The 68,356-nt window shown below is 43.2% G+C and overlaps 2 protein-coding genes across 2 annotated transcripts; one reads left to right on the top strand and one right to left on the bottom strand.

Annotated features, from left to right (window-relative positions):
• Positions 1–28,659: 28,659 nt before the first annotated feature.
• Positions 28,660–30,539, bottom strand: LOC308171278 (zinc finger BED domain-containing protein 5-like; the record flags this gene model as incomplete). The annotated part of the gene is made up of 4 exons (XM_080546113.1): positions 28,660–29,136; positions 29,387–29,686; positions 29,875–30,023; positions 30,071–30,539. 4 exons carry the CDS (start codon positions 30,537–30,539, stop codon positions 28,660–28,662), a joined length of 1,395 nt encoding a protein of 464 aa, XP_080402239.1.
• Positions 30,540–34,206: 3,667 nt separating this feature from the next.
• On the top strand, positions 34,207–49,131 carry eif2s2 (eukaryotic translation initiation factor 2, subunit 2 beta). Its single transcript, XM_080546192.1, has 9 exons — positions 34,207–34,343; positions 36,278–36,458; positions 36,545–36,645; positions 44,150–44,276; positions 44,536–44,636; positions 44,806–44,954; positions 45,132–45,188; positions 45,434–45,519; positions 48,820–49,131. Exons 1-9 carry the CDS (start codon positions 34,329–34,331, stop codon positions 48,993–48,995), a joined length of 993 nt encoding a protein of 330 aa, XP_080402318.1. The 5' UTR covers positions 34,207–34,328; the 3' UTR covers positions 48,996–49,131.
• Positions 49,132–68,356: the final 19,225 nt, after the last annotated feature.

The following is a 68,356-nucleotide window of genomic DNA, read 5'->3' as shown; positions in this document are numbered from 1 at the left end:
AGATCTGTTAGGAAATTAAATACTTACACAGCAGCATGTACACAGATATTCTATTATTCTACACAGAATTAGAACTTTTCATCAAAGTATTCAAAGCGTTATGTGATATAGTGCCCTCCACAATTATTGGCAACTCCTTGTAAAGACGAGTAAAAAGGGTTATAAAGAATTCACCTTTTGGTGAATTAGATTAATGTCACACAGATTTCTTTTTATAAAAAAGTTAATTTATTCTAGAAAAAAAATAAATGTGTTAGATGTGTGCCACAATTATTGGCGCACCTGCATTTCATACTTTGTACAACCTCCCTTTGCCAATAAAACAGTACTGACTCTTCTCCTGTAACATCTAATAAAGTTGTAGAATACAGAACAAGGAATCTGAGACTATTCCTCTTTACAGAATCGCTCCAGATCATCCAGGGTGCTAGGTCCTCTCTTGTGCTCTCTCCTCTTCAGCTCAGCCCAAAGGTTTTCAATGGGGTTTAGGTCAGGGGACTGAGATGGTCATGGCAGAAGCTTGATTTTGTGTTCAGTGAACCATTTTTGTGTTGATTTGGACATATGTTTGGATCATTGTCCTGCTGGAATGTGATCCTTGGGGATTTGCTCTGCCTCTTCTACCATTCTCTTCACTGTGCGTGGGGGCAAAATGAACTTGGGTCCTCTTCCAGGCAAATTTGTAATTTTGTGAACTTTTGAAGTATGAATGAAGTATTGCCCTAACGATAGAATTTTCATGAGAGTAGCTATTTTTTTATAGCCATTCCCTGACTTTCCCATGTTGATGTATGAATAAGGGAATATGGCCTATGTGTCACCCTCGTATACCCCTGTGAAACAGGAAGTCATGGATTACTGCTTGAAAGTTCCTAAACACTAAATGGAATTTATATTTTCATCTTCATTTTTCATTTCATTTTTTGAAAAACTGAAATGCTTCAGTTACATTTTGTTCATAAGAATTTCATGGGGTGCCAATAATTGTGGCACAAATGTTTTTTGTTTGTTTGTTTTTTCTCAGAATACATTTTATATTTTTTCTTCAGTTTGACATTATGCTAATTCACCAAAAGGTAAAATTATTTTATAAGCCTTTTTACTCTCTTATCTTTACCAATAAAGGTGGAGGGAACTGTACTGTACCACACATACTGTATATACATATTATTGCTGTCAGTTTAAAACAGATTAAAACATTTTATTTGATTGATTATTTTTTTCCTATTTTACACTTTGCTCTCTCTAGTCAGAGATTTTCTCTGAGGCAACAAAATGTGACATTTGTGCAGGTACTCTATAGTAGATTACTAATTAATTTTTTTCTTTTTAGCAAAATATAAATACTATAAATATATAAATACTATAAATACATATAATATAAATAGGGTAAAATGTATTTCAGCTTCAATAAAACTGAAATCTGAGTTGTCCATCATCTACTGTATGAAGCACAGAAGTCATTTAAATAAATTGACTGCACTTACCGGTATATAGCGCCTTATTCCAGAGCAATGGCCTCTCATTCACCCATTCACAAACCAATGGTGGCAAACTACCTTGCAAGGCGCCGGCCCGCTCATTGGGAGCAATTTGGGGTTCAGTGTCTTGCCCAAGGACACCTCGACACGTGAATCAAACCACCAACCTTTCGATCATTAGACACTGGCTCTACCTCCTGAGCCACAGCCGGCCCAATAATAGCCGCACAATCACATATCTCAACTACTACTAAGGAGTATCAACCAATCAACCAATCAATCATTCAACATTACTTGTCCCACCGCAATGTGTTGCACAGCAAAAGTCACACAGAGAAAAATGAAAGACATGAAATAAATATTTACAATATGAGAGGATACATCATAAGAAAGAATACATCTGACTGTATATTGATTTATTAATCAGCTGCATGAATTCTTTACAATGTTTTTTTCACTGTGTATTTTCAAAATCAATAAATTAAAATCATAACATCTATACTATCTAGTAATCAGTATTGGATTTTAATGTTTGCCTCTATCCCATATCAATGAGAGAATTGTGAACATATATAAGTTTCAACAAATATAGAATACAATATCCTTATTGTCACTGATTAGTTTATTATGACTGAGTATGGAATTCATTAATTGATTTGGTTTAATTATTTTCTTTTTGGATTTTGTAAAAAAATCTAATCCGGGGCCGGCCTCCGCCCTCATTGCGTTTTGCTATAAACTCCTAACATGCTGAAACAGCTTTTCTACCAGACAACTGTTGGATTATAGAGAGCAAGTAGTTAGCAGTAAAAGTTTTAATATATAGTTTGAGGAGATTATTACGAGGGAGTATTACCTTATCTTGTTTCTGTATTACATATTCATGCAAAATGACTTTTTTGTTATCTTTGTTGTTATCCGCCATTTTTGTTTTTGTTTGTCTTATATCTGGCATTTTTACTCTAGTAGCTTCTCTATGTTTTTGTGTGAAATGAAAGTGCATGCCCATGTTGAGTATGACCAGTTTAAAACACTGTAAAACCATTACACTTGAATGTCTTAACTGTTACATTTATTTTTTATAAAACAGAAAAGCCAATCAAATTGCCAGACTTACCCGTGGTTGTTCTTGGATACTCAGGATATTTGTGGTTATCTCCTTTTTTCTCCTGGTTAGAAGCAGTTCCTCTTTTGACGCCTGTTAATGGACAGAGAAATATTGCATGTGTGTTCAGACAATTGTTAAGTTGAGAAGCTGCAGAATAAGCCAGGGGCGGATCCACTTTAAAAAAAAAAAATCCACCAAACAGAGAGCTTGTGTAAAAACCTGTAAAGATGGCCTGGGCTTCATTACCCATGTAAAACCTGCTGAAGATTCCTATAAATAGCTGGGACACAGTGATATACTAGACAGAGATATGCAGCCAGTGATATACAACAGACTGATACCATACATGAGGTAGGCAGTGATATACAACAGTAAATGGCTTCTTTCAGAACTTTAGAAATGATCACAATGTCAAAAAGTGCAACGCACTGACATCTAGGTATATAACTGGGTTTTGGCTAGAGTTGCAAGTCAGTCAGTGATTTGAACCAGCTTTTTATTACTGACCCTCAATCATGTGTGACAGGGTTACAGAGGGACTAACATCAGGAAGTCTTTAACCATTGTTTTTATATTCACTTTATGTTCTTATTCCTGTTGTAAAGCACTTTGAGCTGCATTTCTTGTATGAAAGGTGCTGTATAAATAAAGCTTTACTTACTTACTTACTTACCTAGGAGAAATGTGACATCTGTAGGGGCGTATGCATTGTCTAATTACAAAGCTAGCTATGCTGTTTCAGTTCACTGGCCACATCATTTCCCAGCATGCTACTGATTGTTAAGATCAATGCCCTGGTGGAACAGGTCATCTCTTCATCTACACTAAGACTATATAAGAACAAGGATAACAAACAACACTGATAAAATCCCAGAAAATATCTTGAAATTCACCTGAACTCAGAGCCATAACAAATGAGTAGATGCTGTTCTAAAACCAAAAGAAAGATATTCAATGATGCATTGAAAATTCTCAGATTTCCTAAAACATGTTGTTTAAATTTAGGCAAAACACATAGTTTATATAGAAATTAAAGTAAAAACAACAACATTTGTATTAAACTTAAACTTAAACTAAACTTAAACTTAAATTAAACATTATACAAAGCATCCTTTTTTCAGTTGTGTAAAGCAACACACTAGTGCAATACTTCAAAGACATACACTCTCACGTCTGTATAACACAGAGGAATGAAAACACATAAGACAGTACATTTCCTAAACATCATACACATTGAAATGTATTGGATTTGCAAAAAGTGTTGAACTTAGATGTCAATCACAAATTAACAACAGGGTTTGAAGGCTTGATTCATTTCAATTGGAATTGTTGACAGTGAAATAAAGTTTTAACCAAAAGTAGATGTTAATTACATAATTAAGTTGAATATGTGCTCAGTGGGCAAGCTTTTATAAAAGGTACTGAAGTGTTAATATTCGGGTTTCCAGCTGGAAGGTGCTCTTCAATTATCTACAATACTTAATTCAAAAAACTAAAAATATCAGCCCTGCCACACAGAGCTGAGGGATAGGTTTGGAGAAATGTCACCACTGTGAAATTCATTGACGGAAATCTGGATGCAAGGACTGACATCAAAATGGACGTTTTAAACAGTGTTTATTGACTTTCCTGTTGTCTGTAAATATTGGAGTAAAACAGGCTTATATATTGTGTTTATGATGGAGCAAGATTTATTAAAAGGTTTATTATGAATGAATGAATGAATGGTCTTTATTGTCATTGCTACAGTACAGGTACCAAACAACGACATTTAGGAGGGGTGGCTCCCCTGGTGCTAGGAAAGAAAAAAACAAAACAAAAAACAAGAAGGGAAGGAGCTGGTTTACATAAATAAAGGCTATGTACACTATCCACTATACTATACTGTACAGATAGACGACTAGGGTTGTCATATTGCACATAGTGTTATTGCACATTCATTTAAAGTGTCGCAGTTTGCAGGCTTGAAATGTACATATTTGTGCCTCACCACTACACCTGATTTTTTCAGTCCAGCAGCTGCCATCAATCCGTCCAGACTGTCCAGGGCCCAGAACCTAGGTCTTTGCTGTGTTCAGGGCCTGGATGGCCCTGGGGTAGAATCTGTTCTTCAGTCTGTTTGTCCTTGCGGCCATGGTCCTGTACCGCCTTTTCGAGGGCAGCCGGGTAAAGTGTTCATACCCAGGGTGGGTTGGGTCCCTGGAGATCTTGGAGGCCTTCCTGAGACAGCGTGTGTTGTACAGCTCTTCCAGAGAGGGGAGGGGGGCGCCGGTGATCTTCTGGGCTGTTCTCACGACTCTCTGTAGCGCATTTCTCTCCGCGGTTGTGCAGCTGGAGAACCAGTTGCAGATGCCGTAGGTGAGGATGCTCTCCACTGCGCCGCGGTAGAAGGTCACCAGTATCTCCTGCTTGCTGTGTTCCTTCCTGAGGACTCTCAGGATGTAGAGCCGCTGTTGTGCCTTCTTGATGGTGGCTGTTGTGTTGTCCTTCCAGGACAGGTCATCCTGCATGTACACCCCCAGGAATCGGAGGGTTGAGACTCTCTCCACGCTCTCTCCGTCGATGAGCAGGGGCTGGATCTCGGACTTTTTCCTCCTGAAGTCTACGATGATTTCCTGGGTCTTTGACTTGTTCAGCAGCAGGTTGTTAACCTTGCACAGCTTGCTCAGTTGCTCTACCTCATCCCTGTACGCCGCCTCGTCCCCCCCCGAGATGCAGCCCACCACGGTGGTGTCGTCTGCAAACTTTACGATGGAGTTGCTGGGGTGGACGGGGGTGAAGTCGTAGGTGTAGAGGTTGTAGAGGATGGGGCTTAGCACGCAGCCCTGGGGGGACCCAGTGCTGAGTCTGAGGGCTGTGGAGGTGTGGGGGCCCACCCGCACCCTCTGGGGGCGGTCGGTCAGGAAGTCCTTGATCCATGCACATATAGAGTGTGATAGACCCAGGTCTAGTAGTTTGGTCACTAGCCTGTCTGGAAGAATTAAGGTCATGAAGCATCTATAAGTAACATTCTTCAAGATTCAACATAAATTAAGATATCCAATTGCTTCACGCTTTAATGGCTCCCTTATAGACATGTCATCTTTTATGGTTTAATTGTAGTCCAGGGGATGTACATAAAGGAAGAGTGAGTCTGGGGGAGTAGCTTTGCTGAGAAAGACAGACTAATCCCATACATGATGACGAGGTAGACAGTGATAAACATACATGATGAGGTAGACAGTGATAAACATACATGATGAGGTAGACAGTGATAAACATACATGATGAGGTAGACAGTGATAAACATACATGATGAGGTAGACAGTGATAAACATACATGATGAGGTACAGTGATAAACAGGTAAATGGCAACTCCGAAAAGATAATGAGGCTTCTCTTAGAACTATGGAAATTCTCACAATGTAGTACAGTATAGCCTATACAGTATAATACATTAATATACCCAAATACAGCTTTACAAATTACGGGTTGTGGTTTTAATGGTGGCAAGACATATGTAAAATAAAAAAGTTATGTAAAATATGTACAGTTGTATACTTTTCTTTTGCACTTATGCCAATACCTGCTCTACCCAGACAAGCTCTGCTCCACATCCTGAGCAAAGCTTCCACTTTGGTCAATGTGAAATTACCCATAATTCAGTCCAGACCTGGCAGGAAGTTTCAAAGACCAATTACATTTTCTTTGATTTTCTCTGTGGGCTTGTGTGGGGTATAATTAAATAAATATTATCATTTGTTTGGGTGTGTGTGTGACAACATTTCTCAGAAAGTAAAATGTCTAAAATTTCACTGGAAAGATAAGTGGCTGTATTGGATGTAATGATTCACTTCTAGATAAAAAGGGAACTAATTGAACATGAAAGACATTCTAGGGCCGGTTTCGGAGACAAGGCTTAAGCCTAGTCCCAGACTAAAATGCTGTTTGAGCTGGCTTAACTGAAATTCACTTGCACAGACGTAGCTTAAAATAGTCGTGGATTAAGCCTGTTCTGGAGTAAACAAAGCCGATTGCAAAATTGAGGATTAGAGCTACTCCAGGACTAAATTGGACTGAATTGAAGCTTAAACTAATCTGCCAAGGAGGCAGGTTTAACTCCCGCTTAGTAGGCTAGGCTACTGTTTGTGAAACTGAGCTTGGATTGTTTGGGAGCATGGACTATTTGGAATATCTAAATGAGGACCAACATGCACGACAAAGGCCAGCCAGACGAATACTGCTGGATAGGAGTGATCCATTGAATCAGTTTGATGAAATGACTTTTCGAGACCGCTTTCGTATGTACAAGGAAAATGCTTGAGCCTAGACTTTCCTCTCTGTCTCAAAGAGGAGGGCCTGTGTCCAATCAACTGCAAGTTCTGATCACTTTGAGGTTCTTGGCATGTGGAATCTTTCATCGTGAAACTGGTGATTTGTGTGGTGTCAGTGAACCAACTGTATGTAGAATAGTTCACAAAGTCTGCAGTGCCATTTGTGAACTGAGGAGTCTTTACATCAAGTTCCCTGATGCTGCTGGGCAAGCCAACTGTATTCTTTGCAGCATGACATGGTGCATTGTCATGCATGAAGATGATTTTTCTACGGAAGGCACGGTTCTTCTTTTTGTACCACGGAAGAAAGTGGTCAGTCAGAAACTCTACATACTTTGCCGAGGTCATTTTCACACCTTCAGGGACCTTAAAAGGGCCTACCAGCTCTCTCCCCATGATTCCGGCCCAAAACATGACTCCGCCACCTCCTTGCTGACGTCGCAGCCTTGTTGGGACATGGTGGCCATCCACCAACCATCCACTACTCCATCCATCTGGACCATCCAGGGTTGCACGGCACTCATCAGTAAACAAGACTGTTTGGAAATTAGTCTTCATGTATTTCTGAGCCCACTGTCATGCCGCAAAGAATACCTCTGTGTCATTGGCTGCTATAGGCATAAAAGGAGAGAAACTCATGGTGTGGCCCCCATCTTCCCCTGACCTCAACCCTATTGAGAACCTTTGGAGCATCCTCAAGCAAAATATATATGAGGGTGGGAGGCAGTTCACATCAAAACAGCAGCTCTGGGAGGCTATTCTGGCATCCTGCAAAGAAATTCAAGCAGAAACTGTCCAAAAACTCACAAGTTCAATGGATGCAAGAATTGTGAAGGTGATATCAAAGAAGGGGTCCTATGTTAACATGTAACTTGACCTGTTAAGATGTTTTTGTTTGAAATAGCTTTTGATTTCAGTAAATATGACCTCCTAATATGACCTCCTAACCCTAAATTCATCAAATTACCATTTTTAGTTCTTTACAACCTATAAAATGTTTTGAAACTCTGTTGTGCATAATAATTTGGAACAGTGCATTTTGAGTTTTTTATAATAAAAAAAAATACTGTTATCATTGGGAGGTTTGTTCAATAAAATTTGAATTATACTCTAACGGATGACTTGAAAATTATACTGATTGTCATTTGCATCGACTATTTAGGAAAATCTGAGAAAAATATAATTTGCATAATAATTTGGAACGAGGTGTATATATAGGCCTATATTTAAAATATATATACATAGTTAGCCGTATCCAATAGCAACATGACTTTGACGTCACACGCTCAATTGGCAGCGAGACACAAGGAAAATGAGCAAGCGAAAATACCTCAGCGGTGCGCAAAAACGGGAACTTTCCTATAAAAAGGAATAAAATTCAGCGAAACTTCGAAAATGTTCATCTTTTCTTTTACCCAATGCAGCTTCTGAGACTAACGCGGGTAGGGATGCGATTAGCACTGGGTCAGGGACAAACGTTGTTGATGCACCTGTTGCTAGCAGCACCACTGTGGAGGCCAGTGTTACTGCAGCTGGCATGGCGCCGGCTGACCCGGCCGACGACAACGAGGACCCGCCACCTGACCAGTCTACTAGCTGCACTCCCACTGATCAACCAGGCGAGGAGTCTGAGGATGCTTGTGACGGAGATGCCATCACAACCTGCCGACTAAGTCGGACAGGCCATATATACACATACACACTCCCCGTTCCCTACCATTCTGTAGGTTATCATGTTCATCTACACCTTCCATTTACAAGCCCTCCACAGTTATATACACACACATAAACAATCACACATATACACCATGGTGTAAGGCACTCTGTTTATTGTACGTTACATGTTTGTCTCCGTTTGTAAACTGTTTGTCCATTGTCCCCGCTGTAGGTCTTCCGGGGTGTAGCGGAGAACAGCCAACCAGAGCTGTCGAGAGGGGGCGGGTCTTATAGTGCGTGCGCATGGGGCTGGGATGGGTGTGTTCAAGAACCAGCATAGACCAAGTGTTAATTGACGGTTTGTGGGTATTGTTGTCGTTAATGTGTTTTGACATGTATGTGGATGTGTGTACTGTACTGTAAAATACTTTGTGTTGTTAATATAGTAGAATATTGTATTTACAGACAAGTGAAGTTAGTTTGGCACTAACTAATTATGGTATGTGAACTTGGTATGTTCCAAGGGGGCGGGGCTTAGAGTTTAAGAGGGGCCCCAGAGTAAACCCTAGGGAGTCGGAGTTTGGGAGAGCCAGGATGCTGTGGTATATGTATGCTTTGTCTTTGTCAGCACGGGCCAAATAAATACACCTTGCATGAAAAATGCTGCGACTTTGCCATAATTTGAGAAAGGAACCAGTGGTGGTACCACTCTTGTGACAATGCTATTATTAATCTAGAGAAGGCAACAACAACCACAGGTGAACACTATCCATCAGACAGAGCCAATTTCCCAGTTGATTTAACGGATCCTATGCTAAAGAGGACCGTACTTGAGTTGGTATCGTGTAAACCGGTAGATTCTCTATTCGGACATTATAGCCGCTATATGTGGGACTGTCGGTCCGATATTGTACAAAGTTTACGGGAGTACATGTCTCAAGTATTATCTCGGCGGTTAGTCAAGTGAAAGAAAAACAACATACAGATGATAATTCACACAATATAATACCACGAAAGCGTACAGCACTAAACAATAACGTTTATTTGGGCAGCAATGCAATGCATCATACTCAAACTCAGGCAGAAGGGCAGGGTCCGGCCAGGTTCACAGTCACAGACTGTCAGTGCATCATGCACATTATACAGGTACATAATTCAGCTGGTTTTGATTGATTGATTGAAAACTTTATTAGAAGATTTGCAGAAGTAGGTACATGAAAGTACATATTACATACAAGGTCAACTAACAGGATAAAAACCCAAGAAAGCCACTGGCTTATTTCAATTGGGGTCCTTGATTCTCAATTCATCGTTACATGTAAGACAGACAAAAAAAACTAGTACTATCTACAAGATAATACAGACAAATAACTAGTACTATCTACAAGATAAACATACATCCATCATGGGAAGAACAATACAACAAAACATTAGGTATGTACAGCGGGTAGGACAGGTGGGGACATACACCACAGGTGGGGGCGGGGGACAAAACACAAAGTATGTACAGTGGGTAGTTCGGGTCTTTTAATCTGATTTTTGATTTAGAGGGTCCAGTTACGGATTGCAGCCTCCTGTAAATGTTTTTTGAGAGTGGTTTTGAAGGTGGGCAGTGTTTTGCACTCCTTTAAGATTATAGGAAGGGCGTTCCACATTTTTACTGCATAGTTTGCAAACGAGTTTAACCCCTTGTTTGTGGTGCAACGCGGTTGAACGTGGTTCGTGGAGCTTCCTCTGGAATTGTATGTGTGGACGTTGTTCACTTTTTGGAAGTATGTTGACAGGTACTTGGGTGTCTTTGTGGTGTAGCGTATCTTGAAGACCAGGCCCAGTGCAAGCTGCTGCACTCTGTCAACTACTCGTAGCCAACCAAGGCTCAAAAAATGAGCAGCGGTTAGATGTGTCCTAGGGTTGAGGCCTAGCAGAAGCCTAACCAGTTTATTTTGGGCTGTCTGGAGTCTTGTTTTTTGGGCCTTTGTGGTTCTATAGTACCATGATGTTACGGCATAGTCGAAGTGACATTGAATGAGAGCTCCTGATAGGGTCCTCAGTGTGTTTTTACTGACAAGTGAGGATATCCTGTACAAGAATCTAGTTCTATGGTTCACTTTTTTGATTACTTTTGCTGCCATTTTATCTCCGGAAAGATTTGCCTCTAAGATGGAGCCCAGGTATGTAATATCCTCTTTTCTTGTGATATTAATGTTACCCACTTTTATTTTGAAATTTACAGCCTTTCTGAGTTTAGATGGGGATCCGTATAGGATGGTTTCAGTTTTACCTAGGTGTATTGATAGTTTATTGTCAGCTAGCCAGATGCAGATTCTACTCAGTTCAGTGCTTAGCGCTTTTTCCACCTGCAATATGTCCCTGTCAGAGACCAGCAGGTTATAGCTGGTTTCTTTTTCTATTCTACTTCTGCTGTCTGCGTCTCCCTGGGTATTCCTAGACCAGATGGCAAACAGTAAAGAAATGCCACATACCAGGACTTAAGAAACGAGATGTCCAACAAAGGATGTGACAAACCCTGGCCTATTTTGTGCAACAAGTAGACTGATGCAGAGGAGACAGGGTTGCCAGATGGGCTGGTTTTTGGTGGATTTAGAAGTTTTTAGATTGGTTAGGTTGGAAATTCTCAATCCCATCTGGCAACCCTTAGCGGAGAGTCTACAGATGTATGTTTACAGATATCGCACTGCTGTGCACACCACACTTTGTTAAAAGAAATAAAGCTTGTACTTTTCTACTGATAATACATTCTACTGATGTAGTCTACCATTTGGTTTTAGTTATAGGCTATTGCTCTCACTTGTTTGTACCTTTTGCTAAGTCAAGCATTTAGAATGTAGAGTGCATATTGCGAAATTTCGCAACGTCAATAACGCATCGGACTCTTAAAAACACACTTTTTTAAAAACCTCCGTTGCGAAAGGCCCCCCGCCGCCACCTTGCGGGAGGGCCTCGGGATTTTGCGGTACACCACTGCTGGGGGTGGGTTGGAAGGGTGGATTTTAGAGTTTGTAAATTCCTATAGATTTTAGAGTAAATGTGTACGATGACATTTATAATAAAGATGATTATTTTTATGGGCTTGTCTTGGTCTTATGTGTGAGGGTGTGTGTTGGAGAATATCACATATTCTGTGCCGGGAAGGTTTAAGGGTGTTCACTCTAAACTGTGACATTATGTCATTGCTACAGCGCTTTGCAAAATAGTAATGATTACCATTATTTTCTTATTATTTTTTCTTATTATTATTATCGTTGTCTGGTACTTGTATTCTGCAATGACAATAACGTATATATTTCCTTATTTCTTGATGTGTTGAAGCTCCGAGGTCCTCTCGAATTCTCCTGTCCATTGAAGGTAACTTGATCCTGATGGGGGATGGGTGTTTATTATGGTGCGGGCTGGGAGAGGGGGCTGGGAGAGGATCATTGTTTTGTTTGTGGAGCATGCGGGTGCAAATGACTGAGTGGCAGACATTGCATATGGTTTTCTAGTTATGATTTGTTTTTACAAATGTAAAGGTTTGGTTTTATTGTGTGCTTGATTGTATTTTCAGTTTCATATTTCAACGTTTTTATTGTAATTCTGTATGCTCTCAGTTTGACAATAAATCTGAGTTATGTTTTCTATGTATGTTTTGAGTGGGTAAATGTATAGAGGTGAATGGGTTAATTTTCAAAACAAGTGATAAACAGTTGAATTTGGATGGAATTTATACCTATAGTGATATGTCAGTGAAATATAGTTAGTTCTACAGTCTGATACATGCCGAAATGTCTCCAAATGGCACAATTTGGGTGTCCGCCTAAACATACCTGTACTAAAACAGGTACAAAGTTGCACTGGCTCACATTACTAGCATCTAATTTGGCACAAGTACTCATCAGACCCTGGAGTACTGATTCCTAGATGATTTGGGCTTATTCAGTCAGGTTTCCAAGCTGATATTCACTCTAAAAGCTGTTGTTTTTTTAGGCGGAGAGTGAATTTGAGATTTTTCACAATGTTCTAGCTCTATTTACTCTGACACAGTAACATATATTTTGACACTTCTACAGTCACCCCACAGGTGTTAGCTTTCATTTGATACCAAGATCATTATGAAGGCCCTTGTGATTGTGGAGATATTCTATATTCACTGTGGGCATGTCATTTCGAGCAGAAAACCTGAAAAATATGACCGATAAGAACAGGTTAAATGTTTATATTCATTCACCATCGACTCCACTGGTGGGTTCAAAGCTGCCCTTGACACTAACTTTGACAAATGTGACACGTTCTAATGCTTTGGCCCTCATATCGGCAACCAATCAAAATGTTCAGACTTTTCTTTTGAAACGTTGTTGAGACTCACAACAGAAACTCGCTAGTCAAGCCAAAATACTCCAACGCAAAGGATTCGTTGAGTAATCCCCCTGAGATTGGGAGGTCGTGATCCCCGGCCGATCCCTGGCGTATATACCAAAGACTATAAAAATGGTACCAGATGCCTCCCTGCTTGGCACTCAGCATTAAGGGTTGGATTGTGGGTAAGGCCCTGCGACATACCAGCGTCATGTCCAGGGGGTGTACTTGTACATCAAGCCACCTCACACTACGGAAACAGGAGATAGGCTCCTGCCTGTCATTCAGTGAGTGATGTCATTCAGTGATTTACATTTTCTCACCATTGACTGATTTTCCTATAACAAATCCAGTCACAGTCTTTGGTGATGGTCTTCAGATAAGATAGAAAGCCTTTAGACAGCCAATCTGGTTCCAGTTTTCTATTTTACGATCCACAGCATCACTGAAGTCCTATTCTCCACATGGAACGCCATCTCTATTGTTGTCCAAACACCACCACTGTTAGCCAGAGTTTTCTTGTCTGAACGAAAATTCAATATCAAGGTTGAGATATTAATGTGTTCTCATTAGGGATTTCAAATATCTGCTTTCTGTAACCCTCCCCCCCCCCACCAAAACCCTCGTAGGGCCTACAACATGTTGCATATGTTTCCGTTTTGTTCAAATAGGTCCCATTATGTAGTTTTGGGATAAAGGGAGGAAAGATGCGGTTATTTTCGCATGGGATTTAACAATACGAAATCTAAATACATCTAAAATGTATTTCAGATGTAGTACACACGAAAGATTCTATTCATCCCAATGGCCATAATTGTCCTCATCCAGTTTCTCCCCTTTGTTCTGACACATTAACATCTCTTTTCCCTACCAAAACTACTGTCGCTTTTTCACTGACATTTATCTATCACGGGAGTTGGTTATCAAAACATCTGCATAGTATTCAAGCCCTTCTCTCCGCTGGTGCCCAAACTATTTTTGGTTTCATTTACATTCTCAACGTGTTGGTAGATAACTTTTCAGAGGGTTAATGGCAATCCCCAGGGCTGGCCCTAGAGCTTTTGAAGCCCTAAGCACAATTTTTTATGTGCCCCCCCCCCCTCCTATATCTACAGGGGTAGATGAACATACACACACACACACACACACACACACACACACACTCAATAAAGACACACACTACATAAATTAAATAACATATACAGTGGCTATAGAAAGTCAACACACCAGTCGACTCTACATTTTGTTGTGTTATAGACTCAATTATTACATTTGATTAAATAATTAAAAATTGGCATCAATCCACACACAATACCCCATAATGACAAAGTCAAAACAGGTTTTTAGAGATTTCTGCAAATTAAGAAAATTGAAACACAGAAATGACCTCATGTGCATAAGTCTTCACACCCTTTGCACACCTATGACACTCTATTAGCTAAAATGCAAGGATAATAGTTTATGTAATTTTGGAATCAATATACCTTTATTTTTATAGGGTCTCTGATTTACATCAATTACACACTGTGTAGATTAGGATGTCACTACCAACTAACCCTAACCCAGCATAATTGTTAAAGAAAAAGGTCTATTCAACACCCAGCATGTTTTGGAAAGCAATAAACACTCCATTAATGGTAAATCTAGTGCCTCACTTCCTAAATTAAATGGTTGTACAATTTCTGATAAAGAAATTCTGATTATTTGCTCAGCCTTTAATGAGCATTTGTGACACAGTCTGATCATTTGGTCCTCGCTTGACTAGCGAGTTTGTGTTGTGATTCGTATTTCCGTATTTCTGTAGTTTTCCGTGTTTCAAAAGAAAAGTCAGAACATTTTGATTGGATGCCGACATGCGGAGCAAATGATCAGACTGTGTCACATTTTGTTAGTGCTGGCCACTTAATTGAGAGAGCTTATTCTGACCCACCTTTTGCACCAACTACGTGTGAATATGGTAGATTGTACTTGGTCTTTCACCTTCGGTTCCCTCTCACCTGTTGACGTCCTGGATGTCATGCAAGCCATAAATGCCAGATGTCCGATTGGGGAGGATAATCTGGATTCCTTCTTGATAAAATTGGCAGCTTCATCTATCATTGAACAGTTAGGTCATATATTTAATCTTTGCTTTGCCTCAGGTGGTTTTCCCAGGGCCTGGAAGACTGCCCATGTGACTCCCTTACATAAAGGAGGCACCACTGATGATTTAAATAATCATTGCCAATTTCCAAGCTTCCATATTTGGTAAACATTTTAGAAAACTAAGCGAACACTCAACTTCATCATAAGTCTTACGAGTTATACCTTTCGTCATACCTTTCATCATACCTTTCATCATACCTTTCGTCATACCTTTCCAGTTATTCAATTCTTAGTCCTCTTCAATCTGGTTTTAGAGCTAAGCATAGTACAACCACTGCTGTCACCTTGGTTACAAATGACATCATCACTGCTGTCACCTTGGTTACAAATGACATCATATCTGCTTTAGACAGGATGAAGCATTGTGCTGCACTGTTTGTCGATCTATCTAAAGCTTTCAATACAGTAGACCATTACTTACTCCTACAAACACTTTTTAATATTGATATGGATAATAAGGCTTGCAAATCTTTCAGGGAGGCATTGAATTGAACAGTAATAAGGTAATAGCTGCAATGTAAAATGGCATGTTAGAATGGAATTTTACTCAAAAATCATATTTGGGAATATTTCTTGCCAGCCCACCGTTCATATGATAACATAACGTAATTATTTAGCACAATAATGCAAGATATCCTAAATGTATGCTTAGACAGGAAGTAAATTGTTATGCACAAAGTGATGATACCATCTGAATGCTGGGCAGATAAGAAATATATATATATATATTATATACGTATATATGGTGAAACATTAAAACAGTATAAAAATACAGTAAAGAAAAAAAGGGACCAACATGTCAGAAACCTGCTACATGCTATTACATACACATTAACATTTTGGGCATTTAGCAGACGCCTTATTCCAAAGCGACTTACAATCCATACATTTGACTAAGCAAGTGAATCATCAATTCACCAGTCGTAGCAGGAAGAGTAATCTAGCTCAGGCCAGGGGCCATTGGCAGTCGTCGTGATAGAAGAACAAAGAAATATATATATATATATATATTTATTTTAATAGACACTGGGGGGGGAGTAGAAATCTTACAGCTATGGGAAGCTCATTCCACCAGTGGGGAGTGAGTGTAGTGAAGTGACGTGACTGGGCAGCGTAACTGCCGCGTTGGCGTAGAGGTGGTGGGCCCAGTCAGCCAGCAGAGGTGGAGGAGCGGAGTGAGCGGGCTGAAGTTTGGGGGTGACCATTGCCTGCAGGTAGGCAGTGGCTGTCCCTTTTGCTGCCTGGTAGGCAAGCACCAGGGTCTTGAATCTGATGCGAGCTGCTATCGGGAGACAGTGCAGGGTGCGAAGGAGGGGGGTAACATCAGAACATTTTGGGAGGTTGAACACCAGACGGGCAGCAGCATTCTAGATGAGCTGCAGAGGTCTGATGGTGGAGGTGGGGAGCCCGGCCAGGAGTGTGTTGCAGTAGTCAAGGCGGGAGAGGACCAGTGACTGGGTCAAGAATTGCGCTGCTTCTCTGGTGAGGAATGGATGTATCCTTCTGATGTTGTAAAGGAAGAATCTGCAGGAGCGTGCTGTCGCTGCGATGTCCTCTGCACAGGTTAGGCGGTTGTCCAGGATCACTCCAAGGTTCTTGGCTGTCTGGGAGGGGGTTACAGTAGAGTTCTCCACTGTGATGGAGAGGCCTTGAAGAGGGCAGGCTTTCCCAGGGATGAAGAGTAGCTCAGTCTTGTTAAGGTTGAGCTTGAGATGGTGGGCTGATGGGGAAGAACAGGAAGAGTTGAGTGTCATCTGCGTAGATGTGGTAGGAGAACCGAGGAGATTACCGAGCCAAGAGACTTGGTATAGGGGGAGAACAGTAGGGGCCCAAGGACAGAGCCCTGGGGTACCCCAGTGGTTGAGGGTTTGTGGAGAAGACAACAATTCTCTTCAAGTCACCTGGTAGGAGTGACCCACCAGGTAGGAAGCAAACCAGAGCCAAGCGGTTCCAGAGATGCCCAGTTCTGAGAGAATGGAGAGAAGGATCTGGTGGTTGACTGTGTCGAAGGCAGCAGACATGTCCAGGAGAATGAGAACATAGGAGAGTGAGGAAGCTTGAGCAGAGTGGACCCCCCTGTCCATTATCCAGGTCTCTTACCGCCCCCCATAAAAAAGTAGGCTTATTTTCTCCCCTGAATATTAATGTTGACTAATATTCTGTGTTATATCATTTAACACTAGAACAGCCGTGAGGTGTTAAACAGCACCAGTGAGTACAAAAAAAAATCTACCTTTGCACTCGATCAAATTTCAGGACCCTCCTTTCATGACTTTTCCTAGATATGTGCGTTCTACCACCCAGCATCTTTACATTTTCAAAATCGAGTTAGTATAAAGCGATTTTGCAGTATTTCTGTGTGTGTCTGTGTATTTGCCTTGGGATTCGGCTGCCATCTTTTTCTCCAAGGCTGCAATTCTCTTTTATATCAGCAGAGGTAGCAAGGGGGCACACACTGTGCTCAACCTTCAGGCTTCAGTGCTGAATTAGATACAGTGGATAAGACTGATATTTGTAACATAATGTGTTTATATATAGGCTATATATAGCAATAGTGATACATAAGATATGTATATGTACAGACAGTTATGAAAATGATAAACTGTACAGTATGACTTTTACAATCCCTTCAGATTTGTTGGAGCTGAGGTTTTTTTTTCACCCAAGTTCCATGCAATAGTGATAAGATATTATGATATGTGTAGCCTATGTACAGTTATGAATGATACACTGCACAGTATGTACCTATCAAGCTGTGTGGTATTACATAGGTACCACAGCAAAGTAGTTCATCAACAAATATTATATAACAAACGGATATTTATAATATTGTATATAATGTCTTTTTTGATGATTATGCCTGTACAGCGCTGTCAATTTTCAAATAATGCTATAGGCTATATATATATATATATCTACCCTCCCTCCACCCCCACCCAGAGAGCTTTGGACTGTCTGGATATGAACACTTGATCTCTGCACTTTATATTTATATTAATTATGACTCTTGCACTTTGATGTTGGTTTGCACTGTCTTGTCCTGTCTTGCACCTATCCTGCTGTAAACCGTGCTCCATTGTTCCAAACCAAATTCCTAACATGTTTACATGTCATGGCAATAAAAGTCTTCTGATTCTGATTCTGATTCTGATATGAATGTTCAGTTGTGATATGAACGAGCCGTGGGCCAACAACAGCAAGGAAGGTGGACAACGTGGGAGGCTGTGATCAACAGAGCCATCACATGGAAGGATATGTGGAGGCTGCCCCAAGCAAGGCTGAGCTTCTCGATCAGGGCCACCTACGACACCCTTCCCAGTTCCCGGAACCTGCACCTCTGGTACGGCACAGAGGAGACCTGCCAACTCTGCAACGCCAACAACCCAAACTTGCGACACATCCTCTCTGGATGCAAGGCGGGACTGACGCAGGGTCGGTACAGATGGCGGCACGACCGGGTGCTGCGCAAACTTGCAGAAATTCTGGAAGCACGCAGACTGGAATCAAACAAGAGCAGCCCAGTCACATCACAGCAGCGGATCCAGTTTGTCCGGCAAGGGGGAGAAAGTCAGGGCAGCAGCACGAAGCAGTGGTCCCTCCTGTCTCCTGGAGGAGAGTGGAACATGAGAGCTGACCTCGATCGACAGCTGAAGTTCCCACACGAGATCACATCAACCTCCCTTCGGCCAGATGTCGTACTCTGGTCTACCCCGATGAGGACAGTCATCATGGTGGAGCTGACCGTTCCATGGGAAGAGGGGATGGAGGCTGCCTTCGAGAGAAAGAAGGAAAAGTACACAGACTTGGCAGCTGCGTGCTCGCAAGCAGGGTGGAGGGCAGTCACCTATCCTGTGGAAGTTGGGTGCAGAGGCTATACAGGAACATCTACACAGCGGCTCCTGAGGTCGCTGGGGATCACAGGATCCAAGCTGAGAAAGGCGCTCAAAGACCTGGCGGAGGAGGCTGAACAAGGGAGCTTCTGGCTCTGGCTCAGAAGAAAGGACAAGGCGTGGGGGAAAGGAGGATCCTAGGGCTGGCTGCAGGGAGTGGCAGGGAGACGTCCCTGTCACTGCTCCACCACCTTGAGATGTTCCGGGATTAAAGGAGCGAAACATCAGTGAAGGGTGGCTCCCGGCTGACGACCCTGCAGTCAGCCCACTGGCACCGTCGGAGGTGCGACAGGCAGCAATGCCCAGCAGGTATACCCACCTGTGCTTTCATCTATTTAATCTGGCTTGCCAGTGACTACTGAGAAAAGAGCAGTTGGCATCCAGGAAAGACTGGTGGGCTGCCAGGGAAGTCTGGCTGGCGGCAGGAAAGACTGCACCGGGGGTGGCGGGGCTAGTTACCCTTTAAACACGTCCTTGTAGCCTTGCTACAGGGACTCCCCAAACTAACTACAAGCAAAATAAGGAAAAAACAACCCGGCGGTCCACCGAGAGGCGGGATGGAAGATGGACCAATCAGGACAGATAACACGGTAACGACTGGAACGGCAACGACTAACGATCAAAGGATCCTGAGAGAATGCAGCTGTGGGTGGTCCAAAGTAACAACCTACTTGGGCCTGCGGATCCACCAGGGGAGGACAAAATGCGGCGGCAGCTATCAGATGCAAACTTGCACTGCGCCAGCAGGTCAGACAAGGAGGAATCAGAGCCAGGTTGAGCACCACAGTGCTACTGATCCCACCATTGCATCCGGTGAGAGAGAGCAAGAACAGCCTCCCCAGCAGGATTTGCAACCACATCTGCACGACCCACAACAGGAGCATCAGAGCAGAACGCCAGGTAGAGAATCCACCAAGGAAACCCCAGAGAAGCCAGACCGGAAACCCAAGATCAAGTGGCCAAAGGCCAGCGACAAGGATTCATGGAGAAGCTTCGACGAAAGCTTACATACCACCCTCCAGAACAGTCTAAGAGGCAGCACAACGTCCAAGCTGAACATCTTCGGCCATATCATCTATGAGGAAGGCAAGGGAAGATTTGGAGAGATGCCTCAGAGGAGGACCGTTCCTAGGCAGAGCGGGAGACGGGAGAGAGAAATCCTCCAGCTGGTAAAGGAGCGGCGACGTTTGCGGAAGGCATGGAGGAGAGCTGAGGAAGAGGAGAAGGAGGGCTTGCAGAACCTCTGGAGTCAGATCAGAACCAGACTCACCCACCTGAGGCGAGCTGAAAGGATCAGGAAACGTAGAAGCAACAAGGAAAAGGCAAGGACGAACTTCTTCCGGGACCCGTTCAAGTACGCCCGGGGTTTGCTTGAGGAGACGAAATCGGGGAAGCTGCAGACCACCGAGCAGGAGCTGGAGGAACACATCAAGGACCAGCTCAGTGACAGCCAAAAGGAGAGTCCCCTTGGTTCCCCAGGGCACGTACCGCTCCCACCCGAGCCCTCTTCTCAGTTTGACACCACTCCCCCCAGATGGTCTGAAGTTAAGCAGGCGGTGGAGCATGCGAGAGCTGCATCTGCACCCGGACCAAATGGCGTCTCCTATAGGGTATACAAGAACTGCCCAATGACCCTGAAGCTTTTGTGGAGACTAATGGGCATTGCCTGGAAAACAGAATCCATCCCTTCAGCATGGAGCAGAGCAGTCACTACCTTCATCCCGAAAGAGAAAGACTCCCATAACATCAGCCAATTCAGAGGCATAGCCTTATTGAATGTGGAGGGGAAGATCTTCTTCTCAGTGATGGCAAAGCGCATGACCAGCTACCTCCTGGCAAACAATTACATCGACACCAGCTGTCAGAAGGCAGGCGTCCCAGGATTTCCTGGCTGCGTGGAGCACTCGGCTATGATCTGGGAACAGATCCAGACAGCGAAGCGGAGCAAATCAGACCTGCACGTCGTTTGGCTGGACCTTGCAAATGCATATGGGTCTGTTCCCCACCAGCTCATCCACTTTGCCCTCAAATTCTTCCACATACCACCGTGCATCCAGAGCCTACTAGCAACCTACTTTAACAACTTCCATGTATGCTACACAACCCAGGAGTTCTCAACGTGTTGGCACCGGCTGGAGAAAGGGATAGCGATGGGTTGTTCGATCTCCCCCATCCTTTTCACAGCAGCGTTTGAGATCATCCTAATCGGCGGAAGACAGATGGTCCGAGGAATCAGATCCCAGTCAGGTCTGCGACTCCCAGCCCTACGGAGCTATATGGATGATGTCACCACACTCCTTCAGACAGCAGCGTGCACAGCGAGACTTCTGAAGAGGTTTGAGGAGCTCCTAACATGGGCCCGGATGAGGATAAAACCAACTAAGTCCCGCAGTCTCTCAATCAGGAAAGGAGTCCGGAATGACAACATCTCTTTCTCAGTGGATGGCGAGAAGATCCCGCTGCTAGTGGACCATCCTGTGCGAAGCCTCGGAAGGCTTTACACGGCTGACTTTTCTGACAAGCACATGGCTTCTTCTGTCACTTCCCAGCTCTTGGACGGCCTGAAGAAGATCGACCAAAGCCTCCTGCCAGGGAAATTCAAGGTGTGGTGTTACCAGTTCACCTTATACCAACGTCTCATGTGGCCCCTGAAGTTGTGTGACATCACTTTAACAACAGTGCTGAAGTTGGACGCAAAAGCCAACAACTACATCCGCAAGTGGCTGGGCCTTCCCCGCTGCCTCACTAATACAGCGCTGTTTGGAAGAACCACACTGAAGCTCCCACTGAAATCCATCAGCCTGGGCTATAAACAGGAGAAAGTGAGACTCGTGTTCGAGCTGAGAGACTCACCCGACCCGTTTGTCCAACACAGCAAGGCCCAGGTTCGCACAGGACGCAAGTGGGATGCCACGCAGGCAGTTGACCAGGCCATCAATCGCTTGAAACACCAGGAGATCGTCGGGGTGCTGCAGCCAGGCAGGACTGGTTTTGGATGGGGATCAGCACCCAAGATGTGGTCCAAGGCAACGAGGAAGGAAAGGAAAGATCTAGTTATCTCCGAAGTCGTAAAGATCGAAGAGGAGTGCTACAAAATCAGAGCCGTGGGCCAACAACAGCAAGGAAGGTGGACAACGTGGGAGGCTGTGATCAACAGAGCCATCACATGGAAGGATATGTGGAGGCTGCCCCAAGCAAGGCTGAGCTTCTCGATCAGGGCCACCTACGACACCCTTCCCAGTTCCCGGAACCTGCACCTCTGGTACGGCACAGAGGAGACCTGCCAACTCTGCAACGCCAACAACCCAAACTTGCGACACATCCTCTCTGGATGCAAGGCGGGACTGACGCAGGGTCGGTACAGATGGCGGCACGACCGGGTGCTGCGCAAACTTGCAGAAATTCTGGAAGCACGCAGACTGGAATCAAACAAGAGCAGCCCAGTCACATCACAGCAGCGGATCCAGTTTGTCCGGCAAGGGGGAGAAAGTCAGGGCAGCAGCACGAAGCAGTGGTCCCTCCTGTCTCCTGGAGGAGAGTGGAACATGAGAGCTGACCTCGATCGACAGCTGAAGTTCCCACACGAGATCACATCAACCTCCCTTCGGCCAGATGTCGTACTCTGGTCTACCCCGATGAGGACAGTCATCATGGTGGAGCTGACCGTTCCATGGGAAGAGGGGATGGAGGCTGCCTTCGAGAGAAAGAAGGAAAAGTACACAGACTTGGCAGCTGCGTGCTCGCAAGCAGGGTGGAGGGCAGTCACCTATCCTGTGGAAGTTGGGTGCAGAGGCTATACAGGAACATCTACACAGCGGCTCCTGAGGTCGCTGGGGATCACAGGATCCAAGCTGAGAAAGGCGCTCAAAGACCTGGCGGAGGAGGCTGAACAAGGGAGCTTCTGGCTCTGGCTCAGAAGAAAGGACAAGGCGTGGGGGAAAGGAGGATCCTAGGGCTGGCTGCAGGGAGTGGCAGGGAGACGTCCCTGTCACTGCTCCACCACCTTGAGATGTTCCGGGATTAAAGGAGCGAAACATCAGTGAAGGGTGGCTCCCGGCTGACGACCCTGCAGTCAGCCCACTGGCACCGTCGGAGGTGCGACAGGCAGCAATGCCCAGCAGGTATACCCACCTGTGCTTTCATCTATGAAGTAGCCAACAATTCTCATGTCGACCATGATAATAATAGGCTACAACAGGGTTGTACATAGATATACGCAGATTCATATTTGGATAGTTGATTTTGGCACCATTGTATAGTAGCCAATTGCAGAGAGTATACATTATTTTGTTTGTTTACTGCACATTATAAATGAAATGAAAATAGCTGTTGTGAAAAGTGAAAATATAGTGTGTTCATGTTGCAGTGAAATCTATTTACATAGATATATCAGATGTGATATTTCTACTACAAACGAACACAGAGAGACAGATAATTCAAGTAACATTTTTATTTACTTGCAATGTTCACGTCAATTCTTCCAAGTAAAAAGTATGGTAATTAATATGAACACCAATATATATTTAAAAAAAGTAGAAAGTGAATAGGAGGTCGCCGGAGCGCTCAGCGTGGGCGCTGTCAGGTAGACAGGGCAGAAGAGGCATCAGGCCTGGCCATGGGACAGTCAGCATCCCCAGCACACCGTTGCTGGCTTGGTGCATGTGCCACAGACAAATCGTCCACATGACTGGCAGATGTTAATTGCTTTGTTCCCTCGACATATGGTGCCTTGACACTTTTTTCTTTTCACCTGTGGGGACGGAGGTGTGCGAGGATTTTCGAGCTGCAGTCGCCTTCTCGCTGCTGGTGTAGAAGGAAGCCTTGTCATTACCAGTGGCTCACACAGCTCCCCTGCCAACTTAAAAAGGAATTTCTTCCTGCTTATCCTGACGCCCATGCACTGGCTGTACAGAATGCGTGCATTAATTGCAGCCATGTCCAACATGTTGTAAAACACAGCTACAGGCCAACGGCGGGTCCCTCCTTTTACTGTGTATTTCCTCGTCATCTGGTCCAGAACATCAACACCGAACTTAGTGCTGTTGTAGTAGGAAACCGTTTCGGGCAGTTTCTTTGGGCCATCATCAGTAGAAACGGTTTGATGCAGTGTGCTGAGGAGGCATACATTTTTCTTAGGTTTTGCCTGGTAAACCGTGAGTGTGGCTTCTCCAGCCCTCAGCACCTTGCTGGAAAATCTTTCAGTCTGTGCCCGTGTACATGGGGGCAACTCCCGTCTGATTTTATTAATTGTGCCAACAATTGTGGTTTGTTGGGCCAAAAGGGTGTTTGCCAGTGGCAAGGAGGTGAAGTAATTGTCTGTCGTGACATTTCTTCCTTTGCCCACGAACGGCTCCATCAGACGCAGCACAACATTGTCCGATAACCGCTGACCGGCCGGCCTGCTTGCATCTTTCCCTAGGTAGGGATGTGCGTTCAACATGTATTTGGTGTCCACATCCGCTGCAACCCAGAACTTTATGCCAAATTTGTCAGGTTTATTGGCCATGTACTGTGTGAAACCACATCTTGCTTTGGTCGGGAACAACTGTTCATCCACGGTAATGTTGTCACCAGGTGTGTACGATGCAATGCTGTTTTTCACAAATTTGTCAAAAATGTCTGAAATCATGGCAAATTTATCCACCGGAACGCGGGCAGCTCGTGTGTTCTTGTCATCAAAGCGTAGATAGCGCATGATATCTCGGAACTTCTGTCGAGTCATTGTCTCCTTGAAGACAGCGATTCCGAATTGTGATGACCAGAGGTCATCCACCCTCACGGACTTGGAACATAAAACTCCTTTGTAGTAAAGGAGACCCACGAATGCCTTTAGTTCGTCCATTGTCAAATTGAACATCTCATCATTACTCCGGTCAGCTTCTGCCTGAGTGTACTTCAGAATCTGTTGCCACATTTCCGTGTCAATCAGACACAGTAGACTGCTCAACGGACTTGTAATGTTCGATTTGGCATAACGAGTCGGGCCTGGAGCTGTCTTTATGATATTGGCCTGTCGTTCTCTGCCTCTCCGAGGGCCTGGGTTGCGCTGTGTTGCGCCTGGTTGCTCAGTCCACACTGTGCCGTCTCGACCCTGCTCTTTCGTGGCTTCACTTGCGTCCTCAATGTCAGAGTCGCATTCTGAAGCATCTGCGTCTGATTCAATGACATGATCGCCTGCTGCCTGTAAGACACAATAAACTATTAGTTGTTGTTTTCATGTAATCATGCACAGAAAAACAATAGCCTATATGATGCGATTTTATATTAGCACGGGACATGTCCACACACAATAAACTATTAGTTGTTGTTTTCATGTAATCATGCACAGAAAAACAATAGCCTATATGATGCGATTTTATATTAGCACGGGACATGTCCACACACAATAAACTATTAGTTGTTGTTTTCATGTAATCATGCACAGAAAAACAATAGCCTATATGATGCGATTTTATATTAGCACGGGACATGTCCACACACAATAAACTATTAGTTGTTGTTTTCATGTAATCATGCACAGAAAAACAATAGCCTATATGATGCGATTTTATATTAGCACGGGACATGTCCACACACAATAAACTATTAGTTGTTGTTTTCATGTAATCATGCACAGAAAAACAATAGCCTATATGATGCGATTTTATATTAGCACGGGACATGTCCACACACACACACAACTGACAATGCAATCTATATTAGTTTTTCATACTATAATTTACAGATTTTTTGTTTACAGTGTTGTAACCAAGTCTTACCATGATTTTTCTCTCATCATCTCCTGATTCTCCCCCGCCGTCCGAGTGGTCCGCTGGTACATCGTGCATGTAGGCTAAAATCTCTTCAGGGGACCACTCGCGTCTGCTCTCTGGGCGACTCATCACAGCAAAATTACGAGTAGTTCTGGTCTCCAACTGTAATGCAGGCTAATTTATAGGAATAAGTGTGTTCATATGCAAACATATTCAATGGCATGTAATTAGTAGGCCATTGTTTATCACAGATGAATCCTGACAATTGAATGCCATTGAGATTGAAATTAGTAGGCCATTGTTTATCACAGATGAATCCTGACAATTGAATGCCATTGAGATTGAGACGCGGTAGCCTAATAGTGATAATGACTTCTATTTGAGTAGCCTATTATCGTCTCATTAGGACGGCCAATGTAACACGTTGTTTTTTGGATTTTGCATTCCTTGTTTTGTGGTAAACGAATCGTACAGGTACCAAACAACGAAATTTGGGAGGGGGGGCTCCCCTGGTGCTAGGAAACTAGGTGCTAGGAACTGGTGCTATAACTGTGTTCATGTTATAATGTTTAGTGAACGAACAATTGTTAGGTGTTTGCCACAAATCGGAATTATCTTGCCGTGAAATGTGTACATCAAATAACATGATGTCGGCGATCTACTAGAACTGCGGGACGACTGCAATGTAGGCTACCATATATATCTGCCATATCATACCGTTTTATATTGAAAAATATGATGGTAAATAAATACATGTGGGACCGATGTATGATATGGCAGAGGTGTGGTGTGTATCAGTCTGTCTCGTTCCAGCGAGTCAACTCGTGTTGACTCAATAAGACATGCGCTTGATGGGGGGAGTGTTGATGGCTCTCGATCGTTTCCGATCAATGAACAAAGACATCGGGTTCCCCCGCAGTCACAGTGCTACATGAAAATATCTAGCCACACACCACATAGCATACCTCCGCCCTATATGTATTTATCATCATATTTCTCAATATAAAACGGAGGTACGATATATGGCAGATATATGTATGGTATATTATGGCAGTTTCTGGCGCCTGTCCCGTTCTGTTGTTCAAAGAATATAATATAAAACGCATCACTGCACTGCTGTCTGTCCTGTGTTGTTTTGTTTGCATTGCATTTTAGCACAGTGCGCCGATTAGATAGAAGATGTTCTACAGAGGGTGATGTAACCCCTCCCTCCCCTCCCTTCCCCCACCCCTCCCCTGCTGTTGTGTCTCGATACCTGGTCAACACAGCTTGTACGAATATTATATAACGAACGGATATTTATAATAGACCTACAGTATATAATGTATTATTGTTTTTTCTGAGCAGTCCCACTCAGAATTTTTCATTTTATTCGACAGATCTAGTGAAGTCGCGTTGTGCATTGAATGACACTATTTATAGCGCTGTAAATTTTCAAATAATGCAATAGGATATATATATGAATTTACAGAAACATATCATCATGAATGGAAACACGCAAGAGCGTGTATTTGACAAATAAAGTTTGCGTGTGTTGTGGTCCATCCAGGCAGGAGAGAGAGTTGGGGGCAGCCAAGCGGGTTTCAAAGACGGCTCTCCCGCTTACTAAGCTTACAGCAGTCGCAGGCTTGTGCATCTATGTGAAGCTCATAATTATAATAACACAATATTGCAATATTTATTACTATTATTTGTTTTATTATAATAATCAACCATCATTCATTAGTAGCCTAATGAAAACTCCTGCAGTCCGGATCAATCTCCTCTCCACTTTACCGTGCATGCACGCGCTCCTGTGAGATCATTCAAGTTTAAAGTATTTGTCATTATATAAAATACAATTATATAATGTAATCAAAATAAAAAGAATGAACATATTCAGCCATTCCATATAATAACATATATTATAGCAGTTGCAGGGGCAGACAGGCTGACGTTACCGGCGAATTTTACGACAAATAAACAGACTTTATCACTGTGAAGCTCATAATTATGATAACACAATATTGCAATATTTATTACTATTCTTTTTTAATAATGATAATCAATCATCATTCATTAGTAGCCTAATGAAAACTCCTGCAGTCCGGATCAATCTCCTCTCCACTTTACCGTGCATGCACGCGCTCCTGTGAGATCATTCAAGTTTCAAGTATTTGTCATTATACCAAATACAATTATATAATGTAATCAAAATAAAAAGAATGAACATATTCAGCCATTCCATATAATAACATATAATATAGCAGTTGCAGGGGCAGACAGGCTGACGTTACCGGCGAATTTCACAACAAATAAACAGACTTTATCACTGTGAAGCTCATAATTATGATAACACAATATTGCAATATTTATTACTTTTCTTTTTTAATAATGATAATCAACTTTCATTCATTAGTAAAGCTCCCGCAGTCACAATCAATCTCCTCTCCATATATATAATTTCCCCACTTCTCTGCTTCTCTGCGCATAGGAACTTTATATGCATTTTTAGAGGTAGCCTAGTGATCTTGTCATTTTCTCTTCTTGTGTGACATCGCCATCCAGCGATCTTTGTGCGTCAGTTCACACTCTCCCATTGTGAAGAGTGGTCGTGTGATTCGACACCTCGTCGCGCTAAAAGTAGGTAAAAAAACGTCGCTGTCCTAGTGTTAAAAAGCATGTCACTGAATGCCAAATAATAAATTGGATTTAACTGGGCAGTTGGAATATCATTATCATTAGTCATCAGAGAGCAGAAAAGCCATGTGAATGTGAATACAAATTATGTTTATGAGTGTTAAACAAACTCAGACAAGAGAATACAAACAGAATACAGACAGACGCTCCGGAACAGCAGCAATTGCACACGTCTGGTGCAGAACAAACAGTAGGCTACAAAACTGTACATTACAACTAACATTGTTCGTTTTTTAAGTGTGCTGGTGTGACATTTCGCCAAATTGCACGGGGGGGGGGGGATTAGTGTGAGCCCTGCGCTTGGTGGTTCTCCGCCAGTTTCTTCACTGCGGGTTGCAGAGAAGTTAGTTTCAGTCGCAGTGCACCTGAGGCCGTCAAGTTGAAGCGATTGCGGTACTTGGACTGCATGTGGAGGACCTGGCTGAATCCCTGCTCCACCAGGTATGTGGTTGGGAAAGCCAGAAGAAGCAGCCTCACTTTCTCCCACAGAGCCGGGTAACGCTGAGAGTACTTGACCCACATGTTGCCCCAGCCAGAGGTGCGGAAAATAGCCTGGGCCTCATCGTCACTCTGGATGTCGATGAGATGCTCCTGGATTGCTTGCTCGCATTCCGCCACGTCCGCCTGAAAGGGTTGCACCACCCAGATGGGAACATCAAGGTCCAAAAGATCCCTGAAGCGGATCTTCAAGTCAGCATTCACCATCCTCAGGTGCTCTGTGTAAATGAGGAGGCGCTCATCGGTAAGAGCCTCAGACACCTGCAATGAGCATAACCAGGAAATTGTTATCTGTGCAGAATGTTAATATCTGATTTTGAACTGGTTATTTTATTGCTAATTAGTTAACTAATTGATGTTTCTTAAAGTTTATACTCATAATACATAAGAACACAGAACATAAGTTATTTATACTAACCAGGAACACAAATATCGTTTTGCATAGAGTAGCCTACATTTATTACATGTATTATTTATTATTATCATAATTTAGTAGCCTAGGCTAGATTACCTTGGTCAACAGCAGGAAATGAGCAAACTGCCTCCTGCCTATGCTCTGCCTGTATAGATCCAGCCTGGAGGTGAGAATCTGGATGACCGCCTTGCTCTGGACCAGAGTAACTCCTTTTCCTTGGAGCTTCAGTGTGACTTCATTCATTTTTCCAAAGAAGTCTGCGAGGTACATGATGTCGCAGCGGCTGGATGACACCTGTTCCCCAAGAGCTGCATCCACCTCCTCCAGGAACTCCACGATGCTGTCAAACAGCTCACAAAAGCGAGCAAGGCAGTTTCCTTTTGAGAGCCAGCGGACCTCAGTGTGAAGAAGAAGACGCTCAAAGGTCTCGTCATTTTCCTGACACAGCTGTCTGAACAATCTGGTATTCAGGGCGTGGGCTTTTATTTAGTTTATTGCCTTGACTGTAACATTGAGAGACTCATGGAGAGGTGGACAACGTTGTGGCGGTGCAAGACACAGTGGACTGTGAGGACATGCGGGACCTGCTCCTTCAGCAGAGCGGTGAAGCCACGGTACCTGCCAACCATGGACGGGGCACCGTCAGTGGCACATGCAAGGATGTTCTTGATTGGGATTGACTTCTCCTGTAGATATGCATCCAGTGCATTAAAAATGGTCTGGCCCTTGGTGTCTGTTTCCAGATATTTGGAAAATAAAATTCCTCAGCCATCTCCTGACTGTTGGAGGCACTATAGCGGACATAGGCCATCAACAGAGCATTATTGTCAGCAGTGGTTGTCTCATCCAGCTGAAGGCTGAATGGAGTTTTCCGCAGGATGGCACACAGCTGCTCCTCTGTATCGGCGCCCATTTCATCTATCCTGCGTGCTACGGTGTCATTGCTGAGTGGGATGGATTTCAGCACCTGTGTGGGATCACGCTCCATCACAGTAGATATTACTTCTTTGATGGCAGGGAGTACCAACTTCTCTCCAATTGTGAACGGCTGCCCACATTTGGCTATCAGCAGGGAGATATTATAGGATGCTATTAGCCCGCTGTCAGTCTGGGTGGTCTTCCTAGCGAAGAGACTGCTGATGGTGCTCCTACCATGTTTCTCTTTGAGGGCCTGGAAGAATGGACGCTGCTTATCTGCCTTGTCCGGGTGTATCTTGTTAAGGTGCTCCTTTAGACGTGAGGGTTTCATTGCCTCATTGGAAAATACTTGTTCACACAGTAAACACATTGGGAGTTGGTCATTGTTAGGAGACGGTATGAAGCCATAGCTAAGATACTCAATAGAGTACTGTCTGCATTTGAGCTTTTTCGCGGCCATTTTGATGATATAATATGATTTTAGTTGTTTTATAATGCTATGCTGAGAGCGCTCAGAGATGGGTGCTCTGACTGAAAAGACAGTTTGTCCAACTGACCGTTCGTGCATTTACGAACGTACCAGTAATAACACTGCTGACAGCTGACCAATCGCAAGCAGAGTAGTGCTTATGCGTTCGTTTCCAGGACATCACAAGAGATCACTAAAAAGCGATCGTATATTTTTGTTTGTAAACGTTAAGACGAACACATCGCAATGCTAACCTCAGAATGGCACTAGGGATAACTTCCACAACAGCACTTAATAGTAATACATTTATGTAATATTATACTGTGATGAACGTTGGGAGGGGACATTCGTAGCTGATTGCTCGGTTATATTCTTGGTAACCGACAGGGCCCTTTCCCGACTGGGTCATTACAATATTATCGCTTTTTTGTGATAGGTTGCTCCTGCTGTGATGTTCTGGTATCTTGGTATGGTATTAGCACTCATTTTAACTAAATTAAATAAGCTGTATTGAAAGGAAGCGAACGCATAAGCGCAGAGGGTAGTGTGTATATGCGGGGAGTGAGTATTTGTCTGCGTCACAGAACCCGGCCAAGTTCAGAACACTGCGCTCTGGGAGCGCTCAGAGACGGGTGTTCTGACTGAAAAGACGGTTTGTCCGAGCGAACTGACTGTTCGTGCATTTACGAACGTAATAACACTGCTGACAGCTGTTTTTCATGAGAAAAATACTTTATGCATTAACGCCCCCCAAGAACACCTCAACGCCCCCCTTTTAAAAATATTTGGTCCAGCGCCCCCCGATGTTGTCTGAACGCCCCCTGGAGTACTCACTTAACACGATGGAGAGTTCCGCCACAGATATGTCCCCGTTTGAATGTTCCCTGGGTTATCAACCGCCTCTATTTCCCCAACAGGAGCTGGAGGTGGCGGTCCCTTCCACCAGGGTCCACCTCCGCCGGTGTCGGCGCATCTGGAGAACAGCCCGGGCCGCTCTGCTGCGAGCCACTGAGCGGTCCCGTCGATGCGCCAACCGGCGGAGGGTGCCGGCCCCGGCCTATCGACCTGGCCAGAAGGTCTGGCTATTGGCCCGGGACCTGCCCCTCCAGACCTCCCAGACCTCCTCACGTAAGCTTAACCCACGCTACGTCGGTGCCTATACCGTCGACCGCGTCATAAATAATTCTGCGGTGCGGTTGAACCTCCCGGCCGCTCTCAAGGTCCACCCAGTGTTCCATGTGTCCCTCCTCAAACCCTTCTCCACCAGCCCCCTGTCACCCCCTGCTCCAGCCCCCCCACCCCCCCAGGTCCTGGAGGATGGCGACCCTGTGTGGTCGGTGGACCGTCTACTTGCCGTTCGCCGTAGGGGACGGGGGTTCCAGTATCTGGTTGACTGGGTGGGCTACGGCCCCGAAGACCGGAGTTGGGTGCCCCCGTCTTATCTCGCTGATCCGGCTCTTCTGGACGAATTCTACCGGGCTCACCCGGAAGCTCCAGGGCGGTCGTCCGGTGCCTCCCGTCAGGAGGGGGGTACTGTTGTGGATCCCGCTTCGGCTCCACTCGCTTCCACCTCGGCGCCGCTCGGGGAGACCAATCAGGCGCAATCGGAGACAGCTGCGCCGGCTCCAGCAGGTGTCTACAATCTCCGGAGGAGAGACCTGGATAAAAGGCCCCGCAACCTGCCGTCTGACGCTTGATCAATCCGATCCTATGTGGTTAGTCGTCTCGCTCCCTCGTCTGTCTCCTGTGAACTCTAGCTCCGTTATTACCAGTTTATTTTCCCAGTCGTTTTATTTATTTTGTTTGTTTGTTTTCTCTCCTCCCCCAGTCTACTCCTGCCTCGCTGCCTGCCTGCCGACTACCCCCCTCCTGCCTTCCTGCCCTCCTGCCTGCCTGCCCTCCTGCCTGCCTGCCCTCCTGCCTTCCTGCCCTCCTGCCTGCCTGCCCTCCTGCCTACCTGCCCTCCTGCCTGCCTGCCCTCCTGCCTACCTGCCCTCCTGCCTGCCTGCCCTCCTGCCTACCCCCCTCCTGCCTTCCTGCCCTCCTGCCTTCCTGCCCTCCTGCCTACCTGCCCTCCTGCCTTCCTGCCCTCCTGCCTGCCCTCCTGCCTTCCTGCCCTCCTGCCTTCCTGCCCTCCTGCCTTCCTGCCCTCCTGCCTGCCTGCCCTCCTGCCTGCCTGCCCTCCTGCCTGCCTGCCCTCCTGCCTACCTGCCCTCCTGCCTCCCTGCCTGCCTGCCCTCCTGCCTACCTGCCCTCCTGCCTACCTGCCCTCCTGCCTACCTGCCCTCCTGCCTGCCTGCCCTCCTGCCTACCTGCCCTCCTGCCTACCTGCCCTCCTGCCTGCCTGCCCTCCTGCCTTCCTGCCCTCCTGCCTACCTGCCCTCCTGCCTGCCTGCCCTCCTGCCTACCTGCCCTCCTGCCTACCTGCCCTCCTGCCTGCCTGCCCTCCTGCCTACCTGCCCTCCTGCCTGCCTGCCCTCCTGCCTTCCTGCCCTCCTGCCTGCCTGCCCTCCTGCCTGCCTGCCCTCCTGCCTACCTGCCCTCCTGCCTGCCTGCCCTCCTGCCTACCTGCCCTCCTGCCTGCCTGCCCTCCTGCCTACCTGCCCTCCTGCCTGCCTGCCCTCCTGCCTGCCTGCCCTCCTGCCTGCCTGCCCTCCTGCCTACCTGCCCTCCTGCCTTCCTGCCCTCCTGCCTGCCTGCCCTCCTGCCTACCTGCCCTCCTGCCTTCCTGCCCTCCTGCCTGCCTGCCCTCCTGCCTGCCCTCCTGCCTACCTGCCCCCCTCCTACCCGCCTGCCTGCCCCTTTTAATAAATACCATTATTATTACACTAGTCTCTGTGTCTGTCTGTTCTGGGGTACTACCACATTTGACCACTTGATCCAGTCCGTAACACCTTCTGCGCTTATGCGTTCACTTCGTTCGCTTAAAAATGTCGGTTAGTGATGAAATCTATGAACATGGGATGACGATTTCCATTGACCAATCATGCAGCGTCACACGTCACACGCAGCCTGGCAAAAATGTACCCTTTCCAACTTTCGCTACCCATCCCGAACAAGAACTATTTTACCGTGCCGTGCCGTGCTGACAGTTTATTTAATTTATTTATGATATTATCTATGCTCAGGCCCTACATGTGACGTCATAATGATATTATCTATGCTCAGGCCCTGCATGTCATAGATGATATTATCTATGCTCAGGCCCTACATGTGACGTCATAATGATATTATCTATGCTCAGGCCCTACATGTCATAATGATATTATCTATGCTCAGGCCCTACATGTGACGTCATAATGATATTATCTATGCTCAGGCCCTACATGTGACGTCATAATGATATTATCTATGCTCAGGCCCTACATGTCATAATGATATTAACTATGCTCAGGCCCTACATGTGACGTCATATATGATATGATCTAGGCTGCAAAGTTGCTCCCGTTTTCCTCAGTCGGGTATTCTCTGTACACATGCGCAGTAAGCAGTATTTCCTGTACACATGCGCATTGAGCTTTCCGGAACAATAGCGCATGTGCCTGCCATGTTGCCTGGTAGCCAGTGAGGGTTAGAACAGTGATCAGGGTTCAGGGTTTGCGGTATTAAACACTATCTTCGTTAGCAGCCGTCGGAACCTAACCTGAGAACATGTCGGAAGACGAGGTAAGTCATCTAATGTGTAGGTATGTGTGATGTGTTAGCGGACGTCTGGCTAACCGGAGTCAGTAAGCTAAGATGAGTATCTGGCCTGCTAGCCTGCTAGCATCATGTGATGTTGAACCACCGGGGTTAGCTGAGTAGCTAGCTGCTTCGTGCTGCGGATACGACCTGATTAGATTAGATCACTAGAGATAGACTGTTACACGACGGGAGTGTCTGAACTAGTCTGGGTCATTTAACTAGTCTGGGTTATGTAACATGGCCAGGTGGAGTGAGACATGAACATATCGCTACGCACACAGATGTCAATGCTGCTTGTGTTGGTTCAGATGAATGAGACGTGGTCATCGCCCAGTTTCATTAACACACCTCAGACTCTCTTTAACTTCATTAACACACCTCAGACACTCTTTAACTTCATTAACACACCTCAGACTCTTTAACTTCATTAACACACCTCAGACTCTTTCACTTCATTAACACACCTCAGACTCTCTTTAACTTCATTAACACACCTCAGACTCTTTAACTTCATTAACACACCTCAGACTCTTTAACTTCATTAACACACCTCAGACTCTTTCACTTCATTAACACACCTCAGACTCTTTAACTTCATTAACACACCTCAGACTCTTTAACTTCATTAACACACCTCAGACTCTTTAACTTCATTAACACACCTCAGACTCTTTAACTTCATTAACACACCTCAGACTCTTTCACTTCATTAACACACCTCAGACTCTCTTTCACTTCATTAACACACCTCAGACTCTTTAACTTCATTAACACACCTCAGACTCTTTAACTTCATTAACACACCTCAGACTCTTTAACTTCATTAACACACCTCAGACTCTTTAACTTCATTAACACACCTCAGACTCTTTAACTTCATTAACACACCTCAGACTCTCTTTAACTTCATTAACACACCTCAGACTCTTTAACTTCATTAACACACCTCAGACTCTAACTTCATTAACACACCTCAGACTCTTTCACTTCATTAACACACCTCAGACTCTCTTTCACTTCATTAACACACCTCAGACTCTTTAACTTCATTAACACACCTCAGACTCTTAAACTTCATTAACACACCTCAGACTCTTTAACTTCATTAACACACCTCAGACTCTTTAACTTCATTAACACACCTCAGACTCTTTAACTTCATTAACACACCTCAGACTCTTTAACTTCATTAACACACCTCAGACTCTTTCACTTCATTAACACACCTCAGACTCTTTCACTTCATTAACACACCTCAGACTCTCTTTAACTTCATTAACACACCTCAGACTCTTTAACTTCATTAACACACCTCAGACTCTTTAACTTCATTAACACACCTCAGACTCTTTAACTTCATTAACACACCTCAGACTCTTTCACTTCATTAACACACCTCAGACTCTCTTTAACTTCATTAACACACCTCAGACTCTTTAACTTCATTAACACACCTCAGACTCTCTTTAACTTCATTAACACACCTCAGACTCTTTAACTTCATTAACACACCTCAGACTCTTTAACTTCATTAACACACCTCAGACTCTTAAACTTCATTAACACACCTCAGACTCTTTAACTTCATTAACACACCTCAGACTCTTTAACTTCATTAACACACCTCAGACTCTTTAACTTCATTAACACACCTCAGACTCTTTAACTTCATTAACACACCTCAGACTCTCTTTAACTTCATTAACACACCTCAGACTCTTTAACTTCATTAACACACCTCAGACTCTTTAACTTCATTAACACAACTCTCTTTAACTTCATTAACACACCTCAGACTCCATTCCTATCATTATCAGAATGATTCCTGCTCGCTAGGCTGGGAAGCTACACATTCTACTGTAAGCTCTATATTGAATTTGCTGATGAATGAATAAAAACGTCCCACTGCTTTTCAGATGATCTTTGACCCCACGATGAGCAAGAAGAAGAAGAAGAAGAAGAAGCCCTTCATGCTGGAGGAGGAAGGAGGGGATGCGGCCAGCGAGGATGCCCAGCAGCCGGAGGTGAAGGAGGTGGAGGCGGACGGAGGAGAGGACAGAGAGATGGACCTGGATGAGGATGAAGGGAGGAAGAAGGGTAGGAAGGCCCACATGCTACTGTTATGGATCCTGTAGGTTATTACTGACTAAGTACTGAAACTGATTTCCTATCTTATTTTACAGAAATATCAGATGACTTGGATGACTTGAATTTCTTCAACCAAAAGAAAAAGAAAAAGAAAAAAGCAAAGACGTTTGACAGTGAGGTCGAGGAAGGGATCAAGGTGAGTTTGGTTCCTGCTGTCGTTCTGTTCTGTTGTGTATTTTGTGCTCACAGAACTACCACATAGCCTATCTCTTTGTCAGGGCTCGAGCCTCGACATTAAGGCTTGTCCGCTTGTCCGGGACAAGTATGTTATTTTCGGACAAGTGGACTTCCTCCTGCAGTTGTCCGACATACAAGTAAAAACAAAATTCTATATGTATTAATATATGCAAAAAATGAAAAAATGATTTAAACATTTCTTAGCAAGCTATGCCACGCCTCATTCTTGCTGCCTGGCTAATTAATTAATAATTAATTTAATTTAAATGTTGCCATTTAGCAGACGCTTTTATCCAAAGCGACTTACAATTACGAATTACAGGGACATTCCCCCTGGAGTAACTGAGGGCTAAGTGCCTTACCCAAGGGCACACTAGTAGTGGTGTGGCTTCAGGCGGGATTTGAACTCACAACCTTCCGATCCCAAGTCCAACTCACTATCCACTAGACCACCACTACCCCTACATTAATTAAGTGCTCTTGTAGTTCATTATCGTAAATATTATAGTGTACATTGTGGGTCGCCTATTAGGAATGAATGAATGGTCTTTATTGTCATTGCTATAGTACAGGTACCAAACAACGACATTTAGGAGGGTTGGCTCCCCCGGTGCTAGGAAAGAAAAACAAACAACAAAAAAAACACAAGAAGAGAAGGAGCTGGTTTACATAAATAAATAAAGGCTATGTACACTATCCACTATACTATACTGTACAGATAGCCTTCCTGAGACAGCGTGTGTTGTACAGCTCTTCCAGAGAGGGGAGGGGGGCGCCGGTGATCTTCTGGGCTGTTCTCACGACTTCCTGTAGCGCATTTCTCTCCGCGGTTGTGCAGCTGGAGAACCAGTTGCAGATGCCGTAGGTGAGGATGCTCTCCACTGCGCCGCGGTAGAAGGTCACCAGTATCTCCTGCTTGTTGTGTTCCTTCCTGAGGACTCTCAGGATGTAGAGCCGCTGTTGTGCCTTCTTGATGGTAGCTGTTGTGTTGTTCTTCCAGGACAGGTCATCCTGTATGTGCACCCCCAGGAATCGGAGGGTTGTGAGACTCTCTCCACGCTCTCTCCGTCGATGAGCAGGGGCTGGATCTCGGACTTTTTCCTCCTGAAGTCCACAATGATTTCCTGGGTCATTGACTTGTTCAGCAGCAGGTTGTTAACCTTGCACAGCTTGCTCAGTTACTCTACCTCATCCCTGTACGCCGCCTCGTCCCCCCCCGAGATGCAGCCCACCACGGTGGTGTCGTCTGCAAACTTTACGATGGAGTTGCTGGGGTAGACGGGGGTGAAGTCGTAGGTGTAGAGGTTGTAGAGGATGGGGCTTAGCACGCAGCCCTGGGGGGACCCAGTGCTGAGTCTGACGGCTGTGGAGGTGTGGGGGCCCACCCGCACCCTCTGGGGGCGGTCGGTCAGGAAGTCCTTGATCCATGCACATATAGAGTGTGATAGTCCCAGGTCTAGTAGTTTGGTCACTAGCCTGTCTGGAAGGATGGTGTTGAAGGCGGAGCTGAAGTCCACAAAGAGCAGTCTCGCGTAGCTGTTTCCCCTCTCCAGGTGGGATAGAGTGGCGTGGAGAGTCGTCGCGATGGCGTCCTCTGTGGACCTGTGGGCTCTGTAGGCGAACTGGTATGGATCCAGGTTGGGCGGGAAGCGTGTGAGTATGTGGGCCCGGACTAGTTTCTCGAAGCACTTCATGATGATTGGTGTGAGTGCCACCGGGCGGTAGTCGTTTAGGCAGCTCACCGTGCTTTTCTTCGGGACTGGGATGATAGTTGAGGTTTTCAGGCAGGGTGGGATGGTGGCCTGGGACAGGGACTGGTTGAAGATGTTGGTGAAAACCCCGGCCAGCTGGTCGGCGCAGTCCCTCAGCACCCGTCCCAGGACGCCATCCGGCCCCGAGGCTTTCCTGGGGTCCACCGCCTTCAGCACGCGTCTCACTTCATGCTCTGTGAGGGTGAGGCTGCTGAGGAATGTGCATAACTACATTTTTTCATATTTGAATAATCGTGAGTGCTATGAACGAATAATCGATTATTCGATGTGTGCCGATATCCACAAATGTGCGCACGCATTAGAGTGGTGCGCGCATGGATAGCTGTCCAGCCATTTCCAATTGCAATGTTTACCAGTGGTCTAGCTATAGCCTACCCGAAATCGAACGGCCAAATACACAAAATGAATAAGTCGTGGACCACTGTAGTTTGTGCTTGTTTGGTATGATTCAAGGGCTGAAATGCGGACGAGAGGGAACTACGTAACGAGGCTCGATTACTTTAAACATGTTTAAAACCTGTGTTCTCGACAATGGAGTACAGTGTTTCCTCTGTATGGTCCTGCCAATGCTGTGTCGTTTGTGACATTTACCAACGTTTATGCTATGAATAGTTCGAAGCTAGCATTGGGTGCGAGGCTGCTCGGGAACATTATTTGTTTCACAAAATAGCCTGATTTAGTTGACCATGAACATCAGAGACATACATTACGAATGTTCATTTAAAATACTCTATTGTGAGCACTGGTATAAGAACATGAACCAGAGAACAGCAGTAAATGCAAGAACCCAAGGTCGTCGCTGATGATGTTGCATTTTTGATTAGGATACGCTTACGGGATTAAAGGGACGCGCGACGGGCGAAGAGAGAGGGAAGGGATTTCCAGAAATCCAAATGTCACACAAAATTTGGACCAATCACAAAACTGTTTTGCAAGCGCGAGGTTAATTGCAACATTGTAACATATTGTAACTTACTACATCCTAAATCGGAACGAAATGTAGGTCTGAAAGCGGCCTAAACTAGCTTCAATCTGATTTTTTTCTGTTCTCCGGTCATAAAGTGGACTGAATCAATTAGTGGCGGAGAAAATGTATTCATGGCGGCCCGCCACGAATAAATGCATATAGAGGAAACACTGGCGTTATGACTTTGGCCCAGTCTGAATTGTTAGCGAGAGGCTGCTTAAATGCCATGGGGAGCTGGGTTTGCATTTCACTGTTTCTTTCTTGTGTCTGATGTTCACATCGGGTGATGCCTGTCTTTGAATACTGGAGGAACTTCAAGCTCTAGTTTAAACTAAGCTAAACTACTGACAATCTTTCTGTGGCGTGTGTGCGCATGCGTACTGGCTGAGATTACTTCAACACACAAAAAGTTCTACACATGCAGTGGGTGAAAGAACGTTGCATTCGTTCGGTACACACGCGTACCAAAGCGAAGGACCCGTGCTGATCATTTTTGGTATGAATACGTGTACCATTACACCCCCAGACCTGCAAACCTGTACGCATTTTAACGTCAATGTACGCTGGTACGCATTGTCAGCTGAAAGGTACGCAAAAAGCTGCCTGATTGGTTCCTCCTTCCTTCACTCACTCGTTCCATCAATCACCTGCGTCACGTTGACCTGCTTCAAATACTGCTCTGTTTACGGAATACAGATAAGCATGCCTACCGCCGACCGTTCCTCTTGAGAACTCAACTGTCAAGCACTTTGGAATAGTATGGAATACATCAGAGATTATTGTATTCCATGTCAGAGCAGCTTCAACACCGTATATTAACCTAAGCTATTAGGCTAGCTAGCGTAGCTGCGTTAGCTTAACTGGACCTCAAGGTTTTCAGCAGGTTCGAGCAGTTCAGCCGTATAGCGTTAGCTAGCTGGCTAGATAAGTTAACTTAGGCTGTGTCCACCAACGAGCTGTATATTTAGCTATACGGCACCAAGCTAAGGTAAATAGATAGCCAGTGTTAGCTAGTGCTAATGTTCACCATCTCTGTAGTCTGCTCTAAAATACGCAATCAAACAGTGCAGGCAACCAATGCTGTTCTGTGAATGAGACGAGCTATTGACTGATGGCTTTGGCCTACTGCCAAATCATATTATTACAGCAAACATGTCGGTAGTTTGGCATCTGTTCTCTGAACAACAAGGAGAGGCTCATTCCGACATTGACTTCTGTTTTTGTTTTCGCGATAAAAAAAAAAAGCGCGAGCTAAGCGTTGTTGAAAATGAATGACACATCGCTAGTCAACTAACACAGCTTGTTTTGTGAGCCTGCTAACAATGTAACAGTGTTTCCTCTACATGCATTTATTGGTGGCGGGCCGCCACGAATGAATTTCCTCCGCCACGAATTGATTCAGTCCACCAAAAAAAATAAAATAAAAAAAAGTTCTCAAAAAAAAAAAAAACTGAACATTTTAGCTGATTAAAATATATCTGATCCTAGATCAGCGCTATAATGGATGTTGACTAAAAGTGCACCTAAATCCACGCCCATCTCTCTCTAACCGCTGATCCAAAATCAGATTAATGACATTCAGTTGACGACGTGACACAACGGCTCCTGATTGGTCTAAATGTGAACTGTGGTATTATTGTTATTGTGTACAGGCCACCGTAGTGACATCAGGGGGGTATTCCATCAACATCGCTAAAGGGAAAATCCAGGTTTAGTCTGATAAATCTTGCGAGAGTTCTTAAAAATATCCAGGCATATTCTGATAGGTCTCGCGAGAGTTATAAAAAATAAGCCAGGATTTTCCTTTAGCGACGTTGATGGAATACCCCCCAGGTCAGGTGGGCAGGTTACGACGAGACAACAAGAGACCGGTATTGTAGAGCTTACAGAGCGAGTTAAAATAAAGACACTTACATTGATACAGAAGGACTCACGTGTATGTTTAATAGAATAACACGACATGGTGTCAGAAGTCCTGTAAGTGAGTGTTAAGAGTTAGATCGTCCGACAAGTGTCATTTGAGCTCGTGACGGTGAGAAGGGAGAAGAAAAGATGGATGCTAATGCTAACGCGGGAGCAGCTGCAGTCCAGAGAACGGCGCCAGTTTCAAGTGCTACGTTAGCAGACATTAGCAAGTCAAAAAACGATTCTTATGTGCCCGCACTTTAGCAACGACACAGTATTGTCAAGGGGAAAAGAAGGGGAGACGATTTTTTTATTGACAACGGAATTACATGCTGGAAAAACATGCAGCTAAAATTCAGGGAACATTTGGACAATAAGAGACACAAGGGAGAAGTACGGGAAAACAGGGCTCATGTGGGTCTCATCAAAGGTAAGAGTTTGTTTTCTTTAACTCAGCTGATACTCAGCTGTTTACCGAATGCTCCATCTGACTGTGATTTTACTTCTGTAATGTGGTGGGTTGACATAATTCACGCACGGAACTATAGGTTGAGACTATTGTTCCGTCCGTAGTACCCAAGTTGTTTAGACTGTTCTATTTACTGCTTGAGTGTGTTGTTGACAATCGTTCATGTCCTTCATTAAACGTTTAGCTTTGTCATTTGATACGCCGCCTACGACTACCATCTCTCTGCACTACAGTAAACAGTTAATCAGTAACGTTAGCCGCTTTTGTGCTCATGTAGGCCTACTTCGTATTATATTATAGCTGATGATCTTTGTGTGTGTGTATGTGACTGTCAGTCACAAGTTTATATTCTGTATATTCATTATTATTTTTTTTTGGCCATCCTCAAAAAAAAAAAAATAGATCGTTGTTTTGAGCGCGCGCGCGCACGGTCATCCGCCACCATTGTACAAATTCCTGGAGGAAACACTGATGTAAAGTAGTGTTATAGTTAACTAGGTAGCAGTGGGGATTACTCACCCAATCCATGCATTGCAATAGTTTGGCTTGACTAGCGAGTGTGATGTGATTTTCAAAAATGCTGAAATGTATTTCCATTTTCAAATTAAAAGTCGGAACATTTTGATTGGTGACTTCTTCCCCCTTTCACCAGCCGCTGTCCCAATTTTTGGTGAACCATAAGTTCCCACTGTCTGACTTAAAGAAGAGAAAAAAAAGGACATGCTAGATTAATTGTGTATTATGCACAAAATAGATTAAATATGAAGGAAAGGGTGTGCATCACACTGTCAGACAGAGCTCCACAGACAGAAGGTGACCACTATCATAACAACACAAAGTGTGAAACAGCTCCTCAGAAAGGAGACCCCACTCCCAGCAACCAAGCAGCTGAGAAGATCAGGCAAAGTGCTGCACCTAAACTGCCAGAATATCCAATGCAGAGGTGGGTTGTGTGAGAGTAGAGAAGAGTAGCAACATTGACTTAATGGTTCTGTGAGAGGAGCTTCTTCAGAGCAAACGATTGATTTAAGTCATAATTGTTAATAATAATTTTTTTATTTGTGTTGCTATTGCACACATTCATTCATTCACATTCAAACTAGACACTACAGTCAGATAACAATCCTCTTAAACAAGGCAGTGAGTAGCTTAAATTGTTTAACTTAAAAACCCATTTTACGTTATAAATAAAAATATAGAAAATAAGTAACTCACCATAGGAGCAGTAAAAAAACAGTTACTCACAAATAGGAGGATGACTGAAAACGTTAGTGTCCTTAAGAGCGTCCAGCTTAACTTACATTTAAACTCCAGCGAGAGACTGTAGGCGGCAGGCCTACTGGTTCTTGTTCAGAAAGATGATCATGTTAACATGTTCAGGGGTGAGAGACGAACGCAATCTGGTGACACGTGGACAAACAAATTTCCATTATTATTATTATTAAAAAAAATATATATATATATATATTAACGATTATCAAGCAAAATATTTTGTGATCGACCAAGATCCTTATCGATCAATTATCGATCGTCGATCATTGATGCCCACCCCTACTAGCCCCCACCTCCCGTCCGCAACGACTTCAGATAGTTCTCTCTTTCTTCACCATAGTTGTGTTTGCATCCCTGATGATCCCTTAGTGTAATGCACTAAGTAGCAGAAGCAGTGTACAGTGTTCATGGAAAGTAGTACATTTTGCACCTAAAGTTGAGAAATATTGGCCCTGTATTGGTCATATGTTTTACTTTTAAAAAGAAACTTTTAAAGAAATTATTCTAAAGAATATGATTGTATGGTTTTCTTGATAGCTGATTTATTTGTTGAATAATGTGACGATATGGCTGTGAGTGGGGAAATGCAAAGCATAGTGGGGTGAAAGCATGTGAACCAGGGACAGGGCTAGGGGGTGGCTACTTCTCAAGCCCCTGATGTTTTCCCACAAGCCCCGGTGTATCAATATAGTCAATATCATTCTAATTCCTAATCGCCTCCATACTCTCAGTTAACTTAAGTTATGTGTTTTGCTTCACAAGCGTGCATGTCTTAATTACAAACGCGTATGAAAAAAATGTGCGTGGTCAAGTGGTACTCATAAAAAATTCTGAAGGTTGGCAGGTCTGCACCCCTAATATGTATGTCAAATAACAATAGTTGAACTTGCTGAAGCAAGCCCACTAATTACAGAAATCTAGGTGTGAATTTAAGATGTTTACTTTGCTATGGACTCATTGCCACGGTAAAATCGAAAATCACCAAATGTGAGGTTGAATTCTTTAGATTAATTTTGTTGAGCACAAGATATGTTGTCTTACATAATGATTTCTGTATTGACATTCTATTTACCCACAGGAGCTGAAGATCGATGTGGAGTCCTCTGATGTGTTAGAAGAGGAAGACTTGGTGCTACCCATGAAGAAGAAGAAGCCCAAGGCTGTAAACTTCCTGGACGAAGCAGACATCGATAGCAAAGACGATGGTAAGTGGGCCTAATTCACAAGCCAGTAAGATGATGCAAGCCAGAATGCAGGGACTGTTAGCTGTCGGGTAAAGCAGAGGTTCTCAACCTGGGAATGTGTACCCCTAGCAGTACTGATATCCACATGGGGGGTACTTGGAAAGACTGATAAGAACATAGGCTTTATGGTCAAATTAACATGAGGGTTATTTGACCAAAAAGGTTCAGAATCACTGGTGAAACGCAACCGTTGACATAGATAATTTCGTCTGCCTTATAGACCAGGAAGACGATGATGGGAAAAATGCTGATGACATCACATTCAGCACACAGACGGGCCCTGCGTGGGCGGGGTCAGAGAGAGACTACTCGTACGACGAGGTAAACCTATCTGGATGAACAGACCATGGCCCTGTCAACATAACAACCTCTATCCCTCTTCACTCTTTGTGTACAAGTATAACAATATGGTATTGCACAATACACACACACACAAGCCCTTCCCAGATGCAGGGTTTGTGAACACTTCCTTTTGTTGCCTGATCTCTAGCTGCTGAACCGCGCCTTCAACATCATGCGGGAGAAGAACCCGGACATGGTTGCCGGGGAGAAGAGGAAGTTTGTGATGAAGCCTCCTCAGGTGGTCAGAGTCGGCACCAAGAAGTCGTCCTTCGTGAACTTTACAGACATCTGCAAATTGTGAGAACGTAACTGTCCCGTGTCTCATACTATGTCCTACACATGTCCTTGAAGGCCGTTGTTTTAGCCACTCTTTTAGATGCTCTTGGATTTAAGCGTGGTTTTCTGATGTTCCCACAAACAAGGTCAACGTCAATTATCTTACCATGGCCCATTCTTTTTTTTATTTAACCACAGGTTGCATCGACAGCCCAAACATCTCCTGGCCTTCTTGTTGGCTGAGCTGGGGACGAGGTAAGGGTTCAGGTTAGATAGCTGCATGTTTGTGAGCTCTCCTTTTTAAAGAATTGTAGTACTTGGAGAATCATTGATGATTAGTTAAATTTATTTTTACTGGGGGGGAAAAAAGCATTTCTCCTGCATTGCAAATAGTTGAAAAGTAGAAATTATGATTGTCGCACTGCATAAGAAATAGAAAAGAAATGTGGTGCTGGAAATATCGACATGGATTCAAAGAATTATTTCCCCCCTCCCAACAGTGGCTCTATAGATGGGAACAATCAGCTCATCATCAAAGGAAGATTCCAGCAGAAACAGATGGAGAATGTTTTACGCAGATATATCAGTAAGCCTTGTTGATACTGATGCCTCATTTTCCTTTTAAGTTGAAAGATCAGAGAACTCATGGGTTGCCTCCCAACTAAGAATGTAATGTAACACGATTGATCGGTCACTGAATCTTCTCTGTGATTTCATTAATCTGGGCAGATGTTACTGGTAGAATACAACTTTCTCTCATGATAATGAGTTGACAGGTTGGGCGACCATCCAATAGTTGGGTTGCCAAAGTCTCTCATCTTGGGATTTTTGGGGTGCCCGGAGCCCTGATCTGTAAACAAAAATAATGACGTGTTGACAGAATAAAGCCCCTTTCACACATAGTTCCCGGTAAATTGCATTGAATCGCTCAATCGCTCTTGATTCTCTTGACTTTCGCCGTTCACATTTGAGCCAAATGCCGGGTTGCACCTTTTCACACGTCGGCAATTCCCGGGTTGCACAATCTACTTGAAACAGGCGTGTGAGACTGCCATATACCATCTGTATATATGTATGTATATATGCCATATATCATACCTCCGTTTTATATGTATTTATCATAATATTTTTCACATTAATTTAACAGAGTCAACCCGTATTATGCCTACATCACCAAGTTTGCTCGCCAACTAAAGCACTTGATAATCGTTGATATAAACATACTATACTAGTCCAAAAGCACAGTATGGGAGAACTTGCTACGGCACAAATGTGCATTTGATAAGTGATCTAGCTAGGTAAGCTAGCTAACAATCCAGTTGTGGAATTATATATAGTAGTCTGGGGCAGTTCTTATTAGGGATGTCCCGATCCCATTTTTTCACTACCAATACCGATACCTGGGCTTCAGGTATCGGCGATACCGATACCGATCCGATATTTGTATTTATTGTTTTACTCCTGAATAATAACAAATACTTCCCCAGTATATAGTCCACAACAGTTGGCTATTAAAAACTGCCAGCCTTTATTCAAGCAACAAAAACAGTACTCTGCAGTACTCAGTGACCAACTGGTTAAAACAATTTAAACAGCAGCATTCAGCATTGTAGAAAAAAAAAGAGTTACTGTCTGATTTCTAGTTTTAGTGCCTTCAGGTTTTTATTCCATTTATCTTCTCTTACAAATGGCAAATCAATTATACCCTTTTAAACGTGCAGCCTAGTGCGCCCGCTGGTGAGACCAGAAACCAGTCGCAGAATCGAAGGGGTGTCAACAATATCTGGTTTTCGTTTGAAGTTTTAAAGTACCCAGTCCATATAATAAAAAACAGTTTAACGATCACTAAATACTTATAATCTGTGGATTGGATTAACTGTTCTCGTTTGTCGGAGGCTACCAGTAAGTGATAATGACTTGTAAACATACTTTCGTTTTAGGATGTGTTCAAAAGCAAGGACTGTGTGTTCATCTAGTTGTGTAGTTATGTGTTTTTAGCATGTCCATGTTCTCTCAGCATGTTGTGATGATATAAAAACGCAGTTAGACGTTCCTAGAGATGTACCACTCTTAGCCGCTAGCTGTTAGCAGCGTTTGTTGTTGTGGTTTGATCAGTCACTTTTCTCCTGTCGCATTCCCATTCGGTGCACCAACATTCAAATACTCGTGTCGTCTTGAATTCTTTTCCGATTTCAATGTATGACGCATCATTTGAAAGCTTACCATCTGTAGTTTCAGACTATGTAAATAACCGAATAATTACTTAAGCAAATGGTTTATTATTTCACCAGCTGGCATCATGACATGTCAGACTCATTACACACAGGTAGCCAACTCTCATGCATGTGACCAATGACTACTACTGTTGTCATCACGTGAGTGACACACCAGATCGGGCACGCAGATCGCAGCCTATTTTTTTTCTGGTGCGATCTGCGATCCAGCATTCAGGACCGATATCGCAGCGATATGCGATATCAATATCGGATCGGGACATCCTTAGCTCTTATGGGCTCTCCCAGCCTGAGGTATGGGTGCGCTGCGGGCTCTTCCTGCTGACAGCCTGAGGTATGGGTGCGCTGCGGGCTCTTCCTGCTGACAGCCTGAGGTATGGGTGCGCTGCGGGCTCTTCTGCTGACTGCATGATTCAGCCTGAGGTATGGGTGCGCTGCGGGCTCTTCCTGCTGACTGCATGATGCAGCCTGAGGTATGGGTGCGCTGCGGGCTCTTCCTGCTGACTGCATGATGCAGCCTGAGGTATGGGTGCGCTGCGGGCTCTTCCTGCTGACTGCATGATTCAGCCTGAGGTAAGGGTGCGCTGCGGGCTCTTCCTGCTGACTGCATGATTCAGCCTGAGGTATGGGTGCGCTGCGGGCTCTTCCTGCTGACTGCATGATGCAGCCTGAGGTATGGGTGCGCTGCGGGCTCTTCCTGCTGACTGCATGATTCAGGACAGCTGCTGGGAGGAGATAGTGTGTGTGCGCTGCGCCGTAATGCATCTATATCACAAAATGTACATTTGATAAGTAAGCAAGCTAGCTAAGTAATTAATCTAGTTAACTATGATTGGAAATGACGTACTATCCAGTTGTGGAATTCTATTGGCTGCCCCAGGCTTACACAATCTACTTGAATCACGCATTCAACTGTATGCAGAACTGGAACGTAGTAGACAGTCAGGTGCATGAGACTGCCAAATATCATACCTCCACTATGATTGGAAATGAAGTAGTGTCCAGTTGTGGAATTATATTTAGCAGTAGCGATATTCGGAGTCTGGGGCAGTTATTTTGCGCTCCGCCCTGCTGACTGCGCGATGCAGGACAGCTGTGAAAGGAGACTGACCAGGGAATGTTCAGGCTTCTGTTCAGACGACCCAGTAGATTCCATGGAAAAATGCATGGTCCCGACCCGGGTAATTGCCAGGTCGAATTGCCCTGGTCAGTCGCGTTCACACAAGCCGACACAGGAAATTCCATAGAATCTACTGGGAAGTCTCGTATGTGTGAAAGGGGCTTAAGATTTGACCAGAACCCCTGAATCTGACATCCTTGTTTCTGCTCCCTTTGTCCCTGTATTCAGGTACAATAGGTACATAGTAGTTACAAATACTACCGTTGCACATACCATATTTTTGCACATTGCACATGATATAGCCCCTATTTATACATAAACATACTGTACATACCATACTGTACATAGCTACCTTAACTGTACATAGCTCATAACTGTATATTCATCTAACTACCGTACATGCCTTACTGTACCTACAACTGTCATGTTTTATATCACTATTTGCACTTCTGGTTAGATGCTTAACTGCATTTCGTTGTCTGGTACTTGTACTCTGCAATTAAATTGAATCTAATCTAATCTAATTTCCCAGAGGAGTATGTGACGTGTCATACCTGCCGCTCCCCTGACACCATCCTCCAGAAGGACACCAGGCTCTACTTCCTGCAGTGTGAGACGTGCCACTCCCGCTGTTCAGTCGCCAGCATCAAGACAGGCTTCCAGGCTGTCACAGGGAAGAGGGCGCAACTCCGCGCCAAAGCCAACTAGAACCTGCTCTGTTATCTATACTAGAGACACGGGGACTGAAGGGGACAGGGCGGGGCCAGCTGGATGCTTTTATGGACGTAGACTGTCTGTGGATTTGTAACCGCTGCCTACTGATAAAGAAATTAATAAATCTCATACCATCTGGGTGATCATATGAAGTCTATATCCCCCCCCCCCCCCCAAGTCCTTCTTTCCTCCCGTTACATCATTATGGAGACGCAGTTGGTTTTCCCTCTAGAGGTTTATCTTATGTCATTTGAGACCCCCTATATTTGTTTTTGAATTTAACCATAGCACAAGTCTAGTTACTTGTGTTGTGTTGAATACAGGTACTGCACTGACACTGGTGACCACTGATCAGCTGGTAGTCTTCTCCATTTCGGACTATCCATCCAGGCAAAAAGCCTGTTGTGGGGAGCAATTAATAATCTTTAAAGAAATGTATCACAAATGAATCCCCACAATTCAACAGCAAGTTTTAAGTGGTTGTTGTTTTCTAAATAGTCAGGAAATATTGCGCAAGTAAGTGGAAGTAATATGTCCCTATGACAAAATACTACAATGTAGTACAATGTCTATACATACAAATACTACAATGTCTATAGGCTACAGCCAAGGAGACATGTCTAAGCTAAGACACACATTATTAAACTCGAGTGAATGATGTATGCGGTACACATGACGGCTAATTTGGGAACGGTAAGATCGCTCCTCCCTCAAGCTCCAAGTAGACCTTGTGATTACCCCCAAAAAGACACTCGGGGTGAAATCCTCTAACTATAGCGATACCAGCTTTCGTCTACAGAATGCATTTGGAATCCGTTTTCACATGCCCACACATTTTTTTTAGGTAAGAAAAAAAAAGGGTAGGAGATAAGAGATGAACCATTAAATATGTATAGCAGCTGGTAAAACCGGGAACAAGTAGGCAACCAATCAAAATGTTCTGACAGAAAGATGTAAATAAATCTCAACGTTGTTGAAAATCAATGACACACTCGCTAAAATGTTGCAATGGATTCGGTGAGTAATCCCCATGACTACCTAGTTAGTGTGGAGTAGTCGGGATTATTCACAAATCCATTGCATTACATTGCTGCTGTCACATATTTATAATTGTTTCCCTTCAGAATGAGCACAGTTTTTACATCATAATATGATAATCAGGCCTACTGTATTTTCGACCAACGATCTTCCATTCTCGAATGGTGCTGGCTGTAGACAGGTGGAATGGTGCTGGCTGTAGACAGGTGGAATGGTGCTGGCTGTAGACAGGTGGGGAAAAAGGTCAAGTCAACTTGTAGATAATATGCATTTGTTTGGTGAGTGCCCACCAGCTTGGATGTTGAAGGTTAATGTTAACCCTTTCTAGGAAAACTGAAAAGGCTAAAGCCAGACGGACACTACATGTTTTTCGCCTGATCTATTCATAGTTTGCAGTCACGTGACTGGCGCAGAGCACTGGCGGGCAAAACATAGTGGAAACTCCCACCTGTTTCAAGCAACGATTATTAGATCATCTCTCAAAAGAAGAAAAACAAAGATATGTGAACAAACTACACATTTTGGACAAGAGGGTTAAGGTTAGGTTGCCAGCATGTACCAAGTCACCCTAGCACCTAACCCTAACCCCAGTTTTCCCACATGGACCGTAACATATGTACAGCCAGACATACAGAGGGCTGAAATTGCGTTTCCCTCTCATCCACGGTGCATAGCAAACAAAAACAAAAAATAACAATATGATACGACAAGTAGTTAAAAATAACTATATATACAAAAAATACTAGATGAAAGATTTGAAATGTGCGGTACAGGGGTAACCTTTCAGTCAGAGAAATAAGGGACACCCCTCGCAGTAGGGGCCCCGCTCCTCGGGACCACGACCACCACGGGCCCAAGGGCGGGGTGGGGGCGCCAGTGCTAGTAAATCATAAGTTAAACATCGTTTCAATAAAGCCTTAAGGGCTGCCAAGTTTCACCAAAAGTTTGGAGTGAGATTTTTGGGCGGTGGAGCGACCCAAAACCACGTTTTGGCAGCGGCGGCCCCTCTCTCCCACACAATTATTTGTGCTAGTTTCCTGCAATTTTACATGTTGTTCGTAATAAACCAGCACAAGAAATACAAATAATTGGAACATTTGATAAAACAAGACAAATTCAGACAATATATCATATTTATGTAAGTCTTAATAAACAAATACAGTAGCCTACAGACTCTAAAAGAAAATTGGGCCCCATCAACAGGACTCAGCCCCTTGGTCAGCAGCAGAAAGACCCGTGGTCATCATCTTATATACAGTGCATTGCTCATAGATGGCTATCATGTTATACAGGACATACCAGGGTTTCTGGAAAGTTAAGAAGGGCAGTTTGGTTATTTTTTGACAGCAGAGGCTTCTTCCTAGCAACCCTCCCACGAATGCCATTTTGATTCAGCGTTCTTCTTATTGTTGAAGCATGTTGCACAGTTACCTGAGATGCAGCAAGGGAGGTCTGCAAATCTCTAAATATTATGTTTGGGTTAGTTTTTACCTGATTTATTATTATTTTTCTTGTGGCTCTTGGGGATATTTTGGAAGGGTGTCCACTTCCAGGCCGAGTTGCTGTCATGTTAAATACCCTCCCTTTGTAAACGATTTGCCTCACAGTGGACTAATGGAGTTCAAATGGAGTTCCACCACATTTTTTAAGGAAATGTACAACTCTGTGTCTGAGGACATACTAGCCATTGTAAATCACTAACTACTTACAGGTATTTTCCCAGCGGCACTTACAACTGCCCTGGTTAGACCCTCCCTGAAGAAAAGTAACCTAGATCCCTTTGACCCAAAAACTGTAGACCAATATCCAATCTCACTTTTCTAAGCAAAATACTAGAAAAAGCTGCGTACCAACAGCTTCATTAATTTTTTGTCTTAAATAATAGCTATGACCCATTCCAGTCAGGCTTTCGGTCATACCACAGCACAGAAACTGCTTTGATTAAGGTAACTAATGACCTTAGAATTAATGCGGACTCCAAAAAACTCTTGATTCTTGTACTTTTAGACCTGATATGGTGGACCATAACTTACTTATTGAGAGACTTGAAAACTGGGTTGGCCTCTCTGGTCCAGTCTTAAACTGGTTCAGGACTTACCTAACTGACCGAGATTTCTTTGTGGCCCTTGGTGACCATAACTAAAAAAATTATAGCGTAACCTGTGGAGTTCCCCAGGGGTCCATTCAAGGACCATTGTTTTTTAGCCTATACATGCTACCCCTCAGCTCTGTCATCAGGAGGCACAGCGCTAACTACCATAGCTATGCTGACGACACTCAGCTTTATATCTCAGTAACTCCAAATGACTTCGGGATGGTCGACCACCTGATAGATTGTATTGCTGATATCAATGCATGGATGACACAAGAAAAATTCCAAAGCAAACAAGAAAAAACAGAGGTATTGATCATCGGTGAGAAGGCTGGGAGAGAGAAATTATCTGCACATTTGAAAAGAAAGCACAGCAGAAATCTAGGTGTCATAATTTACTCAGATATTAATTTGGAAACCCATATTAATAATACTATAAAAACATCCTATCAGGCAGACACTGAAAAACTAATGCATGCATTTGTCACTAGCAGGCTAGATTACTGCAATGCTCTCCTGACAAACGCTCTCCTGCAAATGGTTCAGAATGCTGCTGCACGTGTCCTTACAAGGACCAAGCAAAGAGCACACATCAACTGGCTCCCTGTCAGTTATAGAATAGAATTCAAGACTCTTTTATTAGTCTATAAATCACTCCACTGCCATGCACCCAAATACATCATGGACATGCTCATAAGATACACTCCGGCTAGACTCCTAATGTCCAGTGGCACTGAACTTCTGATGGTACCAGAAGCCAGGACCAAGAGATATGGAGGGTCAGCTTTCAGCATATATGCTCCTAGACTGTGGAACACCCTACCTGAGACCCTGAGGTTGTCAAAATCTCTGGAAATATTTAAGCCAGACCTCAAAATCTACTTATTCAATCTCGCCTTTTGAAACTAGGGACACATTGGAGATTGGAGATTATAGAACTAGGATTACTGTGCTGTCAGTAGCACCTGGACCAGTACCAGGCTGTACCTGGACCATCACCAGGTTGTATTGTTGTCATTGTTGCTGTGTGTTGCATCATAACTGCGCTTGAGATCTTCTGTTGACAGGAAACAGTACCTGGGAGCTGAAGTACCAGGCTGTACCAGTGCCAGAACCAGTACCAGGATCTGTGCCCCATGCTGGATGCAGAACGATGCAGAAATAACTTTAAATAATTTATGGACAGTGTGTACACTGATAATATGCAGGGAATTGTTCCTAGACAGTGTACAGGTGTACACTGCTCTGTGCTGGTAGGCAAACTGGTAGTAGTCGCTCTATGAGTAGAGGGCTGCAAGGGAATTTTCCTGGCTGCACAGTGTACAGGTTTTTTACCTTTGCCTGTTTGCGGCTCTGTCATCATGAGAAGCGCATTGAGTCGCATCTTGTGAGAAATGAGCTATACAAATAAAACTTGATTTGATGATTTGATTCAAATCTTATATAGCCTTCCTATATACTGTATATACACAGTGATATTGAAAGTATGTGAAACCCCTTGTGCAACTATAGATAATATATAACTCTTTTTATTTTGTTTTTACCATGAAATCTTTATTTAATCAGAACCAGTATTTATTTATTTTTAAAATATATATACCATATATATTTGTGGCCAAATCACAATGAACTCGTTCATATTTGTGGCTTCATTCTAAGTATGTTTTAAGGTGATTTGGTCACTTGATCAAGGACCAGCTAATAGGCTCCATACCTCAGCTGCATCTGCTGTGAGGCTCCTGGTTAACATCATAGTCCACTCACAGATGACTCCAGGTGAGACATGCGTGAATAATGACCTGACCTCTTAAAGGTTCGCCAGACTACAGTATAATCTACAATGTGAAGGAATGGAATGGAAAAGGAAAGCTCACTGACCCGGGTACTAAGTCTTGAGCCATCTGTACCAGCTAATGCAGTACGTCTAAAGGATCCAGCTTTAGATCACTTGCCATGGAATGTGGTCTTTTTTGCTCTAGGCACACGGTCAGCCATAGTCGACGCCCTCGGAGCAATTAGGGGTTAAGTTCCTTGCTCAAGGGCACATGCACCTCCCTCCTGAGGCGGGGTTCGAGCTAGCGAACTTCCGATTGCTAGCTGGCCTCTCTAAAAAAAAAAAAAGTCACTCTTCGAGGTAGGTTCTTCTACACCTCTACCAACAAATCATGACTTTGGATATTTGGGTGGCTCAGAATTAAGCTGGAAATTGTGGTCTATAAATCAAAATAAATCTATATGAATTTCAAAGCATTAAACTTTTCAAGAATTGCACAAAACCTTTTTCTTGACTTTTCACTCAAGTTTTCTTTTTAACCTGGTCACAAAGAAACCTCGAGCAGTGTTATTACCCGCTCCTCCGGCTCAGAAGCTAGGAGACGTGCCCTGACTACCAGCTGTCTAATTTGATGTTTTTGCAGGAGAAAAATTCATGCTGCAGCAAAAAAAACAAAAACATGTTAACAACTGATCGCGAATGGTGCAGGAATTAATACAACTAATTGATTATTTAATGATATCGCCGGACAGAGCCTTGTTGAACCTAAACATACACATCCTGCCTCTGCTAGACAAACTCCCTAGCCTACTGGTGGGTATTCCATCAATGTTGCTAAAGGAAAATCCAGGCTTGTTTTTGATAAATGTCATGAGACTTTAGCGAGCCTTTAGTGACGTTGATGGAATACCCCCCTGGAGAATGAGTTTGTGTTACTCAATCTCGGCAAATGGGTTGGTTTCCAATCCACAAATTAGCATATGCTCAAGTGCCATATCTGTTATTATTTTATTGTTTAAATAATATTTATTTTAATATTATTTATTTTAATCTACAAAGGGTAAATAGAGGTAGCCTATGTGTTGTGGTGAATTTACTGTGAAAACAAACATTCTCTCCTCACACTAATCAGTAATACACAGTAATGTGACTACTTTGTTCAGGGGAACTATACCTGTATAATTAATTATCTTTCCTTGTTGTTTTCTGAAAGACCGCATTCCTTTAGGCTATTGGAGTTTTGGTTGCATTCTGCCAAGAATCGTTCACAATCTAGTCCGCAATATGAACTTGTTTCAAAGGTATCAAGGAATACTCGTGTTTGTATGCCTAGCAATCACAAAGTAAGTGTTTAACACTAGAACAGCTGTGCCACCTCTTTACAATGGTAAGCTGCTATTTACACACAACGTTGGCCGCTCGTAAATTAGCCTGCCTCCTACACAGAAAAACTGCAAAATAGCTTTATACTAACTTATCCTGATGTGATTTTGAAAATGTAAGGATACTGGGTGGTAGAACGCACATATCTAGGAAAAGTCATGAAAGGAGGGTCCTGAAATTGTATTGAGTGCAAAGATATAAAAAACGTTTTACTCATAGGGTCAAATGACCCCACCCATGGCTGTTCTAGTGTTAAAGCACATTTGTATAATTCTCAGTCACAAATGACAGCTCTAGATAATAAACCTGCCCCCTGTGGAGAACGAGATGTGAACGAGAGGCTTGTAGAATCATGACTTTCAAGTTTTCGTTCATCGTTCGCTGATAGGAGGTGCTGCATGCTCTGGGCATTACTGGATCAAATGAATGAATGAAGTCAGTCTAAAAGTTTGTTCTGGAAAAGATCAAAGTCAGTAAAAAGTGCCGAACTTCCCATCACTAATGCAATGTATTGTAGGAATTTTACAAGGTATTTTGAAACTGGAGTTAGATGACTCATTTACATTTCTGTAAAAAAGAAATTTCACAAATTGATATACAAGGTTTTTCCAGGACACATATCAATAATGTTGAGGTTGTCCCTGTTATTTCTCTTCCTCCAAACATTCTGTAAATCCTCTATTTCACCTTTTTGTCTCTATTTAAAAAAAAATATATATATCACTGATTTATCCCTTTTCTTTTTTATTTCTCCAGCAACAATTGTAAACTGCAGTTTGGTACAGAGGCTAATATTAATGACCAATAATTAAATCACTTACACATGTTTTGATACAGCCCTGCCAATGCAGCAGTCATGATGTGATGGATTGCGGTGGTTAACAGTTCCACACTGCGGCCTTTACTCAGGCATTCTCAGATCTGTTTGATAACTAACATTGAAACACAGCCATGCATGGAGATGGAACCGGCACAAACCTTCATAAATGTCCTAGATTGGCCCTTCATGCTGTGGTATCATAAGGATAATTGGGTTCCTTCAAAGAAATATGGATATTTAAATGCAACACACACACACACACACGCACACACACACACACACACACACACGCACACGCACACACACACACACACACACACACACACACACACACACACACACACACACACACACACACACACACACACACATACTGTATAAGGTACCACAGATCATTACATTTTATGCCTACTCGCAGATAACTTGGATGAGACGTAGACCCAGTACTGATCACAGTATGATGATTCTGGATATCTATGCAACAGTAAATGTCTTACCAGAATACGAGACAATTCAAGTGCATTGATTTGTTTATCTCTCCAACGAGAACTGCCGTGGGTGGAGACACTGAGATGGGGGGCGGAACATTCGAATGAGACCTGTCTGTTACAGAACAAACTGAGTCAAATCTGAATGGTTTGTTGAATTGCATGATTTCTGAAATACGCAGCCCACAAAAAACTGACCGAATTGCTTTATTTCACAATGTCTGTGTTAGTAGGTTAGGGTCATAAGAGACACAAGCACAGAAAAAGCGAGTTTTTCTTAATATGGGACCTGCCAGATCATGTTGTTGTTGTTGTTGTTGTTGTTGTTGTTGTTGTTGTTGTTGTTGGTCCTTGGAAAAGAGGCTTTGTGTCTCAATGGGCTTTCCCTGGTTAAATAAAAAATAAAATAAATATTTGGAAAAAAACACCCATTCAGGATATCTAGGGGTGATAATTGATTATTACGCATTTCAATTCAGCCACTTCTTTTCTGAAACACAAATCAAGCGAGATTTGAAGCTGCATAACTACTTTGGACTTGTCAGTGGAATTAACCCTTTCATCACAAACCAAGAAATCTATGTATGTTTGTGTTCATGGAAATTAGCTTGAAAATTAGCTTTATTATAACTATATATAGTTATAGAGCTTTATGAAAACCAAACCAATATTGTATACAATATGTTCACCTAACCAGACTATTAGTTTATATACTGTATATATATATATATATATATAGTTTGAGCCATTAGCATTGGATTTGTTTTATCATTGGCTCATTAGCTCAACATCACACTAAAGAGCAGAGTAGACATTCTTATTGGTTCTGCAGTTGAGACATTCTGAGTAATAATGTGCACCTGTAGTTAAGCAACACGCCCCAGTCACAAGTTCACATAGTTTATTTACATCTGTAAAGATCTCTTGCAGCCTCGAAAGTGCAAGCAGAGGAATATGCACAAGTAATTAAAAATAACAGTTGAATCTATTCAAGATCTGCATATAAATAAGACAACAGAACATTGGAAAAACACAAGAAAATTAGGAGAAAAACAGGGGAGGAGGAGGATAGAGACTGGACAAGGAGCAGTGATAAATAATCATTTCTGTAGCATACAGTATAAAACATCAGTCCTTTTTTTCCCACTATGGCATTCCTCAGTTTGAAATGTTCTGTTTGTTTGGATGGTGGGAACCCCATGGTTAGAGAACAATTTAGCGGTCCTTGATTCCTGTATTAATTGGCTGGTGTGTCAGTCAGAAGAGGAGGAGTGGTGTTTTGGAGATCTCAGTTTGCACGGGTGACACCGTCCCTCCATTCACTGTTGAGCTGTCTGTCTTAGCTGTGGACAGCGTTGAGGGAACTGAGGGTGCCCCGTGGTTTTAGAGCCTTCCTGTAGAGTCTGTGGTGCTAAAACAGCTTCCAGTCGACAGTCTTTTCCAGCTTCCCGCTGACTGAACAAGAAAAGGAAGAGCAGCATTAAGAAGGAAGAACACTAGAGCATGAGAGAGAAAGAGAGAGAAAAAAATCCCAGTCTGGTCTGGATTACTGGCAATCCTCATGTGGTTTTATTTTCCCCCAATTGCTTTGTACATATGACATATTTTCTCCTTCACTTCAGAGACAACACAAAGGGGTGGAATTCCACTCCACAGCCAAGCAAGAATAGAGAGAGAGCCTATCTCAAGAAATAAAAATAGTCTAACACATTCCAATTATTTGTTTAAAAAACGCATGAAACGTCACACACTAGGTATTTCATCACAACAAAGTAAATACCTTTTTCTACTGTCAAAACCACTGTGTTTACTATCATTTACATTTACATTTTTGGCATTTAGCAGACGCCTTATTCCAAAGCGACTTACAATCAATATCAATATCAAATACATATTACACAGAGCAAGAGTGATACAAAAACCCACTCTTTGTCTAATCATCCAAATCAGTTTCATAAAGCAAGTGATCAAGTACTGTATTTGTCATGCATGTTGCAATATTGGAATTGGAATGTAACAGCGGACAAACACAGCATCTGCTTATGGAAGTGAACGACACATTTCCTTCCAGAACGTGTGTGTTGATGTGAGGATGGCAAAGTACTCAGTCAAGCGCAGCAGCACACCGTAAATAAATGCAACAACTAAGCCTAATCACTAAACACAGACAATGCAATTCCTTTAAGCCTACAATAGTGCAAATCTGCCCACAATTGTGGGAGATCTACTGCACTCTAAAGTGGATTGGCAAAATGTCATGTGTAGATTTGTCCAAATTGGAGGATTTAATATATAAAGAACATATTATACAGTGCATAGTAAAACATTTGGATTTGAAAATACTACATTTAATATTGTGTGCTTTTGTTGTTTAGCCTTATTTGTTTCTGCCACTGGGTCATGAGCTTGAGTCTCTGGGCCAGACGTGTGCCACCTATTACATCCTATGTTTGGCCTCTCCAGTCTTTGGTTTGTTTGACATGGCCCCACTGAGCATCATTGGAGTGAGATGTCGCCCACCAAAACCATCCCCAGTATTTCTACAAGAATGTTCTGATCCTTTGTCTATCATATCAACTAACTCTCTTGGTTGGTGATTTTAATTTTCATATTAAGATAAATTATTATTAATATATTAATAATGAATCCAAATCTAGAGATTTTATTAATCTATTATCTTCTCTAGATTTTACTCAGAATATTACAAGGATTGAATATTTCTGTCCTCTGTTCTAGACATTACCGTATTTAGTGATAATAAAAAGTGATGTATACATATATAGTGATGTTTAAATTCATTGGCAAATGATAAGTTCATGAGACTTATGAATTCACTCTCTTCACCTCGCGAAATACTCTGGTTAGATAACTTCTCAACAACACATTGAGAACTACCCTTGATATTATAGCTCGAGAAAACATCTAAAAAGTGTCATCAAAACGCAAAGCACCATGGGAACAATTAGAACTCTGCAATTGAAAAGAAACTGCCGTAAAGCAGAGCACTAATAGAGAACTACATATACTCCTTAACATTTTTAAAAACCAGATCTTTACATATTATAATAGGGCAATGAAGTTGGCTAGACAAATCTATTTCTCTGATATCATTTCTGAAAACAAAGGTAACCCCAGCCTTTTTCGACCATTGATCGTCTGATTAACCCTTCAGTGGTTGCGCCTGATATAATGAATTTGATACATTCTTTCAAGAAAATATTTCCATTATAAGATCAGAAATATCATTTGAGAATTAAAAATCTAATTTGGTACTCCCAGATGAATTAAGTATGCCTATTGCTGTCATGAATTCATTTGAGCTCATCAGCCCCCATACTTTAAAAACAGTTATTTCACAAATGAAATTCTCAACATTGATTCAATCCCAACATGGTTCTTCAAAAGTGTTTTTGACTGTTTAACTAACGATGTATTAGACATTGTGAACTGCTCTCTATCAACTGGCATCTTTCCCACTCCCCTAAAATGTGCCATTATAAAACCTATAAAACCACTACTGTTCTTGGAAATTTCAGACCAATATCCAACCTTTCATTTCTAAGTAAAATCCTTGAGAAAGTGATTTTCAGACAACTTACTGATTTTCTTAGCAAAAACATTTTACTTGAGAAGTTTCAATCAGGTTTTGGTTCTAACCACAGTACTGAGACTGCATTAGTCAAGGTTGTAAACCATCTCAGGCTTATCATAGATGCTGGTGGTGTTGGGTTAGGGTTAGGGTTATCAGTTCTTGTCTTGCTGCTATCAGTTCTTGTCGTGCTGCTTTTGATACAGTAGATCACAGTATTCTAATACATCGTTTAGAAAACTGTGTCGGTCTCTCAGGACTTGTATTAGAGAAATGCCTAGACGGTAGATGGTAGATGGTAGACGGTAGATGGTAGATGGTAGATGGAAGATGGTAGAAGGTAGATGGTAGATGGTAGATGGTAGATGGTAGATGGTAGACGGTAGATGGTAGAAGGTAGAAGGTAGATGGTAGAAGGTAGAAGGTAGATGGTAGATGGTAGAAGGTAGATGGTAGATAGTAGATAGTAGATGGAAGATGGTAGAAGGTAGAAGGTAGATGGTAGATGGTAGATGGTAGATAGTAGATAGTAGATGGAAGATGGTAGAAGGTAGAAGGTAGAAGGTAGAAGGTAGATGGTAGAAGGTAGAAGGTAGATGGTAGAAGGTAGAAGGTAGATGGTAGATGGTAGAAGGTAGATAGTAGATAGTAGATGGAAGATGGTAGAAGGTAGAAGGTAGAAGGTAGAAGGTAGATGGTAGAAGGTAGAAGGTAGATGGTAGAAGGTAGAAGGTAGAAGGTAGATGGTAGAAGGTAGAAGGTAGATGGTAGAAGGTAGATGGTAGATGGTAGAAGGTAGAAGGTAGAAGGTAGATGGTAGAAGGTAGAAGGTAGATGGTAGAAGGTAGAAGGTAGAAGGTAGAAGGTAGAAGGTAGATGGTAGAAGGTAGAAGGTAGAAGGTAGAAGGTAGAAGGTAGAAGGTAGATGGTAGAAGGTAGAAGGTAGATGGTAGAAGGTAGAAGGTAGAAGGTAGATGGTAGAAGGTAGAAGGTAGATGGTAGAAGGTAGATGGTAGATGGTAGATGGTAGATGGTAGATGGTAGATGGTAGAAGGTAGATGGTAGATGGTAGAAGGTAGATGGTAGATAGTAGATAGTAGATGGAAGATGGTAGATGGTAGATGGTAGAAGGTAGATGGTAGATGGTAGAAGGTAGAAGGTAGAAGGTAGATGGTAGATGGTAGAAGGTAGAAGGTAGAAGGTAGAAGATAGAAGGTAGAAGGTAGAAGGTAGATGGTAGAAGGTAGATGGTAGAAGGTAGATGGTAGATGGTAGATGGTAGAAGGTAGAAGGTAGATGGTAGATGGTAGATGGTAGAAGGTACATGGTAGAAGGTAGAAGGTAGATGGTAGAAGGTAGAAGGTAGAAGGTAGAAGGTAGAAGGTAGAAGGTAGAAGGTAGATGGTAGAAGGTAGATGGTAGATGGTAGATGGTAGAAGGTAGAAGGTAGAAGGTAGAAGGTAGAAGGTAGATGGTAGAAGGTAGATGGTAGAAGGTAGATGGTAGATGGTAGATGGTAGATGGTAGAAGGTAGAAGGTAGATGGTAGATGGTAGATGGTAGATGGTAGAAGGTAGAAGGTAGAAGGTAGAAGGTAGAAGGTAGATGGTAGAAGGTAGATGGTAGAAGGTAGATGGTAGATGGTAGATGGTAGATGGTAGAAGGTAGAAGGTAGAAGGTAGATGGTAGATGGTAGATGGTAGATGGTAGAAGGTAGAAGGTAGAAGGTAGAAGGTAGAAGGTAGATGGTAGATGGTAGAAGGTAGAAGGTAGATGGTAGAAGGTAGAAGGTAGAAGGTAGAAGGTAGAAGGTAGATGGTAGATGGTAGAAGGTAGAAGGTAGAAGGTAGATGGTAGAAGGTAGAAGGTAGAAGGTAGAAGGTAGAAGGTAGAAGGTAGATGGTAGATGGTAGAAGGTAGAAGGTAGAAGGTAGATGGTAGAAGGTAGAAGGTAGAAGGTAGATGGTAGAAGGTAGAAGGTAGATGGTAGAAGGTAGAAGGTAGAAGGTAGAAGGTAGAAGGTAGAAGGTAGATGGTAGATGGTAGAAGGTAGATGGTAGAAGGTAGAAGGTAGAAGGTAGAAGGTAGAAGGTAGAAGGTAGATGGTAGAAGGTAGAAGGTAGATGGTAGAAGGTAGATGGTAGAAGGTAGAAGGTAGATGGTAGATAGTAGATGGTAGATGGTAGAAGGTAGAAGGTAGATGGTAGAAGGTAGATGGTAGAAGGTAGAAGGTAGAAGGTAGATGGTAGAAGGTAGATGGTAGATGGTAGATGGTAGATGGTAGAAGGTAGAAGGTAGAAGGTAGAAGGTAGATGGTAGAAGGTAGATGGTAGAAGGTAGATGGTAGAAGGTAGATGGTAGATGGTAGATGGTAGAAGGTAGAAGGTAGAAGGTAGAAGGTAGATGGTAGAAGGTAGATGGTAGATGGTAGATGGTAGAAGGTAGAAGGTAGAAGGTAGAAGGTAGATGGTAGAAGGTAGATGGTAGAAGGTAGAAGGTAGAAGGTAGAAGGTAGATGGTAGATGGTAGAAGGTAGAAGGTAGATGGTAGATGGTAGAAGGTAGATGGTAGAAGGTAGAAGGTAGAAGGTAGATGGTAGAAGGTAGAAGGTAGATGGTAGAAGGTAGATGGTAGAAGGTAGATGGTAGAAGGTAGAAGGTAGATGGTAGAAGGTAGAAGGTAGATGGTAGATGGTAGAAGGTAGAAGGTAGATGGTAGAAGGTAGAAGGTAGATGGTAGAAGGTAGAAGGTAGAAGGTAGAAGGTAGAAGGTAGAAGGTAGAAGGTAGAAGGTAGATGGTAGATGGTAGAAGGTAGATGGTAGAAGGTAGAAGGTAGATGGTAGAAGGTAGAAGGTAGATGGTAGAAGGTAGAAGGTAGATGGTAGATGGTAGAAGGTAGATGGTAGATAGTAGATAGTAGATGGAAGATGGTAGAAGGTAGATGGTAGATGGTAGATAGTAGATAGTAGATGGAAGATGGTAGAAGGTAGAAGGTAGATGGTAGATGGTAGATGGTAGATGGTAGATAGTAGATAGTAGATGGAAGATGGTAGAAGGTAGAAGGTAGAAGGTAGAAGGTAGATGGTAGAAGGTAGAAGGTAGATGGTAGAAGGTAGAAGGTAGATGGTAGATGGTAGAAGGTAGATAGTAGATAGTAGATGGAAGATGGTAGAAGGTAGAAGGTAGAAGGTAGAAGGTAGATGGTAGAAGGTAGAAGGTAGATGGTAGAAGGTAGAAGGTAGAAGGTAGATGGTAGAAGGTAGAAGGTAGATGGTAGAAGGTAGATGGTAGATGGTAGAAGGTAGAAGGTAGAAGGTAGATGGTAGAAGGTAGAAGGTAGATGGTAGAAGGTAGAAGGTAGAAGGTAGAAGGTAGAAGGTAGATGGTAGAAGGTAGAAGGTAGAAGGTAGAAGGTAGAAGGTAGAAGGTAGATGGTAGAAGGTAGAAGGTAGATGGTAGAAGGTAGAAGGTAGAAGGTAGATGGTAGAAGGTAGAAGGTAGATGGTAGAAGGTAGATGGTAGATGGTAGATGGTAGATGGTAGATGGTAGATGGTAGAAGGTAGATGGTAGATGGTAGAAGGTAGATGGTAGATAGTAGATAGTAGATGGAAGATGGTAGATGGTAGATGGTAGAAGGTAGATGGTAGATGGTAGAAGGTAGAAGGTAGAAGGTAGATGGTAGATGGTAGAAGGTAGAAGGTAGAAGGTAGAAGATAGAAGGTAGAAGGTAGAAGGTAGATGGTAGAAGGTAGATGGTAGAAGGTAGATGGTAGATGGTAGATGGTAGAAGGTAGAAGGTAGATGGTAGATGGTAGATGGTAGAAGGTACATGGTAGAAGGTAGAAGGTAGATGGTAGAAGGTAGAAGGTAGAAGGTAGAAGGTAGAAGGTAGAAGGTAGAAGGTAGAAGGTAGATGGTAGAAGGTAGATGGTAGATGGTAGATGGTAGATGGTAGAAGGTAGAAGGTAGATGGTAGATGGTAGATGGTAGATGGTAGAAGGTAGAAGGTAGAAGGTAGAAGGTAGAAGGTAGATGGTAGAAGGTAGATGGTAGAAGGTAGATGGTAGATGGTAGATGGTAGATGGTAGAAGGTAGAAGGTAGAAGGTAGATGGTAGATGGTAGATGGTAGATGGTAGAAGGTAGAAGGTAGAAGGTAGAAGGTAGAAGGTAGATGGTAGATGGTAGAAGGTAGAAGGTAGATGGTAGAAGGTAGAAGGTAGAAGGTAGAAGGTAGAAGGTAGATGGTAGATGGTAGAAGGTAGAAGGTAGAAGGTAGATGGTAGAAGGTAGAAGGTAGAAGGTAGAAGGTAGAAGGTAGAAGGTAGATGGTAGAAGGTAGATGGTAGAAGGTAGAAGGTAGATGGTAGATGGTAGAAGGTAGAAGGTAGAAGGTAGATGGTAGAAGGTAGAAGGTAGAAGGTAGATGGTAGAAGGTAGAAGGTAGATGGTAGAAGGTAGAAGGTAGAAGGTAGAAGGTAGAAGGTAGAAGGTAGATGGTAGATGGTAGAAGGTAGATGGTAGAAGGTAGAAGGTAGAAGGTAGAAGGTAGAAGGTAGAAGGTAGATGGTAGAAGGTAGAAGGTAGATGGTAGAAGGTAGAAGGTAGAAGGTAGAAGGTAGATGGTAGAAGGTAGATGGTAAAAGGTAGAAGGTAGATGGTAGAAGGTAGATGGTAGATGGTAGATGGTAGAAGGTAGAAGGTAGATGGTAGATGGTAGAAGGTAGATGGTAGAAGGTAGAAGGTAGATGGTAGAAGGTAGATGGTAGATGGTAGATGGTAGAAGGTAGAAGGTAGAAGGTAGAAGGTAGAAGGTAGATGGTAGAAGGTAGATGGTAGAAGGTAGATGGTAGAAGGTAGATGGTAGATGGTAGATGGTAGAAGGTAGAAGGTAGAAGGTAGAAGGTAGATGGTAGAAGGTAGATGGTAGATGGTAGATGGTAGAAGGTAGAAGGTAGAAGGTAGAAGGTAGATGGTAGAAGGTAGATGGTAGAAGGTAGAAGGTAGAAGGTAGAAGGTAGATGGTAGATGGTAGAAGGTAGAAGGTAGATGGTAGATGGTAGAAGGTAGATGGTAGAAGGTAGAAGGTAGAAGGTAGATGGTAGAAGGTAGAAGGTAGATGGTAGAAGGTAGATGGTAGAAGGTAGATGGTAGAAGGTAGATGGTAGAAGGTAGATGGTAGATGGTAGATGGTAGAAGGTAGAAGGTAGAAGGTAGAAGGTAGATGGTAGAAGGTAGAAGGTAGATGGTAGAAGGTAGAAGGTAGAAGGTAGATGGTAGAAGGTAGAAGGTAGATGGTAGATGGTAGAAGGTAGAAGGTAGATGGTAGAAGGTAGAAGGTAGATGGTAGAAGGTAGAAGGTAGAAGGTAGAAGGTAGAAGGTAGAAGGTAGAAGGTAGAAGGTAGATGGTAGATGGTAGAAGGTAGATGGTAGAAGGTAGAAGGTAGATGGTAGAAGGTAGAAGGTAGATGGTAGATGGTAGAAGGTAGAAGGTAGAAGGTAGATGGTAGAAGGTAGATGGTAGATGGTAGAAGGTAGAAGGTAGAAGGTAGATGGTAGAAGGTAGATGGTAGATGGTAGATGGTAGAAGGTAGAAGGTAGAAGGTAGAAGGTAGATGGTAGAAGGTAGATGGTAGATGGTAGAAGGTAGAAGGTAGAAGGTAGATGGTAGATGGTAGAAGGTAGATGGTAGATGGTAGAAGGTAGATGGTAGATGGTAGAAGGTAGATGGTAGATGGTAGAAGGTAGAAGGTAGATGGTAGATGGTAGAAGGTAGATGGTAGATGGTAGAAGGTAGAAGGTAGAAGGTAGATGGTAGAAGGTAGAAGGTAGATGGTAGATGGTAGAAGGTAGATGGTAGATGGTAGAAGGTAGAAGGTAGATGGTAGATGGTAGAAGGTAGATGGTAGATGGTAGAAGGTAGAAGGTAGAAGGTAGATGGTAGAAGGTAGAAGGTAGATGGTAGAAGGTAGAAGGTAGATGGTAGATGGTAGATGGTAGAAGGTAGATGGTAGAAGGTAGAAGGTAGATGGTAGATGGTAGAAGGTAGATGGTAGATGGTAGAAGGTAGAAGGTAGAAGGTAGATGGTAGAAGGTAGAAGGTAGATGGTAGAAGGTAGAAGGTAGATGGTAGATGGTAGATGGTAGATGGTAGAAGGTAGAAGGTAGAAGGTAGATTGTAGATGGTAGAAGGTAGATGGTAGATGGTAGAAGGTAGATGGTAGATGGTAGATGGTAGAAGGTAGAAGGTAGAAGGTAGATGGTAGATGGTAGATGGTAGAAGGTAGATGGTAGATGGTAGAAGGTAGAAGGTAGAAGGTAGATGGTAGATGGTAGAAGGTAGAAGGTAGAAGGTAGATGGTAGATGGTAGAAGGTAGATGGTAGAAGGTAGAAGGTAGATGGTAGAAGGTAGAAGGTAGAAGGTAGAAGGTAGAAGGTAGATGGTAGAAGGTAGATGGTAGATGGTAGAAGGTAGAAGGTAGATGGTAGAAGGTAGATGGTAGAAGGTAGAAGGTAGATGGTAGAAGGTAGATGGTAGAAGGTAGAAGGTAGATGGTAGATGGTAGAAGGTAGAAGGTAGAAGGTAGATGGTAGAAGGTAGAAGGTAGAAGGTAGATGGTAGAAGGTAGAAGGTAGAAGGTAGAAGGTAGATGGTAGAAGGTAGATGGTAGAAGGTAGAAGGTAGAAGGTAGAAGGTAGATGGTAGATGGTAGATGGTAGAAGGTAGATGGTAGAAGGTAGATGGTAGAAGGTAGATGGTAGATGGTAGAAGGTAGAAGGTAGAAGGTAGATGGTAGATGGTAGATGGTAGAAGGTAGAAGGTAGATGGTAGATGGTAGAAGGTAGAAGGTAGAAGGTAGAAGGTAGAAGGTAGATGGTAGATGGTAGATGGTAGATGGTAGAAGGTAGAAGGTAGAAGGTAGATGGTAGAAGGTAGAAGGTAGAAGGTAGATGGTAGATGGTAGAAGGTAGAAGGTAGAAGGTAGAAGGTAGAAGGTAGATGGTAGAAGGTAGATAGTAGATGGTAGAAGGTAGATGGTAGAAGGTAGATGGTAGATGGTAGAAGGTAGAAGGTAGAAGGTAGAAGGTAGAAGGTAGATGGTAGAAGGTAGAAGGTAGAAGGTAGAAGGTAGAAGGTAGAAGGTAGAAGGTAGATGGTAGATGGTAGAAGGTAGATAGTAGATGGTAGAAGGTAGATGGTAGAAGGTAGATGGTAGATAGTAGATGGTAGAAGGTAGAAGGTAGAAGGTAGATGGTAGATGGTAGATAGTAGATGGTAGAAGGTAGAAGGTAGATAGTAGATGGTAGATGGTAGATGGTAGATGGTCGGCATTTCTCTGTTGTCCTGGGAGACTCTGGTTCTGCTACTGTTGACATCACAGGGGTCTATTCCTGGTCACTTGCTCTTCTCTCTGTACATGATCCCATTAGATCCCATCAGAAAATATTAAATTTTCATTGTTATGCTGATGATACTCAGCTGTACATATCAGTATTGCCTGATAATTCACATGCACTCAGTTCGCTGGAGAATTGTCTCCAAGATATACAACTTTGGATGTCCAAACATTTTCGACAACTAAATCAGGACAAAACTTCTTGTCATTGGACCAAAACCACAAAAAGACAAAGTCGAATACCATGGGAACCTTGCTTTCAAACTGCAAACATGAAGCTAAGAATCTAGGTGTGATTATAGATGCTGACTTAAGCTTTGAGCCTCACATCAAATCTATCACTAGAAATGCCTTTTATCATCTACGAAATATTGCAAAAGTTAGACATTTTCTCTGGCAAGCTGATGCAGAAGTGTTAATGCATGCTTTTGTTATTACCCGTTTGGACTATTGTAACAGTCTCCTTTCTGGTCTTCCGAAGAAAGCTATTGGCCAGCTGCAATTAAAATGCAGCAGCAAGAGTTTTAACCAAAACAAGCAGAAGAGCTCATATAACTCCTATTTTAGAGACTATTTTTTACACTGGCTTCCTGTTATGTTCAGAATAGATTTCAAGATCCTTCTGCTTCTTTATAAAGCTCTCACTGGCACAGCACCAGAATATCTGAAAGACCTTTTGCTAGCATATCAGCCCAATAGAGCTCTCAGGTCTTCTGACGCTGGTTTTCTCTGTGTACCACATGTACAAAAGAAGAGAGGCTGCATTCTTATTT

Source organism: Nansenia antarctica (assembly GCF_963989245.1).
Source record: "Nansenia antarctica genome assembly, chromosome: 15".
NCBI classification, from domain to species: Eukaryota; Metazoa; Chordata; class Actinopteri; order Argentiniformes; family Microstomatidae; genus Nansenia; species Nansenia antarctica.
The sequence above is the reverse complement of the archived record's forward strand: the minus strand, read 5'-3'. Positions and strand labels throughout refer to the sequence as shown.

Excerpts from the sequence above, each read along its gene's own strand:
- eif2s2 (XM_080546192.1), top strand. Across the intron at positions 44,637-44,805 it reads GAGACTACTCGTACGACGAG|CTGCTGAACCGCGCCTTCAA; the intron begins GTAAACCTATCT and ends CCTGATCTCTAG. Across the intron at positions 44,955-45,131 it reads TTTACAGACATCTGCAAATT|GTTGCATCGACAGCCCAAAC; the intron begins GTGAGAACGTAA and ends ATTTAACCACAG.